This window comes from Nuphar pumila, chromosome 8 (genome assembly GCF_984573655.1).
Source record: "Nuphar pumila chromosome 8, dmNupPumi1.hap1.1, whole genome shotgun sequence".
NCBI lineage: Eukaryota > Viridiplantae > Streptophyta > Magnoliopsida > Nymphaeales > Nymphaeaceae > Nuphar > Nuphar pumila.
In genome coordinates, this window is record NC_143256.1 from 21,033,544 (window position 1) to 21,105,632 (window position 72,089).

At 38.2% G+C, this 72,089-nt stretch overlaps 2 protein-coding genes and 1 pseudogene across 2 annotated transcripts; all 3 read right to left on the reverse strand.

Annotated features, from left to right (window-relative positions):
* Positions 1-13,624: 13,624 nt before the first annotated feature.
* Positions 13,625-14,038, reverse strand: LOC149829753 (auxin-responsive protein SAUR36-like). The gene has a single exon (XM_090015286.1). The coding sequence runs from the start codon at positions 14,036-14,038 to the stop codon at positions 13,625-13,627; it is 414 nt and encodes a 137-aa protein (XP_089871412.1).
* Positions 14,039-17,610: 3,572 nt separating this feature from the next.
* LOC149829754 (auxin-responsive protein SAUR68-like) lies at positions 17,611-18,313 on the reverse strand. Its single transcript, XM_090015619.1, has one exon. It carries the CDS (start codon positions 18,223-18,225, stop codon positions 17,785-17,787), a length of 441 nt encoding a protein of 146 aa, XP_089871745.1. The 5' UTR covers positions 18,226-18,313; the 3' UTR covers positions 17,611-17,784.
* A 3,359-nt stretch (positions 18,314-21,672) lies between these two features.
* LOC149829755 (auxin-responsive protein SAUR64 pseudogene) lies at positions 21,673-37,870 on the reverse strand (annotated as a pseudogene).
* Positions 37,871-72,089: the final 34,219 nt, after the last annotated feature.

Below are 72,089 nucleotides of genomic sequence, written 5' to 3' on the forward strand. Positions count from 1 at the left end.
ATATGCATCCGTGTCATGCTTGTGCAAGAAGTGCATGTGACACGGTGTAACTCATAAGGCATGCTATAGAAATTTGCAACACTTGAATATCATGCACATAATAGAAAATTCGCAGCCGTGTCATGAGCGCGCGTCATAGTCAAACATGTTGTAACAAAACTTTATTGAATTCGGATTAGGCCACTTCGAAAAAACACAAGTGTGGCTAAAAGGTGTTGCGTGTAGAGGGAATTTGACAACTGCTATATGCTGTCCAACTATGTTTTACTGCTGCACTAGCAACAACACAAGTGCTGTCCAAAGAGCCAAGCATGAAGCAAACTTGCAACGGCTATGTGCTGCCCAGAAAGCACATTTTTTATATCTACAACAATAGCCAAAATGCTGCCCATGCAAGAAATAGGTGCACAAAGAAAAAGCAGCAACTAAAGAGGTGCCATAAGTGCTTTTCGTGCAGAAAAAATCGCAGCACGAAGTATTGCCACTGTTACGTCAATTGTACGTGAGAATGCAACAAGAAGAATGCTGCCAGAAGCGCCCAACGCGTAGGAACACACAGCGCACATGCTGCTGCCACACACATTGAATACGCGGGATGAATTGCAGCAAGACACATGATGCCCAACATTTTTAGAATATGCTGTCAAACGCAGCAGGAGGAAAACTGTTAGACATGCTTGAATGACAGGGTGTTTGCAGCAATTAAAGTGCTGACATGAAGTATCAAACTGCCAAGAATTGTGGCACACATGGTGGTGCCAACCATGCATCAAGTATTTCAGAATTGCAAGAATTTATAGTATGAAAAGTACTTCCAAGGGTGATACACATGCGCAACATTGCGGTAACGGGGTGTTGCAATGTGTTCCCTGCCAAGCAGAGAATTGGAGCCAAGAATGTGCTACCAAGGAGCGCCAAATCCGCAGAAAATTTTGTAGCATGCAAGGTGCTGCCATAAACCAAAAAATTACTGGTTTGCTGCAACCTAAAGCACGCCGCCAAAGAGCGCGGTTCCACAAAATTATCAATCATTGAACGCTGCCCAAAAGGTGGTTGCCATACAATGAACAAAAGGTTGTTCACAATCCTTGCTACTGCAGGAAAAATGCAGCAATCGGGTGCTGCACCAGCACACACTACCGGGGAAAATGATAGCAAGGTGGTGCTGTCTAATGTGTGAAACTATGCAAAAATACTAAATTCCTAACATAAATTTCTATGATGGTGGCCCGTGCTGCAGAATTCCAGCGTGAGGTGCTGTCACGATCATTCAAGCTCCCCCATAATTGTGGCCTGTGTTTGCAACATTGGCCCAACTCTAGGACCAAGGCTAAAAGGCCAAGAGGATAGCGCTCAAACCGGCCTAAAACGAGTTGTAGCCGGTCATGCAGTGTGCACGAAGAACCTAGCTACAGGGTTCAGCTGGAGGTCCCTTCTACTCAATGCAGATGAAAATAAACCTACAACCAAGATGTGCGGAAATGCGGTAGCTTGTGGAGACATGCCGATGCACCAGCCAGTCTTTCGCCAACACAAATGAACTTCACACATTCACGGCTCGACTTTACGGGTTAGACAGGATAACTTACAGACTAGAGTGGGTTCTGGAATAGCTAATTAGGTTTGACTGTTCTGCAACACCTACGGGGCAAGGCTGCCAATTGCTAGTCACAACACTAGTTGTGTTGTGACAATAACACCCATGGCTGCCCGACCAGATTTGGTACCTCCAACACACAATGCACCAGGAAAAAAAATCGGCTAGTCTGGTATGGCCTGCAACAGGGATGCTGCCTTCCTTGTGTAAAGAACCACACACCCGTGTTGTAGGATGTGACACGACCGCCAAGTCCAAAGAAAACAAAAAGGGATAGGAGGACCCGAATGGACCAAGCAGGGATAAATATGGACTGACCCAGACTGACCATGCCTTGTTGTCGAAAGGCGTGGTTGAGGCATGGAGCAACCCGATTTGGTCTAGAAATAAACCAGCTGCAACATGATGCAACCTTGACGAGAAGGGCACCCATATGCAGAGTGATGCTGGTCTGGTTACATCTAGACTCCAGGGCACTGGAGAGGGGAAGCTTGACAACTATCTTGCTGCAGACCAACCCAAAAATGGGCAGTTTCTCTACAACATGGTTGGGCTTCACCGACTAAAGAAATGAGAAGAAAAAAAGGTTTAAAAGAAATGGAAGCGAAAGGGAAAATTTGACATGCGTTTCAACGGGTTGGGGTGTGCCGGCTTTGCCTCCCTTGCTCTCAACACAGCAAGGGAGCATTCCAGCCACTTCCCATGACCATTGTTTCCAAGTGGGAGACTCTCACGGCCATAGAGAGGTCGTGAGGCACTCAACCATGGCGTGGGTCAGAAAAAAAAGGAAATCAAGAAGCACCAAGAATCTTGTGCATGTGTGCTCATTCGATGTGCATTGCAAACACAAAACATGGAAATTACAACCAGTAGATGTTCTAATCCGCCTAGCCCCCATGCATGCAAGGAATGCAATGGAGATGCACGACTTCATGCTAGTGCTTGAAATATTTTTCAACAAGAAATGGAAGCTAGAAATGAACCTCACCTTGCGATTCTACCAGAACGGTAGAGAGGATCTCCTCTTGCTTGGGCGTGTAGGGAGGAGTCCCACGTGGTACCCAACCCTACACATTAACAAGAAAGAGAGGAGAAGGAAGAAGGCACAGTCGGCCAAGGTGAGAGAGCTGCACGGTTTGGGGAGAGAGAGAGAGAAGGGAGAAAAAAATTAAGAAGAGAAAAAAATGAGCTCGCTCTCTCTCCTTCTTAGGGTTATATAAGTTTAGGGCTTTAATCTAACGGTTGAGACTTAATCTAGAAAAATAGAGGGTTGTAGTTCATTCACTAAAGCTTCACGCCCTTCTAGGTAGTGGCAGTCTCGTAAATACCCTCTATAACCTAAAAATGCCTCTATGAGCTTATGTCTTTTGAATTTTCTCGAAACACCTTTCAATAGTGCCCCTTCAAGGCACTATTCATGAAGGGCCCCACTAAGTTTCATTATTTATTCATTTCGCTCTTTTTTGTGGAATTACACTTAGATTTTGAAAATATCTTTCTAAATTCTCAAAAAACTCAAGTTTTTTCTTAAAAATCACTTCTCTTGTCCAAAATATCTAAAATGAAATGGGTTCAAAAGTATTCTCTACTCATACGACTATATGTATTCATTCTAAGGTTTTGTATGTATATATATATATATATATAAGCATTTCTAAAATTTCATCATGTATTAAATTTTTTCTTAAACTTTTAAATGGACTTTTTCCACCTCCTCTATGTATGTGTGAACACCCCAATTTTTTTCAAAAGATTGGCAAAAATGACCCTTTTGCCCCTGACTCCATTTTCTGAGAAAATCAAAGCAATTTCAAAGCTAAATTTCAGTCATTCTTCAGATTTTCTGAATTAAATCCCATATTGGTATATTCAAAATTAATTTCGGATCCGAATCCAGAACTTTTAAATCCATATTTTCTCAAAACTCGGATCCAAACCCATTTCTGAAGAAATTTTCTCAAAATAGCTTTTAAATTCTCAGAAAAAGTCCTCTTTGTAAATATTTTTGCAAAAACACGAAAAAAATAGTTTTAATCTTTGTTTTCCTACAAATTTTAGGATTTTATTCTAAAAATACAAAAAAATGGAAAAATAAAATAGAAAACCAAAAAAAAAAAATGGAAAAATTTCGAGAGAAACAAATGAGTTTAAACTTTAAAAAAATCAAATTTTGCTAAAAATCTTGGGAGTCCCTTTTTGTAAAAACTCAAAAATCAAAGGGGGTCATTTGCAAAATCCTCTTTTAGGGTTTTAAAACCCTTCGTAAGCGAAGAAGGGGCGAAAGGAAGCTGTCCCCCTGACTCTCACCTCTTTCCCCTTTATGGCATCACTCCTCCACTCTCACCTCCCATCTGAGCCACTCATCTCCAACTAACCTATCTCTCTCGAACCATCCTTCTCCTCCTTTAAAGGAATCACGCATGGGACTCTCTGGATCATCGCCTTTCACCCCTCCATCTCGACACTTATTTTTCCTCTGCTTTTTTTCTTCTTTCTCCCCTTTTCCTCTTCTTCTTTCTCTTCTGATTTCTCTGGTTTTTTCACTCATTTGGCTGAAGCCGATCATCCTGGCAGCAAGACTATGTCTCCTTCTTCGTTAAATCCCACAGCAAAGCTCTCAGCCGCCCCCTCTTGATTCCTCGGAGTTGGCCAAAGCAAGGAGTTTCCATCTCAGAGCATCAACGATCGGCTTCTGAACGATCAACCTGCTCTCCCTCTTCTACAAACCAATCTCCTTCCCTTTTCCCTTCTTCGTTGATCATCTCCGTATCCAATCAGCTCCAGCCTTCTTCTTCATTGAGTCTGAACGGAATCCTGCAGCCGAACTCTTCTTTCATCCAAAACTCTGCAATTACAGGTAAGTAACTACCTCACTTTCTTTTCTTATTTTCCTATAAATATCTCCTTCCTTTCATTTCCCAGGATTTTCTGATTCGTTCTTCTTCATTTATCTTCTTTTATTTACATTTTTAAGGCCAAAAGGTGGGGAATCGACCTGCATATAGCAGGACCGATCCACCAAAGGCTATAGCAAAATGGAACAATCATGTTCCAACATTTCCCTTTGTTTTTGCTATTTTATTTCCTCTATTTACATCTTGATGTCTCTTTGTATTTCACATAGATCACGATTTACATTGGAATGCACTGATTAGTTCTCCTTTTTTTTTTAGTTTGATTTCTCCCCCCCTTTTTTTTTCTTCTTCTTCTCTCTTCTCTCCTTGCCTTTCTCGATTATCAACTCCCTGTTTACAGTTTAACCTCTCTTTTCTTCGATCATCTGTTTACATTTGGGTTTTCCTGGTTCTGTTTGATTTCCTATGTTTATATAATTCTCTTTTTTTTTTTAGCCTTCCATTGTTTTAATCCCCTTGCATCATCTTTTTCTTTTGATTAATCCTTGATTTATGACTGACCTTTGGTGTTGGCGTGTATTTGATCCTCCCCTTCATTACAACTTGTCTCTGATTTTCTTGTTTCAAATGTTTGTTTGTGTCATCATACGTTAGACCCAGTGATTCTGCATTTCATTCCTAAGTGATTACCTGTTTTTAGTTGATAGCAGTATATTCGATATTTTCATAAACATAGCATCATCAATGGTGGGTGTACCCTGCCATGTACCCCCTTTCTGCTCATATTCTTCGGGCTCGTTCCACCGGCTCATGTAGCAGCGAGGATTGGCCTGGCTTTTAAAGAATTAAGATCATTAGTTGATCCTCATAACATTCAGGCCTTTGCAATATTCTTCCTTACCAGATCAAGCTCGTGAATCACTGCGAAGTGTAAATAAAAAAAAAAATTCATTTGATAAGCGATCTGGCTGCATTGTTTAAAACTGATATGCTGGTGGGGGTTATCTGGTTGAATACGCTGGAAGAAGCTTAAACCTACAAGGGAGTTATTAGCTAGAAATCATGTTAAATTTCTGGTCAATTAGCTGAACTCCACAGGTAGATCTTTTCACCAAATTCCCCACCGATATGGTTGAAGACTGTTTGACAATACCACTGTAAATTGACTTATGACAGCTGAAAGTGGAATTACAGGTATGGTTTTTCTTTCTATTCCTTGTACCTTTTTTTTTTTTTTCTTCACCTTCTTTTGCAAATTTCAAGGTTTTTCTGGTGGCTTCCTGTTTGGGTATTGATATTCATGATCCGTTGCAGGGGCCAAGAAGTATGTGCTTTTGATGTTTACGCTGGGTGACAAACCAACAACATGTAATTTGGGTTCATTTTGTAAATCTTTATGTTACATGATCATCTTTTAAGTTACAAGAATGGTTCCATAGAATTTGATTTTTTTTGAAGATAGCATTTTGCTTTTCATCTTCTTGAAAATTTCAAGGTTTTTTTTTTTTTTGTGGGATATGTTGTTGACTTGTGGGTGTATTGATATTGAGGATTTATTGCAGGGAATGAGAAACATCTACATTTTGATGTCCACCTGGGTGACAACAAGCTGGCCAGAGAATGTGGAATTTGGAGTTATTTGTAAATCTCGAGTGACATGATCATCTGATCTCTGTCATTGCTTTGTTATTTGGATAGACTGTCTTCTTTTTCTCCTTGGATTTGTCTCTGCATAAGAGGGCATTGATGCTCTGGTTCAGCTGCATGAGGTCACCTATTGGTAAAATAACTTGTATACTAAGAAGCATAACTTGTGAAAGAAGCAATGACGTCTCAAAATGTATGTATATATATATATATATGTCGTGATAGAAACTCCAGGTCTGTTAAGGATTTCTATGTTTGAGTATAATGAGGTTTATGAAATTTCCTATGCCACTCTCTTATATTGTTAAAAAGGGGAATCTGTTGCTCATGTCTGCAAGTTTAATCTGATGGCCACTAGTCCTAACCAATGTCTCTGAAAAGAAAGGAATATTGCGGTTATCATCACCTCCATTTGGGGAGGGAACATTTCAAATCTGAGTTAATGAAGAATGACTCAGAGGTTTGTAATTTTTGTGATGATGCTGGTAGCAAAAAGGCGTTTGCTGTTTACAAACAGTAGTAGTAATGGAGCAGAGCATACCTACTGCATGTAACTTATGCTGGGTGAAGGCCCAGAAAGTGAAAGGCTCCATGAAGTATACAAGCCTAAGGAGAATGCTAAAAGCCAGCTAGTCTGATAAATCCGTTCCTACAAAATGTCTGCCATAATGCCAATACAAGTGGTTCCAAAAGACTACAACCCAGTCTTCTGTTGTAAAATTTCCTTGCCAAAGTCAGCAAATTGCTGGTTGGGGAATGTGGCCCAGTTACATCTATAGCTCATAGCTACAAAAAATTGCAGTATCTCTAATAAACATGGTAATTTGCGTGCTATTTGTAACAGATTGAGGAGCTGTATCAGATCTCTTTACACAAAATTTGAGCATTCTCGCAGATGAAGTTCACTGGTTGATAGCCATAGTTATAATGGCTTAATTGTTGCTTAGTCCCACGGACTGTCAGGTTTGGTCAAGTCATTGGGGGAACAGATTGTAAAAGCTTTCTTACATCCCCTTTTCCATTTTTTTTTATCCTGTAGTGTTATGAGCCTGTGTATCACTTACATACAGTAGCATTTTGAGTTTAACACTCCAACCATTCACAGGTTATTGTCACATCCCACTATGCTCATGTCTTCCATTGCGCGCATGGTATCACATTTTTAGTCTGCGCCCACCGTCATCTCAACATCATGGCAGCCACCTAGCATTGCAAAACTTATTTATCTCGTATTGTTGGTTGCAAACCAAGACATCCTCAATGGCTATTGAAAGAGGATAACAGTGAAGATACAGAGACAAATTTAGCAGTTAAAAATTTCGAAGTTGGAGAACAACAATGGTATGCAATTATTTAAAAAAAAAAAAAAGCTTTCTGCAGCCTTTCATGGACTTTTTCAAATACTTGAGCATTTCTTTTGAGGACTGTATCTCCTGTGTTATGGTGTAATTAACTGATCTCATATATTGTTTTCAATATGTTGCTGGAAATTCTTTCATGTGCTTTAAGTATCTTCTAAGTCATGTTTCAAAGGGTTTGCCTTGATGTCCTTAGCTCAATGTCGCTGAATTCTATGTGGATGCCACTAAAAATAGGAAGATTCTTATAAATATATACATATCATGTTAGTGCACTGGAATTGATGCTTTGGTGTCTAAAGCTAGTTCTGATTGCTTCTGACTACAAAGTGTTGCTTTGCTATCATGTGTATTTTATTGTAGGGCCTCTTGATCTGAAAGTTGATTTACTAATATTTATAAATTCTTTTGGCATTTCATGATGGTAACTATATACAGTGCAACTTGAACAGGAGATTTTCCACCTGCTTTTTTATATTGTGGAGAATTCTCGTTTGTTGGAAATAAAAGAAATCTAATCGGTCTTGATTCTAATATTTGTCTTGAGCCTCAAGAGGTCACTGATCAATAAGATTACATTTGGGAGTTATCTGTAGCAGCTAAATCAAAGGGCTCATCCAGATTTTGTATTTACCCCAGAACCTTTGAGTTCCAATTTCAAGTGGTCTGCAAATAAGAAAGTTTGTTTGAAGTTTGTCCTATACATCTATCCCGTAGAAGGTTATAGATGCATCGGTAAGGCCAAGGGGATATATGATTGCTGATTGCCAAGATTTGCTGGATGAAAAGCATCATCCAGGAGGGTCTAACTTAGGCTTGTTTACAGAAATTCATTTCCTTTTAGCATTGTGGTCATCATCAAACATTGCATTTTCCATTATGCCTTCATACAGGCGCTGCACCCTGATATGAAGGGTTATAGCATATCCTTTCCCTCACATTACCACCACCTTCATCCAGCCCCATTGCCTACAGTCCATTAGCTCATTATCTCTCTCATGACATATATATATATATATATATATATGTATATATATACCTATATATATAACATATGCATGTATATATACATATGTACAAGCATATATATAATCTTTCCATCATTCATGTCTTGATATATGAACATTTTTAGATATCCATAAGATATATGCCATTTTTCTTTCTATTTTTATGTTAACCCAGTTGTTTTGCAAGAAATATGTGGGTGACATCATTATTGGGAGTTGTAAATTCGATTTCATGTATTGTAATAGTTAGGCTTAAATGAGAATTTACATTTCCTGTTTTAGATAGAATGAATGAGCATTGTAAATATCATAAAATTGCTTATTTTCATGCATTTTTGCCTTTATTTCTCAAATCTTCACAAATGGGAACACGAATGGCACGTGCACCATTTCATAAGAGGTAATTAATCCTAAGTTGATGATTTACATCAATGGCCATAGTCAGGATGTAAACAAAACTTAGGATTTTTATCGTTTATAAAATAACACTGGATCTACACTGGATCCCTTTCAAAAATCATCATATCTTCTGCAAATATTTTCCTCTTTTATCAGAATTTAATTTAAAATTAATTCAATATATATACCAATGGCCATAGTCAGGGTATATTGAGAGTTAATTTCATTTTAAATTCAATAAAAATCACCAAAAATGTATTTTATTTTTCATTTTAATGTGGTTATTATATAATATATCCAATGACCATAGTCAGGGATATATTATATCTTCAATCTCATTCTTAATTCATTTAAAGAATGAAATAGCTTTTCAAAAACCAATTTTCAAAATTCTTTAAATTCATTCATCATTCAGGATAGAATTGCATTATATTTTCAAAATTCTTTTCAAAAACCCAAGTGATTTTGAACATCTTCTCTTTAATTTCTACTTCAAACTCATCAATTCTATCTCTTCTTCAAAGTCCAAACTTTGATTTTGAAACCAAATTCAAAGTTCAATTTAACTTTGATTCATTTTCTAAATTCCAAATTCAAGTTTCAAAATCAAAATCCAATTTGACTTTGAAATTCATCCTCAAATCAATCTTGAAATTCCATTTGAATCCAAAGTTAGATCCTAATCCCACCTTGGATCCAGATTTCCAGGTATCACTCTAGTTTGGATCTCAGACTTCAGATCCAATTCCATTTTTAGGATCCAGACTCCAACTTCACTTTGGATCTCAGACTTCAGATCCAAATCCAAATCCCTTCTAGGATCCAGAACCCAATTCTACTTTGGATCTCAGACTTCAGATCCAATTCCATTTTAGGGTTCAGAATCCCACTCTCATCTTGGATCTCAGATTTCAGATCCAAAATCCATTTTCTAGGTTTCAGTATCCACTTCAATCTCAGATCTCCAATTCTTAAACCCAATTTCATTCAGAATTTCAGATTCAAATTCCATCTTGAATTCCAAAACATTCAAATCAATCCCAATTCTATCTTTCCTTCTGATTTCAAACTTCAAAGTTAGAATTCAATTCTATTCCCATCTCTATTCTGATTCAAAGTCCATTTATGACTTTGAAAAATCCTTTCTTCTTCTTTTTTCTCAAACTTCAAAATCATTTCTTTCCAAATCCAGATTTATTTTTCCCAACCTCTTGATTATTTCCAAAAACTTAGAACTTTAAATCTTAAGTTCCAAGTTAGAAACCATTTCTTCACTACTATCATCAGATTCATCTCAGAAATACTTGGGAATTTTTCAAATCATTTTTCGAAAAGAGCATACATCTTTGCACTGTACAGGCATGATTCTTTGTGCATCTAGACTTAGATAATTTCTTAGCAAAGCAAAAGGCATAAATTCGACCCTTGGTTCGATTACCCCTGGTAAAGGCGCCAGGAACGGTCGAACCTCGTACCGACGAGCGGATCCCGTCTCCCAGTTTTCCAGCAAATAATTCAAAAATGGAGGCGAGTTATTTTCTCAAAATATTTTCAAAATTAAGGTCAAGTGAGACCCCACAAAAGAATTTCTCTTCTCTCTTCTTTTCTTTCTCTTCTCTTCTCTATTCTTTTTCTTTCTTTTATTTTCTCTCCCTTCAAAAAGGAGGAAAATAGAGGTTAGAAAAGGAAAAGAGAAGGAAGGGAGAGAATATTACGAGCAGAAAAATTTTGCGATGAACACAGTATGTTTTCCTTAGACCCCCTTCCTCCGCTTGGCTCCCTAGGCATGCCCTCTGGGGCGCGAGGCTTCCTCATCGTGCTTCGTTCATGTGCTGGCTAGTTCTACATGATGCCAACAATACAAAAGTTAAGCTTAAGAGGCGAGGTATAAACTTGGCTAGACTTTGTCTGCAGGGCCACATTCGTGCCCCCATCATGATTTGGAAAACCTTGTCTTCGGGATGTGATATCTCGTCACCCCATCATTGTTCCTACTTTTTATGTAATCTTTAATTCAATCATGCTGATATGTACTGCTTATTATGATTAATACATTACCCCTTCTTTAAAAAAAAACCCTGCATAATGTTTGGTATCATGTGTATGTTTGCTTTAGTTGCAAATGGGGATGCAAGTCTGTACCCACAACCTTGATCATAGTTACCAAAGGCAACGTGCAAAGCAGAAGTGTGGAAGCGAGTGTTACAAATAGAAAATAGTATGGAACAAGTAGGACAAAGTAAGAAACAAACATAAGACGAATGAGAAGCAACTAGGAAGCTGGCATGCCGTCCGTTATATAAGAAAGTGTGCTTTTCACTGTTGCCAATAGTGAGCAAGAAGTATTAATCCAAGCATAGGATAACATGATTAAATGAGTTAATAATTTAATGTATTGACGCTAACCTGCTGTTTGTGAACCCAGATATTGGAAGCCTTACAATAAGGTATTATTAGTATTTTATGGTAAGATGTGGGCATGAATCCATGTTATCTTTATAAAATGTGGGTCAAGTTTCAACATCAATATTGTCCAAGAAAAGGACAATATCATGTGCATGTTTCCCCTAGGTGAACATGGGAATGTGCATCTTGAACCCACAATCCCACAGATGCATGCTTGTCCAATAGTTCCTGAAAGAGTTAGTCCTAGACTATGACTAAATGTTTACATGAAAATAATGGCTCAATGCATCAAGCCAGCCTGTTATAAATATTGGTAAAATATTCAAGATCAGATTTATCACTGGTTTGTGGACATTGTTTCATAAATAAAATGTGGCTCACACATGAACCCAAGTTAAATGTCGGTCATGTACCCATGATCTTAATTTACGCATTCATCCAGCCAATAATCACCACAACTGCATGGGCCAATGTCTCAGTGGCTTGGATGAGTCTATCGTGTGAGCCATAGATTAATTACTGCTAGGATCTACCAAAATTTGTGAGCCATATTTCTTCATTACACGTAATTCATAGAAGTTTGGTTAAATGCAATCCATCTTTAATGATAACCTTAATTACTTCATTAACCCGGACCATCACCTGATGTTAAGTAAAGCAACAGGACGGATTTTTCAAGTTTCAACCATAGATAGTGAAAGGTCATTTAATTTTCAAAAAATGAGACAAAAAACTCGTTCTTTTCAGTGAAATGTTTAGAACAAGAAAATTTTTACTTAGAAAAAATACTCTTCAACTGCACTAAGCCTTGAATTTGAATCCTGTAATTCTTATACCCTAACTTGATTTTCAAAGAACGATCGCATATATATATATATATATATATATATATATATATATATATATATATATATATATATATATATATATATATATATATATATATAAGTTCATGTTGTTTTACAAATTAAACACATCTATACTGTTTTACAAATTAAACACATCTAACCTTGGCTTCGTCCTTCACATTGAATGGAACCAGAGAACAGAGAGGAGGAAACTGCCCAAGAGATGGAGTAACAAAATCTTGGAGGCGTCGGTTGGAAGCCTGGATATCATCCATGTTTTCCTCACAGTGGGGGAGCATGCGATTGGATGGCCTCTTTCCATAAGAACATGTATTGGAAATCTTGCTTCTCTTCCATTCCTCGTCCCGAGCATAATGGACACATTGTAACTATGATGATGGGAATGCTGACCAAGCTGATGGAAGCTCCTCATCACTGTTTCCGGCCGGTACCCACCCCCCCTTGTTTGATTGGTTCCAATGATTTCTTTCAAGTTGTCATTCACTTGAACTATGCTAATTATTGGATTAATGCAGTGATGTTTATACGTACATAGTGGCAAACGAGGAATGAAATGAGTTTGGGTATAAATTGGGTCTGGGTTTGGGATTGGCTCGAGTTTTGGATCAAATCTAAAATGGGTTGGCTTCAGGTCAAGTATGAAATAGTTTTGGTTACAGACCTAGTTAAGATTTTTGGTCAGTCATAGATTGCATAAAACTGTTAAGATCAGCTACAAAAAATTGTCAAGTACAAATAGATTTAGGCCTCTATTTTTTTAAGCAAAACTGACCCATTTCTTAAATTTAGATTTCATGTCCAACGCAAACCCATGAGAAATGGGCAATGTCACATGGATGCTCCCCATGGTATGCTTGGAAATGTACATCCATATCAGTGATCTTGATGCATCAATGAATCCAGCCAATAATGGTCCACATAATTGCATGTCCACCATCTCAAAGAGAAAACCTGTCATGTGAACCATGAATATTAAACATCCTACAGTTAAGATTTCACTTTTTGTGAGACATATTTCTTCATCAAATATATATGGACCATACAAGATTGGAGTTTCGTTACTAATGTGACACATCTTTAATGATGACCTGAATAACATACTTAACTGTCTTTCAAAAAAACAAATAACACACTTAACTAATCCATAAATTAACTTGGAACTTTTTTTTGTTCTTCCCTTTTTTTATAGCGTAAATAATTAAAGCCACCGATGAATTTTTCAAGCTTCAAGTCCTGAAACTACATATGTTAAAAATCATATCCAACAAGAATTCATGTCATGAGTAAGTAACAATGTTGCTTGGTAATTGGTATTAACCTCATTGGTAATAACCAAATTTTACACTTTGCCAGTTTTTTCTTTAGTTTACTTGTGATTTAGACTGAGAAAAATACTGCGAATAGGAATTTTCTTGACCAAAAAGTTGGAATTACTCTGAAAATTTCCATATATACATGTGTATGTCGTAGACAATATCTACTTCGTTCAAAATCCAAGAAGGGGCATGTGATGGTGGGCGTGGCTCTGAGGCAACTCCAAGGATGATAGGCATCTACTGCTACTTAAAGACACCACCAATGCATTCTCAATCTGCCTGGACAGGTCTCTTTGCACAAGTGACATGACGTAGTCGATGATTGTAGAGCCACAAGGGAATGTAATTGCACCATCAATGTTCAATCCAAACTCTTCCTCGGCCATCTTCAATAACTCCTGGAAGATGGGTCTTTGGAGGTAAGCCAAGGGAACAGTGTACCTTTTGCCATCAGCGGCATAAGCCACAAAGTGGCCCTTCGCTGCAATTTCTGCCACTTTTCTTCTGGTGTTGCTCCTGTTCACACCACCGAGTGTGATTCTTCTTCTCCCTATAGCAGCCATCTTCTGCCACTTCTTGGCCATCTCTACTAGCTTCTTTGTACAAATCATTCTTGCAGGTTGATGATGAAGATGATGAATGTGGTTGTCAGTTTATCGGAGGAAAGGCAAAGTACTTCAGAATGTGGCTGAGCTTGAGTTGTGAGTATTAATATCTGCTCGTGCATGTATATATATACAAAGGCAAGGAATGAAATTGGGTTGTGTTAATTTTCATGGAAGCCAAGTGGGATGTGAGAAGCAAGTGATGCGGGGGGAAATACCACATGGGTGAGGAGATGGGTATGCTGGTGGCCACCACAGCATGGGACCCAAGAATATTAACTCTGTCGCCACAGCCTTTCACGTGGTGGCATCCCCAGCAGCAGAACATGGGCGCAATTCGAAATGCTGCCATTCAATTGGTTGTGATAACACGAGAGATGAGTCGAGAGATTGATTATTGAATCTCATCTGGGTTTCACCAAGGGGGCTGGGGTAGTCGGGTGGGGGTTCTGGCCACTTGACAGGTAGTCAAGGTTAGATTCGCATGGGCATCTCTTCTGTGCTCAAGTCGACACCCAGCATAGGCCCTGGGGCCCAGGGGGTGGGGGGGGGGCTGTCCTTGCCTCAAAGTTTTACGCTGTGGGCAGGACGACCGTAACTAGGTATGGCAGGCTAAGCAATTGGAACCAGGTCTTCATGCTGGGTGCGGTTTCTTCGGGTTATAAATCCAAAAAAAAGAATCCCATCTGGGTTAGACCTAATATATATAATCAATGATTAAAATCAAGCCCACTGACACTAAAGTGTACACCCAGATTAGCTATAACATGTTTGCTTCTTTGGCACCAACTTGTCCATGAATCAGTTAAGAAAGTTTAGGAGCTAGTTCCAACATTTAGGTCCTGAATATTTTGATTATGATAGGGAAGAGCAGACAAAGAGTCTGAAGCTTGACCCACATGGAGGGCTAAAACCAAATCTAATCTCGACATAGTGATAAATTGTGACATGAATCAGGTTAAGGCATGCAGGTCAGGCCTGGTTTTTCTGTAGGAACAACTAAAATTTTGGATCTAAATGGGTTCGAACCACTTATATTCAGCATTGGATCCAACCACTTGCTCATCTCAAAGGGGAGAAAAAAGTCAGTTTGGCATTGTGGGCACTGCTGCATTTTAATTTCTACAGCACTAATGTTATCCATGTTAGGAAAACCACGAGCAAGAAACAACCAAAAGGAAACAAAGAACAAGAACAATCTAACGAAACACAAGAAGAACACCGATTTACGTGGAAAAACCTCTCCTCAAATCCGAGAGAGAGAGAAATCTTATTACTCTTATCTGACAGTTACAAGCTAGGGAAAGAAAAGAGAGAATATAAACAAGGCAAGGGCAACAACCCTAACCCTAACCAAATCGGGTCGGATCCACTGAAAACCGGGTCCCAAACATAAGTCCTAAAAAAACTTTCTTCTGGGGGCCGCGCCGGGGGGGAGCCCCCGGACCCCCTTCCTGCAAGGGCAAAAACAGTGAATCAGGCTCCACAACTCATCAATCTCCCACTTGGAGACTGATACAAAAAAAAATTCTCCAACTGTTTTTCTTCCCAAACTCTTCTCTGAATCTCTGAAACGACATCCCTCCCTCATGCTCATTGAATAATACACACCACCTACAAGGGCTCCATCTCATATTTGTGCAGTTAATCTAGCCGAGATCACCACCAAGATTGGCAGTGAATATACACTAAATCTCACGTTCCTTGAAAAACAGGGATCTAGTGCCCAAAAAGACAACCATGGAATGGTTGCCATTGAAATATCTGGGTCTGCCACTATTTTAGGGTGGGATAAAAGTTGGATACTGTAGGGTGGCCTTGGCCAAAGTGAGGAAAAGATTACACAGCTGTATGCATATATTTTTGTCTTGTGCGAGAAGAATAGATTTCTGTCGTCTAATCTTTAAGAGTTACAGTCCATAATTCATGCCGTGGAGGAGTACTTTTGAAAATTTGTGGAACTCAGCAGAGAGACCTCCATGAGATGCCATTTTCTGAAATGATATGTGTCTTTTCAAGCCTAAGCTTGAGGGAGTACGAAGACCTCTTGATGTCAACAAAGCCCATTTAGTGCGGTTATCGTTGGAGATTTATTCAAAGAATCAGCTTATCAACCAGCCAAGGAAAAATCTGAGAATCATCCAATGCATCCGATAACTTCCTCTATTGTTAAATCCTTTTCTGTAAAAGAGAAAAATCGTGAAAGAGAAAAATCGTGAAAGACAAAAGGAAAATATTAATAAGAAAGAATTATGTAGAATATAAGCAACTAAGGAAACAAATTGTATATATATACAAGGCAACCTTGGTGAATGAAGCCAGCTAGCAAGTGATTCCATTGTGGATGTAGGCCTAACATCCCAACACAAGAAAAATGTTAATTAGCGACGAAAATTTGCGACGGATTTTTTCTGTCACAAATTTGTGATAGATTAGCTAGAAAAAACTATCCGTCGCTAACATTCAAATGATTTGTGAAGTTAGCGACGAAAAAAATTCTATCAGGAATCCGTCACTAATTAGCGATGAAAAAAATTTCATCGCTAATCTATCGCTACTTATTGATGGATTCACGAAAAAAAAATTATGCCTCAAACTCCGTCGCTAATTAGCGACGACAATTTTTTGTCGCTAATTCTCAATACAAGAAAAACATTAATTAGCGACGAAAATTTGTGAGGGATAAATTCTGTTGCAAATTAGCGATGAAATTAGCGAGGGAATTTTTCTCCATCGCTAATTTTTGATTTAAACCGACCCATCTAGGGCACAAAATTTTCCCTCGCTCTCCGTGCGAAATTTAAACCGACATCTCCGTCATTGGATTTAAACCGACTTCTTCATGGAGGGTGATGAAGTTCAAACGACTTCTTCGTGGAGGGCGCAAAGCTGTTCGCTACAGCCGGGTTGATGCCATCGCTGATGAGGTCATTGCCACTGCAGAGGTTCTTCCGGCAGCTGTTTCCTCGACCGTCATCAGTGAAGCATATCAAGGCATCCCTAGCCAAGTGGATATCTTACAGCTTGGATCTACCAAAATTTGTGAACCATATTTCTTCATTACACGTAATTCATAGAAGTTTGGTTAAATGCAATCCATCTTTAATGATAACCTTAATTACTTCATTAACCCAGACCATCACCTGATGTTAAGTAAAGCAACAGGACGGATTTTTCAAGTTTCAACCATAGACAGTGAAAGGTCATTTAATTTTCAAAAAATGAGCCAAAAAACTCGTTCTTTTCAGTGAAATGTTAAGAACATGAAAATTTTTACTTAGAAAAAATACTCTTCAACTGCACTAAGCCTTGAATTTCAATCATGTAATTCTTATACCCTAACTTGATTTTCAAAGAACAATCGCATATATATAAGTTCATGTTGTTTTACAAATTAAACACATCTATACTGCTCACCGATTTTTCAGTAACTCGTTTTTTTAATGCCATTCTTTTCATTTGTATTTTTAATGAATATCCAACAAAAAATGGGAGGACATTTAAACTTAGAATGTTCATGCAGTAAGAGTAATATGTCTAAAGACACCTTCTTGGCGATAAACAGATCTTCCACTTGCTTTACCAATTGAACATCTTTCTCAAAGTTTACTTAGGATTTAGAATGGGATAAATACAATGATTTGGTATTTTCCTGACCAAAAAAACTGAATTTGCTCTCAAAATTTGCATTTTGTACATGTGTATTTTATACAGTATTTAATAATTCAAAATCCTTGAAGGGGAATATGTTGGCAGGGGTGGCTTTGAGGCAACTCAGAGGATGACAAGCACCTGCTGCTACTTAAAGAAACCACCAATGCATTCTCCCTTTGCCCGGGCAAGTCTCTTTGCACAAGTGACATGATATGGTCGATGACTGCAGAATCACAAGGGAATGTAATTGCGCCATTGATGTTCAATCCAAACTCTTCCTCTGCCATCCTTAACAGCTCTTGGAAGATGGGTCTTTGGAGGTAAGCCAAGGGAACCATGTACCTTTTACCATCTGCTGCATATGCTACAAAATGCCCCTTCTCTGCAACTGTTGATGCTTTTCTTTTGGAGTTGCTCTTCTTCACACCACCGAGTGTGATTCTTCTTCTCCCTGTAGCAGCCATCTTCTGCCACTTCTTGGCCATCTCTAGTAGCTTCTTTGTACAAATCATTCTTGCAGGTTGATGATGAAGATGATGAATATGGTTCAGTTTATCAGAGGACAAGCAAAGTACTTTAGAATGTAGCTGAGCTTGGGCTGTGATTATTGATATCTGCTTGTGCATGTATATATATAGAGGGAGGGAAAGAAATTTGTGTTTTCATTTTCAGGAAAGACAAGTGGGATGTGAGATGCATGTGATGTTGGGGGCAATACCACATGGATGAAGAGATGGGTATGCTGGTGGCCACCACTGCATAGGACCTAAAGTGGGACCCAATGATATTAACTCTATGTCGCCACAGCCGATCACGTAGTGGCATCCTATGGCCCACCCAGAATATGCTTGTGCATGTGTCTCTCTCTCTCTCTCTCTCTCTCTCTCTATATATATATATATATATATATATATATATATATATATATATAGAGAGAGAGAGAGAGAGAGAGAGAGAGAGAGAGAGAGAGAGAGAGAGAGAGAGATTGTGTTTTCATTTTCAGGGAAGACAAGTGGGATGTGAGATGCATGTGATGTTGGGGCAATACCACATGGATGAGGAGATGGGTATGCTGGTGGCCACCACTGCATAGGACCTAAAGTGGGACCCAATGATATAAACTCTATGTCGCCACAGTCGATGACGTGGTGGCATCGTATGGCCCACCCAGCAGCAGAATATGGGCCCAACTCGAAATGCTGCCATTCAATTGGTTGTGATAACAAGAGAGATTGATTATTGAATCCCATCTGAGTTGGTCCTAATATGTATAATCAAGGATCAAAATCAACATGGTCGCATCTTTGGACCCAACTTGTCCACGAATCAGCTAAGAAGGTTTAGGAGCTAGTACCAACATTTAGGTCCTAAATGTTTTGCTTATGATAGGGAAGAACAGTCAAAGAGTCCGAAGCTTGACCCACATGGAGGGGGGCGATATCTGAAGTTATAGACTGGACCATTGGAGCACTAAAACCAATCTGATCCAGATATGGTGATGGATTGTGACATGAATCGGGTTAGGGCATGCAGATCAGGCCTGTGTTTTCTGTAGGAACAGCTAAAATTTTGAATCTAAATGGGATTGAATCACCTCTATTGGGCCTTGGATCCAACCACTTGTTCATCTCAAAGGGGACTTAAAAGACAGCTTGGCATTGTGGTTACAGCTGCATTTTAATTTCTACTGCACTACTCATGTTATCCAACTCGTTAGGTCAAACCAAAGAAACCAAAACCTGACTATAAGATTATACATGTAAACAAGCAGCCACCAAATGATTGGTGCTTGATAAAATTTTAAGATAACATGGATAGACAGTTGTAATTCCTCTTATTTTTATTAAAAGCTGCAATCATTAAATAATACAAACACCACCTACAAGGGCTCCATCTCACATTTGTGCATTTAATCTAGCTTGGGATCACACCAAGATTGGCAACGATGGAATGGTTGCCTTTGAAATATCTGGGTCTGCCACTGTTTTAGGGTGGGATAAAAGCTGGATACTGTAGGTAGGTCATGGCCAAATTTGAGGAAAAGATTACACAGCTGCAAGCATATATTTTGTCTTATGCGCGAAGAATAGTTTTCTGTCTTCTTAACTTTAAGAGTGACTTGGTCCATAATTCACTTCGTGGAGGAGTACTTTTGGAACTTTCTGTGGAACTCAGCAGAGAGACCTCCAAGAGATGCCATTTAATGAAAATGATATGTGACTTTTCAAGCATAAACTTGAGGGAGGAGTAGGGAGACCTCTTGATGTCAACAAAGCCAATTTAGCTAGGTTATCATTGGAGATTTATTCAAAGAATCAGCTTAGATGCCAAGTACCTCAGCAATAGGAGCATTTGGTCATTTAATGTAGTCCAGAGAGTAACTTTAGTGTGGAGAGGAATTTTCTAGAGACAGAAAAACATTAGCCAAAAATGAGATGGAGATTGGGCAATGGCACCAAGGCTAAGTTTTGGACCTATACACAGATGGACCCAACCCTTGATAGCAAGACTTAGATCTTTCAAAGGTCCTCCTGTTTTTTGCTTTATGTGCCACGTACGCAATAGAGTTTTTTTGTTTTTTTTAAAGGCAAGATGGGGTTAGGCAGACCCCTAGCAGATATCTCTTAAACCCCATGTGGCAGAGGGATTCGAACATGGGCCTTCAGCTTGACACAGGACCCCGCTTACCACATGGGATACCACCTGTAATACAGTTGTCAAGACGGTCTTGATGGATTAGGACTAAAAATAAACATTTGTTGGATTAATCTATTCATGTTCTTTCTTAAAAAAAAAAAATTAGAAACATTTGTTGGTGCTGGGTAACAAGAAAGAATATTTTCAAGATGGCTAGATCTAAGAACAAGAAGACATGGAAAAGATTCATATGTTGCAAAAACAAAGACCCTAAATCTGGGTGGTTTGTTTATAATTATGCAGCAGATGCAAGTAAGCTGTTAACTCCAGATTGGCTTAAAAAGCTAGGCATCTCAATGCCTAGTAGGTGCTATCTTTGCAAGAAAGAGAAGGAAACTCTGGATCATTCATTCCTCAAATGCTGGCGGCTGCTAATGTGTGGAGATACATCCATGACCCATTTGAGCATAAAAAGATTCAGGTTAGATCCATAATTGATGAGACAAATTATTTAAGATCCTATTCTTTTACAATGTGAATCTGGATAAACATGATATCATGTTTAAGTTGCATATAATGATATGCTATAAAACTAGAATCTGACTTCATTTCATACTCTATAGGATAGATCTTACAATGTTTGGTGACAATTGATCCTACGTGCAGTGGCTACTTCCATGATATGGATGGGGATATAGATTCATGTTTGAGAATCACCTTTCATGGTTCTAAGCAGAGATTGGTATGGTAAGATTGGCTAGGGTTTCAAATGATTATAATTTGAATCTGAGAACTAAATGGGTAAATTGCCTGACCTCCGGTTGGCAAAACCTTGTGGCAAGGAATACACTCAGCTTCAACTTTGTGGCAAGGATGCTTCAGTGGGTTTCAAACTTGGTGACATCCCATCAACTTGGTGACATTCGCATGTCGCCCCTTCCAAATGGCTACAAGAGGGAGGAGATGAAGAAACATTTATTTTCTGAGAGATACTTTGTCACAAATGGCTCTTAGGCAACTTTGAGGATGCATCTACGGCTACTCAATGGCACCATCAACACATTCTCTTTTCTTTTTCTTTTTTTATCTTTAACAAAAAAAAAATTAAAAATCTTACTAATTCAGAAAATATACAAGTCTGAAGAGCCACCCTCAAAATAAAAAGGAGCTGATTTGAAACAACACATACAAAACAACAGTCTGAAAACTGGATTCCTGCTTCTGTTGCTGCTAAAATCTAACAATCTATCAAGAGGGGAAAAGTATTATCCCGTGACCCCTTATCCCCAGATGGAAAAGGCTTCCCCATGTTTATGGAAGACTCAGCCTGTGTAGGCAGCTTTCACGCCCTTCTTTAACAGGCAAAGCACACCTGGTTTGTTCTCATCCATTAGCCACCCTATTCTGCATTCCATTTTGCTCAGGTCACATATTGCACCCCCAAAAATCTTCCCTTTTCTTCTGTTGTTGCTCTTCTGAACACCACCAAGTGAGATTCTTCTCCTCCCTCTTGCAGCCATCTTGTGCCATTTCCTGGCCACATCTACTATCCACTTTGTGCTGATCATGCTTGCAGGAGGCTGATGATAATGATCAAATTCTAATTCTAATTCAAAAGCCAAGTGTGGCAATCATCATGTTTTTATACTTCACCTGTGCATTTAGGTGGTTTATTTAGGTAAATATAGAGACTTGGAGGGCGAGTGAGAATGGCATATATGGTTCCTTACGTAAGCCATGTCGCATGGACACACCGTTTTGCCTCCGTGTCACTTTGACACGACAAGTGACACGTTATAACATGCTGACACAGACACTGACACATATGGGTGTTATTTAACAAATTTGTAGTACTTTTTAATAATATTTTAATAAGAGTACACTTTGAAATGTTGAAATATCCGAAAACAGGTTTTGTCTATTAAAAATTAAAATAACATGTGTCCTCATGTCATTGTTTTGCAAAAGGTTTTTGAGCTTTGGTGTCTATCTCATGTCGTGGGTCAGGTTGTACCCATATCTAGGGGTCTCAATGTGTCTGGTTTACCCAAACCCGACCCAAACCAAACCCTATAGGGTCCGGGTATGGTGATAAATAATAAGCGGATTAAGACCTAAGTCCGGACCTGAAGGTCGAATTAGTACAAGGACCCGGGTATAATTTATGAAATTTTTATACCAGACTCGGGCCTGACCTGAGTTCTGACTAAGACCCATAATTTTCAATGTAAAAATTATATAAAATATTATTTTACCGGGTACGATCAAGTGTCTGGTTCATGTAGTTCTTATCGGGTTCGAATATAGTTTCTCTTATAGTAGACCCAATTAGACCTGAGTCACCCTCTACAAATTACTTAAAGAAAAGTGATTTTGGCATCCTCACCCTCTACAAATTGCACCGTGGGGTCCTCATGGGAAGAAGCAATGGACGCTGAACATGTCAAATCACTTTTCACCTGATCTTCTCTCCAAAAATGATATTTGATAGGCCTTGGGTTTGTGGCCCAAATCACATGGTTACATACGTAGGCATGCTATTTAGTAGTTACCATGTCTATTGGGGAATCCTATGCTCATTTGTCCAAGTTGGGGACCCAAAAATGCGTGAGAAAATCTTAACTCTTCAATTATCTTAAGCCTTAGATAAATTTTGTCTTTCACATTTTTGTATCTTTTTTATATGCGAGCATCCTTTAAGTAATAAACCCAATCAAAATGTATTTATAGATAATTTTGCACTGGATCTGATACTAGAAGGCTAATATATACTTGCGCTTGCGCTCAAGTGAACCGTTTAGTATTTGAAACGGTTGAAATGTGACCAAAGATGAATTTGTTGGCATATTATTTTCAGGACTCATGTGAATTTCTCAATCGAGATACGTTTATGGATGATTCTGTACTGGATTTGACACTAGGAGGCTAATATACACTCGTGCTTGCATTCAGATGAGTTGCCTAGTATTTGAAATGGTTGGAATGTGGCTATAGAAGAACTTATGAGATATTACTTTCAAGAATCATGAATACTTTTATAATAAATAAAAAAGTTTTAAATTTTTTCTCAAAATTTTGGGTTTGATTTTTTTTTTTAAAAGGTTGGAGATTTTGAGGGATGTTACACAACATATTTGTCATAACAGTGATCGTTGGTTGTTTCTTAGGCGGGCTTGGGTATTGACAACTTGAAAGCATGCTTGGTTGGAAAGAAACCAATGCATCTTTCAAGGAAAGGCATGTGATCTCGAGGGCATACTTAATCAGCTGCGTTGGGGAATCACTCAGGCCCGAATCAAATGGCATAACCATCCCATAGACTGGATCGGGGTATGCAGGGCCACGTTCGCTCTCCCACCATGATTCGGAAAACCTTGTATTGGGGATGTGCTCATCACACCCATCGCTTTTTCTGCGTTTTATGTAATCTTCAATTCAATACTTGAAGGAAAGTGATTTTGGCATAGTTTCTTTTATAGTAGACCCGTGTCTGGTTCATGTAGTCCTTATCGGGTTCGGATATAGTTTCTCTTATAGTAGACCCGATTAGACCTGGGTCACCCTCTACAAATTACTTGAAGGAAAGTGATTTTGGCATCCTCACCATCTACAAATTGCACCGTGGGGTCCTCGTGGGATGAAGCAATGGACGGTGAAGATGTCAAATCTTTTCACCTGATCTGCTCTCGGAAAATGAGATTTGAGAGGCCTTTGGTTTGGGGCCCAAACCACATGGTTAAGTAAGTAGGCATGCTGGTAAGTAGGGGTGGCAATCGTGTCGAGTTGGCGGGTCGACCCGACGGGTTGGCGGGTCAGCATACCTCAACCCGAACCCGACAAGTTTATTAAACGGGTCGGCTGTGGAAAACACGAACTCGACCCGTTTAATAAACGGGTAACCCGACATGACCCGCCAACCCATTTAATAAATGGGTTGGGTCGGGTAAACGGGTTCTCAGGTTGGCGGGTCGGGTTTATAGGTTGACGGGTTGGCGGGTTGACGGGTCGGGTTGGCGGGTTGGTGGGTTGACCCACCCACCTAACCCGTTTATTAAACGGGTCAGCCGGGTTGGCGGGTTGGCATACCCCCAACCCGAACCCGACTTGTTTAATAAACGGGTTACGCGGGTTGACCCGTTTATGAAACGGGTTGGCTTAAGCCCAACCCGAACCCGCCTAAGAGGCGGGTTGGTGGGTCGTGTCAGGTTTTGCCACCCCTACTGGTAAGTAGTTACCATGTCTATTGGGGAATCCTATGCTCATTTGTCCAAGTTGGGGACCCCCCAAAATCCGTGAGGAAATCTTATGGTACACCGAGACGGATTTGGTGTCCAATAACTAAATTGACCACCAATACGGCCCTCATTGGATTAGTTAGATAAGTCCACTTTTGCTGCAAGCACACTTGGTGCAGATGGATCTGCATTTTACGCTACCTCTGCCTACCACCTCTCTCAGCATTGCGTCCATGTTTACAATAAGGAACGCTAATTTGAGCTTTCCAAAGACATAAAACACAAGTCCTTTTCAATCACCAACTCATTCCTATCTGCGTACCCTTATTTCGATTTCATTGATGCAGGCTGTTTTGATCAAATCTGACTGCATAAATGTGATCTACGTCACCCATTTAGTGAAGAGCAACATTTGAATCACCTGAATCTGATTTGAGTGCAGGATTTTTTGGAAATTCAAAAATCAACCACTGATAAAACACAGTACCTTGTGATTTTAAAAAAATCATGTTTTTCCATAAAAAAGTATGATCGAAGGGTCTATTATTGATAACTCAACCATGCAGAATCCATCTATAGGGTCAGATTTGATCAATATAAACTTGCATCAGTAAGATCTCAGAGGAGTATGAAGATAGGAGATGAGATAGCGGATGAGTGGAACCAAATTAGTTGCATAAAACACCAGAAGATGAAGCTAAGTCGGACGCCTATCTAAGCCTGGCTAGCTAATTAAGGGTACAGGAATTAATTAAAGACTCAGTAACTCGAACAAATTTGCATGCATGGCTCCAGCATTTCTTGGGCACCGCCTATGTCACAAATATTAATGTGATTGTATCATGATATTTTCAAAGGCCAATATAATACAAAAATCATGGCATTATTAAAATATATTGAAAATAACACATTTTTATCACAATATTAGTGCACTAGAAACAAATTTTGGATTTTTTTCATATTATTTTTATCTTTTTAAATGTATATATCTTTTACAACTTTTTTGTATTTTATATATAACAATATTTTCCTTAATTTTGTCAAGAAAAACCAATTTTTCAAAATATCATGAGATTTTCTGTCATTGTGGTTTCCTTGAGAATGAGATGTTTTGTGACAGTAGACCCAGCTTAGAACGAGCCAGGCTCGAGAGCAAAACCTAAGCCTAGGTTGATGCAGCTTATGGGCTAGGACTAAGCATATACGGATCAGGTCCATTTTTTCTATAGAAACTAACTACCGGAGAGTAGGCTTGAATGGATCAGACCACAATAAACTTTGTTCCATCCTGTTGGACACACGACTATATGTGCATGAGAATACTTTAAATCCAATTGGATTCTGCACAAACGTGATCATAGTGGCAGCAAAGATATTGGCAACTGGTGCTGCAAACAGATTATGGTCAGATATCCAATCCGATTCCAACATGTTATTTCCAGATATGGACCCTTTAAGTAACATCTTGAATGTGCATTTGGATCAGATTCAATAAGATTACTTTTTGATTCAGATTGGATTCCCGTCAGCATTTAAAGTTGGATCTGGAGTTGATTTGAATCAAAATCTGACCCGATTGCATTTCTTTTACATATAAATAGCTCATTTTTGTTGTATTTTGTTGGGATCCAGTATTACCACATGTATTTCGGATTTGGATTCAACCATACCTCCTCAGATCTGATTCGAATTCGGATCCAAATTTGGAACTACTGTTTACATTTCGGAATCAGATCCCATTCTGACAAGATCTGGCCTGAATCCGACATATTTCCACCTCTATTGGTACATGGGGCTAAGAACTGCATCTCTGGTATTAATATGTAGGCTGAAATGTGCATTCAAATAAATGGTGACGAAAGAATACAAACCAGGCCTAAGACCCAGCAGTTTAACCCGAACCCAACAAATTCACAATCCAAGTTGGCTAAGGGATGGATATGGGTTCAAATCTAAACTAGGTTTTGGCAGTCTAGAGTTCACATGAACTTAATCTGACCCGGCACCAAATAAAATGGTTATATGTTTTTCGATAGGTCAATTGCATTATATAACACTATGTGACAATATTGTGATGTATTTAAGTACGTATTAAATTACCAACCAATCCATATTAAGGTTAGAAGTTTATAAACTCAATAAAACATAGTAATATTACCTTACTCAAAGGGACTGAGGTCCACCTACAAAGTTGATCACTAGAACTAATTAAAAAATAAAACATAATTAAGTAGCCAACTGTTTAGTAATTTAATAATTCTAAATTGGCATGAGAATTTGGATCATTTGGATCCCATCTTGATAGATAAAACATGAGAATTCGGATCTAGTCCAAGGCTGAAGAACAATTGAGCCTATCCTGCAAATGGTGCAAGCCTCTGATAGATATTGCCCCCAGCAAGGACCCACACCATCATGTGATAAGGTCTACGACCTTACAATTAATGTTTGAAAATCATTCATCCTGCATGTATCCAAGAGAAATGGACAACATCACATGCCTGCTCCCCCTGGGTTGTGCATGGAGATGTACGGCTGTATCCATGATCTTGATGTATGTCTGAATCCATCCAATGGTCACCATAATTGCATGGTCCAACGTCTCAATGGATTGGGTGAGCCTTTTGTATGAACCCACATTTTACAGTTTGGATTTATCAAATTTTGCTTTTTGAATCATCCTTTAACTCCTCGGGTAAAGAGAGAGCTCCCACACCACCGAGGTGGTATCAGTAAGCCGGGTCCGGGGTCCTGTGCCAAGCTGAAGACCCAGGTTCGAATCCCTCTGCCACATGGGGCTTAAGAGATATCTGGTAGGAGTCTGCTTAACCCTAGCTTGCCTTTCAAAAAAAAAGAGAGATGGCTCCCAGTCAAACTTTACTATATATATAGCGTGTAAAACTTTGGTTTAACTGTTTGATCCACTGAATGAGCTAGGATGGGCCCAAAAACAGTGATTCCTAGCCCTTGAAATATGCCTTCCAATGTCTCAAGAATCATCGAATTCCGAAATCGGAAGACAAAGTTATGGCCTGTTGAAGTTGCATGTGTTGATTTGCTTTCATTTAGGACCCAAATAGTCAGATTGATTCGGGTTGCTCCTATATTCACCTGGGTCAGTAAAGGAAAATTCTCATACGTATCACTTTTTTTTTTTTTCTAACCTTGTGTTAGAAAACAAAAACCAAATTAAACCCATCCTTATTGCGTGTCAATTTGTTTGAAACTCATTTTTTATGTCAATTTTTTCATTGCCTTTATTAATGTAAAACCTTTTTAATTATGCACGCATTGATTAATCAGTATATGCCTATTTCAGATATTAATGCTAACCATGATTGCTTAATACCCAGTTATTGGCATTAACTTCCTAGGTAATAATACACAAATCTTCCACATGCTGTACCAATTGAATCTTCCTTCATTTTACTTTGTGATTAAAAATGGGTCTGAGGCAACTGGAAGGATGACAAGCATCTACTGCTACTTAAAGACACCATCACCATATGGGTAACGAGATGGGAATGATTCACGGTATGCACGCACCCGTACCTTGATTGTATCCTACAACTACACGTTGTGGGACCTGAATTGGGATTGGGTGACTCTCATCTCACTATGTCACTGCAGCCGATCACATGGTGGGATTTTGTGGCCCCACAACAAGAAATTGTTGGTATTCACAAAAAAGCTACTACAAGGACAAAGGTCAATAGTGGCAATTTTTCTTGCAGCTATTGTTCTATTTTTTGTCGTTGTTGGCCTATAACGGTGAGAATTCTTGCCGATAAGTCACCATAAATAAATGACTTTTACTGATTAATAACAACAAAATTTATAGGTCAACATGAAAGCTGACCCAAATGCAAGCGAGATTACTCGTCGAAAATAAAAACACTAATAGCGACGAGATAGCCTATAACAGTGAGGTTGTTTTAACGGCGAGATATCCTAAAACGACAAGATCTTTGGCTCACCGTTATAGGCTATCTATAGGTTATAACATTCAATGCTCGCCATTATACCTTATAATGACGAGTATTAACTGGCCGTTATAGGCTATAACAGGAAGAATTACCTCACCATTATAGCCATCTTATAATGGTGAGACAGGGATCTCGCCTATAATGGCGGGACATGGAACTCGCTTATAATAACGAGACAAAAATGTCACCGTTATAGGTTATAAACCTGTAAATTTAAAATTGAAAATTAGTTTTAACTTTTTTTTACCTTCACATTTCAAATACATGCACTTTCAATACACTTCAGCAAAAACTTCAAATATACTAAAATTAACAACTAAAATATATATTCAACAAAAACTTCAAATATACATCATCAAACATTCAACTTCAAATACAAACCCATTACACTTCCTACATCCTTTCAAAGCCTAGAATAAACACACTTCAAATACAAACCCCTTATACTCCCTACATCCTCTCCAAGCCTGCAACAAACATATACACTTCTACAATTCACATAAATTAAAATTTAATTGTAGCAATTGTAACAAAGAGTTAAGAAATCAAAACATATACAATACAAAGTGTGAGTTACTTACAAAGGTGTCTTTTGCTTTGCTACATATGAATGTTGTTATTATAGGCTATAAACCTATAAATTTAAAACTAAAAATTAGTTTAAATTTTTTTTTATATTCACATTCATATTTCAAATACATACACTTCCAATATATTTTAACAAAACTTTAAATATACTAAAATTAACAACTGAAACAAATATTCAACAAAAACTTCAAATATAATGAAATTAACAACTGAAATATACATTCAACAAAAACTTCAAATATATATTTTGAACATACATCTTCAAACATTCAACTTCAAATCCACTATATAATCTCCAAACCTATAACAAACGCACTTCAAATACAAACCTCTTACACTAGCTATATCCTCTCCAAGCCTACAACAAACATATATACTTCTATAATTTAAATAAATTAAAATTTAATTATAGCAACGAGTTTAGAAATCAAAACTTAGAGAATAAGAAACTTATCATTATTTATAGAACACACTCACTATCGATTTCTGTCTATCTATTTTGGTCTGCAAATAACAAATTAAGAATATATTATATCAAATATATTTAGCATTAAATTATATAAAAAATATAAATTTAGAGAATAAGAAACTCACCCTCATTTGATATCTCTAGAAGTACAAAGATGATCTACTAGTATGTTGAACTATTTATTTTGCTCTACTCATCGAATTTTTTCACACTTCAGAGTCGACTCCCTTGGGAGGATGTTGTTCTACAACATCACATCACAAAGTCAACCTTTATCTTTCATAAAATTACATAATGAAATATGTATCAATCCTCTAAATCATCTCGATGTAACAACATGAAATCTTCATCGATGGTGTGTGTGTGTGTGGGGGTGGGAGGTGGGGTAATGAATCAACCTATTGATACACACCACTGTCTTATTTTTCATTATGTTTAGCTAAATATGGTACAATCTAGTATACATTTCTTGGTATTATCTTTTGTATTATATGCATTTCGCTATTTGTGGGTTCTCTAATATAAAATACTTGCATAGCTTGAAAGGATAAAATGAAGGGATTCTCTTGGTAAGATCAGTGAGACATGTTGACACATATAAAGTATTCATCCTTATGTATGTGCCTATTATCAAACCAATTACATCTAAACATATACACCCAATGTCATCATATATATTTAAATTCAATAATATCCTTCATAATACTGTAATAGTCTAAATTAGGCTCCCCTACGTGATATATGAATGACTAGGTGCACCATGATGGTAAAAAATACTAGTGAAAATATCTTCTTCAAAGCACATAAGATTAATGAAATATTTTCCTTAATCTTTATTAAAGCATATCTTCTCAATGTCCTTGTGAACAACAGTTTGAACATATGTCTCAGACAAATTAAAGGTATGTCGATTGTCTTTTTCAAATATCTACAAACTATAATAAAAAATAGGTGCTGAAAGAAGATGCGTCTATTATGACTCTTCATTCTAAAAAATTTAGCATCATTTATGTTTATGCATTGCCCAATGTTAAATGCATAGCCGTCAGAATACTTCACATCCTTCAACTAATCAAAAAACTCATTCTTATGCTAACTAAAAAATGTATATTGTGTATGTGGTTTCTTCGATGTTGCACCACTTTTATCTAAGTGCAGGTGATGATGTATCTTTCTAAGTCTTAAATCATCCTATGCATTTTTGTTATCTTTTGTTTTACCCTTCTCATCGAGCAATGTATATAAGATATTCTCAACATGCATCACATCTAACTTGTGTTTTAGCTTCAGTGATGACTAATATGGTAGTCGAAAAATATATATTTTTTGTTCAATTGAGATATCATTGGTTGTCAGCACATTCTTTTCTATTTTTACCAACCCATACTTGTTCGAAATCAATAGTAACATACTTAATTGTACCTCCAAATAATTCATTTAGTGGCCCTCTAAGCTCCACTCTATCGTTGAACTCCTTCCTTTGATAATGCCAAGTGTAATCTTCTGGTAAGAATCGATGGTGTGCCATGTAACACGTCATCTTGCTGAACTTCAAGCTATTTGAAACTGTATCGACGTTGTAAACTGGACAGGAAAGCTTTCCCTTCATAGACCACCTTGATAAGTTGCACTATAAGAAAATTGCCAATTAGCGATGGATATTTGCGATGGATTAACAAGAGAAACTAATCCATCGCTAAGAGTTGTAATATTTATGAAACTAGCGACGAAAAAACTTTCTTCACTACCTCCATCACTAGTTAGCGACGACAAGTTTTTGTTACAACACACGCGATGGTTAACGACGGATTTGGCGATGAAAGTTTTTTCGTCGCTACGTAGCGATAAAGTTAGCGACTGAAATATTTTTTCGCTAACTGGTCATCAAAATTTACGATGGAGTTGTGATGGAATTAGGCCATTGCCAAATCCGTCACTAATTTTCTCGTAAATCCCTAATCTGAGCCCTTTTTTCTCTTTCATGTTTCGTCTCTCCCGTCAGCTCGATGCACTCCTTCGCCACCCGATGCACTCCCCGGCCCACCGCCTGGCCCGTCACCCCCTGGTCCGCCGCCCAACATCTCCCATGTAAATCCCTCTTTATTTTTTTTCCGGCAGGGGGGTACCTGTCTCTTTTATTTTCTCCGGCAGGGGGTCGGCCCCCCCGCCTCGTTTGTTTTTTCCGGTAGGGGGGGCGACCCCCTGCCTCATTATTTTATTCAGGCAGGGGGTCGCCCCCCTGCCTCGTTTGTTTTTTCAATTTGATTATGACTTACATGTGAAATTATATAATAAAATCATGCTTCAAATGAATGTATCGTGTTATGAATAGTTTGCACATGAAAATATTAAGTTATTAATACATGCATCATAATTCTTGTGATTGTCTGACATCATATATTGCATGATAAATTTGATATTTTCTTCATCATAGCATTCTGATGATTCTCTTTTAACTGGTTAGGATATTGTTCGTAATATCATACGACAAAATGACTGCAAATTATGAATGGATATACTGTAGGATAGTTGACAATAAGTTATCGCATGAATATATGGATGGTGTTGAAAGTTTGATTGATTTTGCAATGGCAAGTGCCAGTACAGTGGATCCTACAAGTCGGATTAAGTGTCCTTGCAAGATTTGTAAGAACAATCGATTTGTAGGACCTCATGGCATTAAACATCACCTATACAAGAAGGGTTTTGTAAGCGATTATCAGAATTAGACGTTTCATGGTAAAGAATTTAGAAACAATTTTGATGCACGGGGGTGAATGTGGTGCACGATAAGCCATATATGGATTTGATATTTTATGCCACAAGAACAGAACTGAGTTCTTCTATGGGTCCTAGTGATGTAACAACTGTAGTAGATGAAGAATCACCAAACGATGCAGCTAGTAGATTTTATGATTTACTTAGAGATGCTGATGAACCACTTTGGAACGGTTGCGAGAGTCACACTATTTTGTCTGCAGTTCTTCAACTAATGAATTTGAAGTCCAAGTATAATTTGAGTCAATCATATTTTGACCGTTTGTGCATGATTGTGAAGAGTATGTTGCTTAAAGATGATAAATTGTCATAAAATTTCTATCGTGTGAAGGTTATGGTCAATGCTTTAGGTATGGGGTATAAAAAGATAGATGCTTGTCCAAATAAATGCATGTTGTATTTCAAGGATCAAGAAAACAATATATCATGCCCGTTATGTGGGCATCCCCGGTTCAAGCCAAAGACAAGAGGCAATGGTAGCACGAGATCAAAAGAAGTTTCATACAAGTTGCTCTGCTACTTTCCTATCACTTATAGATTGCAATGATTGTATATGTCTTTAAGGACAGCTAAACACATGAGATAACATGCAAATAAAGTTCGACATGATGAAGACAAGATCACAAATTCTGTTGATGCAGAAGCTTGGAAGCACTTTGATCGTACTCATCAAAACTTCACAATGGAAGTGAGAAATGTTAGACTCAGTCTATGTATAGATGAATTTAATCCATTTGGGGATATATCAACTCCATAATCATGCTGACCAGTATTTGTAACTCCATACAACCTTCCACCAAGCTTGCCTTTCCAATTGAAAATGACAATTGATGTTGTTTCCCATAAACATATCCTTCACATATATTTTTTGGGAATATGATCAGAGGTAACCCAAATACCATTTTTTTTTCATTAAAAAGCTTTAACCCCTTAAAATGCAAATGACCTTATCTTAAGTGCCATAGTGTAGATATATCATCAATATTAGTAACTGAGGCATGATGATCAAAACATGAAGATTTAAGAGGGAACACACGATTTTGTGCCATATGAACTTTGGCTAAAAACTTCTCATCCTTCATTATTTCACATACATTATTTTTGAAAAAATGGAACAACCATTTTGTATAAGTTGACCCACACTTAGTAGATTTTGTGCCAAACCAGGTACATAATAATATACATCTTTGATAAATTTTTGTTCACCTGATTTAAAACTACTTCTACTATTCTTTTTTCCACAATCTGAACTTGAATGTTATTGCCAAGCCAAACTTTCAATTTTACTGACTCATCAATGCTTTTGAACAAACTTTTCTCACCAGTCATGTGGTTACTACAACGATTATCCAAAAACCACACGTCTTGACTACTAAGATTTAAATTTGTGCTGGTAAGAAAAGGATTGTTGTCTTTCTCTATAAAGTTTGCTTGTTGTTTTGCCTTCTCAAAATAATTTGCTTCTAAACGACCAAACTTTTTACAAAAGAAGCATTGTTTACCTTTGAAACATTGGCTGCCTTGATTATTTTTTCAGCATTATTATTTCTTTGGTAGTTTGACCTTCCACATTCTCTTCCTTTACCATGATAGCCACCTCGGTAACCTCTTCATTCTTGACTTCTGCTGTCATTTTTTTTATCATTGTTGCTTGCTTCTTTGTTATCAATTTTAGATGAAAAAGCATGCTTAGTCACATTTTATATACCGCTATTCATTTGTTGTTCATGTGCCAACAATGAGCCCATTAATTCATTTAAGGTATAAATAGAAAAAATATTGGATTTCTCTATGGCGGTAACTACATGATCAAACTTAGGTGGTAAACTTTTTAACACATTTTCAACTACCTTTTGATCAGCAATACATTCTACAAAGGTTCTCATTTGATAAACAATAATAGCAAGCCTTGACAAAATTTTTTAAATCCAGTCACTGCCTTTCATAGAGAATGTTTCAAATTCTCTACGTAGTGTTTGGAGCTTGACTATGGTGATCTTCTTGTCATCATGAAATTCTTGCTTTAGTATGGTCCATGCCTCCTTTGATTTAGTCACACTCGCAATTCTTAAAAATATGACATCTGTCATGGTTTGTTACAACACCAACAATGCCTTAGCATCCTTCTTGCGACTTTCATAGGCATCACCATTTTTCTCCCTTGATTTGGAGGTCTCTGTTTCTGCATAACCATTTTGAACAAGATCCCATAAACCTTGTGAAAGGGATTTTTTTTTTATGCTCTAAAATTCATAATTCTCACCATTAAAAATTGGTACCAAGGATTGTGATAAATTCAACGTGTTTGGGTTACTAGCCATTTGCCTTACCTCACTTTAATCCTCTTACCAAGGACTGTTTGCACCAATGAACCCTTCCTTTTCTGATCTGAACTTGGCTGCTTTGATACCACAACTTGTTGATAATTTTTGTTCTTCACAAAATAACCTGCAAAAATATTTAAGATGGAGGAAGGAAAGAGACGTATGGTAAAATAAAAAATGAAAGGCAACACATCTCATTAATGTTTCAAAAAATGCATACACATATATAGACTCTATTACTTGACACACACGTATCCTCTATGTGACCACTACTCCATTGTTTACGTAACCATAAAACCACTATTCCTAAAAAGTAGAAACTACCCAATCCACTACTCTGCTTCCTATTTTTTTGCATCCAATATTCTACCCTTAACTAACCACAAATCCACTACATCGTAACTCCCTACGAACATCAACCCCCCCTAGGTGCACAGTGGCATCGGTGGTGGTGCCAACTATGGGGCGCCAATTTGTGCTGCTACCGACTGTGGGTCTTGAACATATGGAAGAGAGGAAGGAGATGTCGTGTGACGGTAGAGGAGAAGAAGGAAGTGAGGAGGAACATCTCTCTCTCTCTCTGTGCGTAAAATGCGTGAAAGAGTGGGGGGTGTTGGACCCCCTTTCCTTTTTTTTTGTTTTTATACGGGTTAGAGTTACCCTAACCCATTTATAAATGTCACTCTATAATAGCGACATAATTGTCACAATTATAGATTATAACCCTATAATGGTGAAAGGCAGATCTTACCGTTATTGATCTACAATAGGGAAATCTTCTAGCCATTAAAGTGTTTTAACGATTAGATAATCTTGCCATTATACACATGCCTTTAACGGCGAGATGTGTGCAAGGGCAAGGCATTCCGGGGGATATCCAGCTTACCGTTATTGATGAAGCTACCAACGACGAGATTCATGGTCATAGTAGAGTAATAACGATAAGATATTTATGTCCCTTCTATTACCTATCAATTAGTAGAGAAAAAAATCTTGTTCTTATTACTTTATTAATAGTGGTGAGATTTTTTGTTGCTGGAAAAGAGTCGCCGCTATTATCCTCATCCTTGTAGTGCACTCTTCTAAACCCCTACTGATCTTTTCTTGAAACTTATGGTTGGTGCCTTGCAATCTTAAGTTTTATAATCTGCCCAAATTAATAAAATTGGTTTTATCTATTTCCCCCAAAAAGAAAAAAAACTGACTATGGATCTCCTCAATCCATTTGGATGTCACCTATTGGTGTAACCTAATGCACGGGTTATCCAGTTTCTAGTTCAAGATGGAAGCGCATGGGTCCTGTTTTATCTCATTCAAGCCTTCCTGTTTTTACACTAGGAAGGAAGATGAACCATTTTCTAGCAACTTAGCAAAAAACTTACCCAAAATCTTTATCTCTATCTCTCTCTCTCTCTCTCTCTCTCTCCCAAGTGGCAACAACAACTCTCATCCCTATAATGCTGCAAAATTCTTTGTGGTGCTGGTGTTGAATTCCTTGTGGTGCTAAAGGTACACATATTTCCTAGGATCATTTTTCTTTTAGATAATTGGTTTCTTAGGATTAATGGATGAGCGTTCTAGTAGCCTCCCATAATTTACAAAATGAATGATGTCTTTCTTTTGTTTAGGCAGCTTAAATGCCTCCTCATTTGGCGAGGAGCTTGTTGTTTGCATTTATAACTTTTTCTCTAGAGGACACTAGTGAGAATTATGGATATAGGACCCAAAATGTGTACGTAAAGCCCCATTGTTTACATTAAATAAAAATAAGTGGCTCATTTGGTGATAAAAAAGAATTGTAACCAATAACATTAGCAATGTTATTTAAACTTGATCCAGCCAAACATATGGAAAATAAAAATAATAATCTTCACATGACTTAATTACACTTTGGGGTATAAATAGTTGAACCATTTTTCTAGACAGGGTAAGCTACCTATAGGCTGAAAAAGTTTAGATTATAACTTGCCAAGAAGTTATAGTTATTCCCCACGATGGCTATGATTCAAACACGGGCTTGGAGTCGACCTCATCTAGGCTAACGGGCTCATAATTATCTTGAGCTTATCTCAAATATAAAGTGAATAGTCCAGGATCCAGCTTGAACCATGTCAAGTCCAAGCTTCTCCCAATCTAGAATAGGTTTAAGGCGCCCACAAGCCAGACTTGGTAATTAGTTGTTGACCCTCTTCTCTTTTGTATACAAGGGCTCCCTCCCTGATCCTAATCACGCGCGCGCGCACACACACACACACACACACACACACACACACACATATATATATATATATATATATATATATATATATATATATGGACAGAGAGAGAGAGAGAGAGAGAGAGAGTTGTCATTCACTTTGGGGGTGTGAGAGAGATTGGGTAAGTTGTTAAAATGGGAGAATGCATATGCAACAGGAATTCAGGCTGAGTACGTGCCAGTGTTAACTAGTAATTGGTACCAGTCATGTATAGGTAATAAAACAAATTTCCCAAATGCTTTATTAGGTGATCGACCTAAGTTCATTTTACTTATGATTTAGAACAGGAAAAATACAGTGAACAGGCAATTTCTTGACCAAAAAGTTGGAATTTATCTCAAAATTTCCATTTTTACAAATGTATTTTATATACAATATTCTCTTTGCTCAAAATCCATGAAGGGGCACCTGATGGCAGGGGTAGCTCTGAGGCAACTCTGACGATGACAAGCATCTAGTGCTACATAAAGATGCCACCAATGCATTCTCCATCTGCCTAGTCATGTCTCTGTGCACAAGTGACATGATGTAGTCGATGATTGTAGAGTCACAAGGGAATGTAATTGCACCGTCCAACCCAAACTCTTCTTCAGCCATCTTCAATAGCTCCTGGAAGATGGATCTTTGGAGGCAAGCCAAGGGAATCATGTACCTTTTGCCATCTGCGGCATAAGCCACAAAATGGCCCTTCTCTGCAATTTCTGCGACTTTGGTGTTGCTCTTGTTCACAACACCAAACGAGATTCTTCTTCTCCCTCTAAAGGCCATCTTCTGCCACTTCTTAGCCATCTCCACTAACCTCTTTGTGCTGATCATTCTTGCAGGTTGAAGATGAAGATGATGATTGCGCTTCAAAAGCTTTTCTCAAAGAACAAGCAAAAGTATTTTGAGTGTAGCTGAGTTTGAGTTGTGATTATTGATACGTTGTGTTGTTGGGAAACTTTGGTCACTTGTGCTTGTATATAAAGAGCGAGGGAGTGACTAAAATTGGGTACATAGATGGCAAGTAGGAAGCATGTCATGTGGGGGGCAATACCACATGGGTAAGGAGATGGGTATGCTGGAGGCCACCACAGCATGGAGACAACCCTTCTTTTTGTTCATCAACTGGAGGGGCCTAACACGCATGATGATCCAATCAAGCAACCGGCTCTCAAAATAGAGGATTAAAAAATTGAGGATGGTCAGATGTCTCAATCACTCTCGTTATCAAAACATAAGGTGGATGGATTAAAAACATTTGATCTGGATTTACATGAAAGTCTGAGTGGGATTTGAGAAGCATGTGATCTTGGGGGGAGAGGGGTCAATACCATATGGGTAAGGAGATGGGTGTTCTTGTAGTCATGACAACATGGACAGATCTGTACATATGCTCATTTTATCCTAATACTGGTGGACCTGAATCTGGACCCAATTATCTTAACCATGTCCCAGCCTATCACATGGGGGCATTCTGTGTGTTCCGGACCGCTATGTTTTTCACCTTTTTGCTCTGATGTATATACCTCTTTGGCACTGTAGAGTGCCCCACAAGGACTTACGGCCTAAGAAACCCGTGTATTCGGACCCTCTCTTCCCCTCTTGATGTACTTTGCTTTCAAGTATCTATAAAGAAGCTTTTTGCATCTCTCTCTTTCTTTGTGCTTGTGCATACACGTACTCTTGCTTTCGCTCGTGCGCGTGTGTTGTGCGTTGCTGGTGCGCTTAAAAGGCCTGCCTTCGGTGTGCGTGATTTCCCAAAGCTACGTCACGGGGGCCTTCGCTTCCCAGCCCGTGACAAGTTGGTACTAGAGCCTTGTCGACATTGGGAGTGACAATGACGCCAAAGAAGATTGCCATGACGCCTTCAAGCAGTGTGGTTTCTGCTGAAGAGGACTTCATGGCCGATGATCGGGTGTCAGCCATCTCGCGCGATGTGGCGAAGCTGACTGGGTCAGTGACCAATATGGAGAAGTTGGTTAATGGAACTTGTGTCGCTTTTAGAGATCTCAATGCAGAAATCAAGACAGCAGTAGAGGGAGTAGAAGACTCGGCGGAAAGTCTTGCCACTAAACTTAACTACTCGGTGGAGGACTTTTCCACCAGATTTGATGATTTGTTGGGTCGGTTCAACATCATGGCTGCTGAATTGGATGTTGTTTGATAAAAGAATAAACAGTTAGAGAGGCAGTTGAGAACTGCCCGGGCTGGCGGTGTTGCGATATATGTGAATAAACCACGTTACAGGCTACCTGAGCCTGCAAAGTATAAAGGCACGCGGGACTCAAAGGATCTCGAGAATTTTATCTACGAGATGGACCAATTTCTAGAAGCTGCGAGGATAGAGGAGGACGCAGATAGGCTGCGTACCGCAATAATGTACTTTGCGGATGAAGCGACCCTTTGGTGGAGACGTCGCTTAGGTGATGTTCGACAAGGATTGGTTGCTATAGTCTCATGGGAAGACCTCCAGAAGGAAATGCGAGACTACTTTCTACCTAAAAATTAAGAGAAAATGGCCCGCAAAAGGTTATTGGCATTGAAACAGACAAGGTCAGTACATGACTATGTCAAGGCATTCTCTTCGATAATGTTGGAAGTGGAGAGAATGGATGATGAGGATCGGTTGTTTTACTTTAACAACGGGTTGCAAGGATGGGCAAACCAAGAACTCATTCGGCATGACCCCGCAAAACTGGCTGAGGCGCTTGCGGTTGCAGAGAAACTTGTCGAGCTGGATAGGAATGACCCTGCATTTCAAGGCAGACAACAGGGAAATGATCGCAACAATCGAAGGAACGACCAAGGACAAAATGCTGGTCGGGGAAACCACCAGAATCATGGCTGGCAAGATGGCCAAAATAATAATCAGAATTGGAATAACTTTCAAGGTGGTAATTATCGTCGTCGTGACTGTCGCATCTGCCATGGGGATCATTGGCAGGATACATGTCCCAATAGAAATCGCGGTCAAGGGAATGGAGATAATCGTGCACCTCGAGTTGCGAATGCTGTTCAGGGTGAGGAAGAGGATCAATCTGCAGTAGCGCCAACAGTTGGCGCAATGCAGATGATGAATGCAGTAAAGGTCACAACCAGTGTGGAACCGACAATATGCAAAGAATTGATGTATTTGGAACTTTTGCTCAACGAAAGACTCACCAAGGCATTGGTAGAAACTAGTGCCACGCACAACTTCATCTCGCATGAAGAAGCAGAACGATTGGGATTACATTGGGAGAAAAAAGAGAGCCGCATGAAAGCGGTTAATTCAGAGGCTAAAGCCATCTATGGTGTCGCTCGGGATGTACCAGTGCGGATCCACAACTGGTCAGGAAGGATCGTGTTATCAGTCGCACCCATGAATGATTTTAAAGTCATCCTAGGGATGGAATTCTTGAGAAGCAACAAGGCAGTGCCGATGCCCCACATCAACGTTGTCAGCTTTAAGAGTGAGAGTCAGCCCTGCATGGTTACTGCGATGATAGGGAAGCCTTGTGAGCATTTGGTGTCTGCGCTCCAGTTGAAGAGAGGCGTGAAAAGTGGTGACAAGACTTTTCTTGTCACAATCCGTGCTACAAATGAGGTAGAAAAAGTCGCGGATGTCCCAGAGGCCTTAGCACCAGTATTGAAGGAGTTCGGTGATGTTATGCCCGCCGAGATGCCGAAGAAGCTACCTCCGAGGCGTGAGGTAGATCATGAGATTGAATTAATACCGGGTGCACGGCCACCTGCAATGGCTCCTTATCGCATGGAAATTCCTGAGCTGCAGGAATTACACAGACAATTGGATGGTATGCTCGAAGCAAGAATCATCCAACCATCCAAATCTCCCTTTGGAGCGCCTGTGCTTTTTCAAGCAAAGCACGATGGGTCGAAGCGGTTGTGCATCGACTATAGGGCACTGAACAAAATGACGGTGAAGAACAAGTATCTGCTTCCTTTGATCGCAGACTTGTTCAATCAACTTGGAAAGGCAAAGGTCTTCTCTAAGTTGGATTTGAGATCGGGCTACTGGCAAGTGAGAGTTGCAGAAGGGGATGAGGCAAAGACTACTTGTGTAACGCGATATGGGGCGTTCGAATTCCTTGTCATGCCCTTTGGCTTGACGAACGCGCCCGCTACCTTTTCGACCCTAATGAATAAGATCTTCTACCCGCACCTCGACAAGTTTGTCGTCGTGTATTTGGATGACATAGTGGTGTATAGCGACTCGATGGAGCAGCATGTTCAGCACCTTCATATTGTGTTTCAAACTTTGAAGGACCACAAATTGTATGTCAAGCGAGAGAAGTGCCTATTCGGCCAGAAGGAAGTCCATTTTCTGGGGCATATTGTTAGAGGAGGCACTCTCAAAATGGACCACAAGAAGATTAAAGCTATTCAAGCATGGGAGCCGCCCTCTAAGGTTCCTGAGTTGCGCTCTTTCTTGAGGCTTGCAAATTATTACCAATGCTTCATCAAGGGATACTCGCAGATTGCAACTGCGCTCACAGATCTGTTGAAAAAAGATAGACCATGGCTATGGTCTGATGCCTACCAGAAGGCTTTTGATGAATTAAAACATGCCTTGACAGAGGAGCCAGTGCTGAAGTTGTCTGACTGTCGGCAACCCTTTGAAGTGCAGACCGATGCGTCTGACTTTGCTATTGGTGGGGTGTTGCGCCAAGAAGGACATCTCATCGCATTTGAAAGCAGGAAGTTGAATGACGCCGAACGTCGCTATACTGTGCACGAGCGCGAGATGTTGGCGGTCGTGCATTGTCTCCGCACATGGAGACACTATCTCTTGGGATCACAATTCGTTGTGCGCACTGACAATGTTGTGACAAGCTACTTTCAAACTCAGAAGAAGCTGAGTCCAAGGCAAGCACGTTGGCAGGATTTCTTGGCAGAATTCGATATGGTCCTCGAGTATAAGCCAGGCAGAACCAATGTTGTGGCCGACGCCTTGAGTCGAAAGGTGGAACTTGCAGCTTTGCTCGCTTGGGAGGGTAGTGTGAGCCAACTGACGAGTGATCTTCTTGAACAAGTGCGAGAAGCTTCGAAAAGTGACCCAATAGCTCAACAATTGATTGCATTGGTGAAGGAAGGAAAGACGCAGAGATTCTGGCTAGAGGATGGTTTGCTCCGCGCTGCGGGCGATCGTCTATATATTCCGCGACAAGATACCTTGATGAGGCACTTGATGCACGAGTGCCATGATACTACTTGAGCGGGTCACCCAGGACAACAGAGGACCTTGGCATTGTTAGAACATGCATTCTACTGGCCGCAGATGCGCGATGACGTAGATGCCTATGTGCGGACTTGCTTGATTTGCCAACAAGACAAGCCCATCAATCAGAGACCCGGTGGACCACTGGAGCCCCTACCTATGCCTAGTTGCCCGTGGGAGTGCATAACCATGGACTTCATTGTAAGCTTGCCGAAAGCACAAGGTTACAGTTCGATTTATGTGGTTGTGGATAGGTTCTCGAAGTATGTTATCTTCGTGCCTGCCCCTGCCACCTGCTCAGCCACTGATACTGTAAAGTTATTCGTGCAAAACATAATTAAGCATTGGGGAATTTCAGAGAGCATCGTCAGTGATCGTGATGCACGCTTCACTGGCAAGTTTTGGCGAGAAGTGTTTCGCTTAATGGGGACGAACTTGCATTTCAGCACAAGTTTCCACCCCCAAACCGACGGACAAACAGAGAGAATAAACGACATGCTGGAGGATTACCTATGGCACTTTGTCAGTGCCAACCAAAGGGATTAGGTTGATTTACTTGATGCGGCTCAATTCTGCTACAACCTTTAAAAGAGCGAGTCATCCAGCCATAGTCCATTTGAAGTCGCAACTGGACAACAGCCGCAGACTCCGCACTCTCTTGCTGCGCGAGGACGTGGAAAAACACCTTATGCATACCAGTTTGTCAAGAACTGGCAAGATCAGACAGAGTTGGCGAAGGCATATCTAAACAAGGCAACCAAGCGCATGAAGAAATGGGCAGATGAGAAGCGTCACCCAGCAGAATTTCGAGTTGGAGACAAAGTGTTGGCCAAGCTCTTTCCTGACCGCACAACTATCTTTCGGGGCCACCACCGAGGCCTTATTCGCAAGTATAATGGCCCCTTCACCATTATCAAACGTGTGGGAAACTTGGCGTACCGGCTGGACTTGCCAGCAAACTTTCAACTGCACCCGGTATTCCATATATGTAACCTAAAGCCATTCCACGAAGATGAAGAAGATCCTCAACGGAGCATGCCTCAACGTGCTCCGATCCCACAGCGAGCTCCTTCAACAGTTAGTGTACCAGGCAGAGATCCAAATATCATCCTCAACCATTCCAACAACTATCTAGGGGAAGTCAAAAAGTACTTAGTGAAGTGGAAAGGATTGCCAGAATGTGAAGCCACCTGGGAGAAAGCCAGCAGCATGTTTCAACATCGATAGCTTGTAGAAGGCTATCATGAACAATTGGCGTCGAGGACGGCGCCAACTTATTCGGGGGAGCGTGTTCCGGACCGCCATATTTTTCACTTTTTTGCTCTGATGTATATACCTCTTTGGCACTCTAGAGTGCCCCACAAGGCCTTACGGCCTAAGAACCCCGTGTATTCGGACCCTCTCTTCCCCTCTTGATGTACTTTGCTTTCAAGTATCTATAAAGAAGCTTTTGCATCTCTCTCACTTTGTGCTTGTGCATACGCGTACTCTTGCTTCCGCTCGTGTGCGTGTGTTGTGCGTTGCTTGTGCGCTTAAAAGGTCTGCCTTTGGTGTGTGTGATTGTCCGAAGCTACGTCACGGGGGCCTTCGCTTCCCAGCCTGTGACAATGTGGACCTCTCAGCAATAGAATGGGGTCCTCACTCTCAAAATGTTGACATGTGAATGGTTGTGATGACACAAGGGATGCATTAAGAGATTAATCACTCAAATTGATCATTCAATCCCGTCTGGGTGGAACCCAACATGCATGAGGATCAAATCAAGCCACCGACCTTGAAAAATTACAGATTTTAAAAAGAAAAAAAATCAAGGATGGGGGGATGGCTCAATGACTTGCATTGCCATGGTGTAGGCCTTAGCATAGATGTTGATGGCTTGATGCAATGCTATTTAGGTTTTAACAAGTGCTTAGATATAAAATACACACACACACACACACACACACACACACACACACACACACACACACACACATATATATATATATATATACAACAAACATGCTATCCATAACCATGTGTTTATTTGGGTGTTTGTGTACTTGTATTTATCAATCGATGCCTAGCTACAGTTACATTAGCCTAAAAAAAAGTCACTCAGTAAATGTGCGATAAATGACACATAAAAAAAATAAAACATGAGAATGATATAACTGTGTAAAATTTAATGATTCACGTAATCCTAAGTATTGCATATACAAAAAGACATTCCACAATTATACCCGTAACATTCATATATCAAGTGAACAAACATATTCAAAATGAGTTAACAAACATGTAGAAAAGTAATTACTAGTTCGATTGCTTAGGAATATCTTGTACAATAGTGGTCGACCAATCTACGTAAATATTATAACCAATTCATTAATTAAAAAAATGAACCTATAATACAATATTAAACTAAATGAGTACTTGAACAAAAGAAGCACAATATTGAATATATAATAACATTATGTACTATATATATGGCGTTACTATGAACAAGCTTGGTAATCTTCATCAAATTATATAACCATAACTCTTTCGCTTCCATATTTATCTCCCAAAGAACATAATGATAATTGCTCCAGTTGAAAGGAATCAAGATCTGCAACATATATCGATTTTAAGGTAGTTGTGCAGTTCGAATTTTATGTTATATAAGCATCTACCTTCTCACATTCAAAGAACGGATATGACAAATGGTAGGGCTCAAGCATGTATGTCCGTCTCAATGTAGGAGAGTTTTGAGCATTGCTGTAAATTTTAATGTTTATTGATTAGTTTCTAATAGAAGAAAGAAAAGAAGAGAAATATTGCTTTATACTCACAAAAGAGTATGGTGTCATATAAATTGTCTTTGACAGATCTCGTCCTTATGTCATTTTTTAGCTATAAAAACTATTAAGTCTAAGTATGAATCTTTGTAGGTACTACATTAAATAGGTAAATACATCCATGCAGTATTTTTATATGCTAATGTTGACAAAACCATTAAATATTGACAAGCAAGACACAAAAATAAGTAAATATATGCAAAAATCCCAAAAGATCATAAACCTTAATCAGTAAATCTAGTGACAAATATTACATATTTATATAAAATAAAATCCATAATAGCATATACATATATAATAAGTCCATAGCAACAACAAAATAAAAAGAATAAGAAACTATGTTGTAAAGAAAAAGAAAAATAACAAAACAATAGATATATTGTAACGAATTCACCTTAATAACCAACTAGAGAAGTGGAGGAAAAGAATACTAAAACTTGCACGAGGTGGAACAAACAACTTTCACAGGATTAGGCTAAATGCTCTTTTCAGATACAAATGAGAAAAAAAAACTAAACACACATTAATATGTAAAGGAATTTCACAAGAAAAAGGAAATTCACAATATAGGTGTGATTCGAATAAGAAATTTTGCAATATTGGACTTTCATAATTTTTTACAATTTTGCAATACCTCATGCGATACTCGTTCGCAATTTTGCAATTATCGGACTTTCACAAATTTTATGATTTTCGTAGGTGATCACGCGAAACTCATTCAAATTTTCATAAACTGTTTCAAAATTTCACAAATTTTATGATTTAGAAAATAGGTCAATTATTTTAGAGTCATGATGTGCGAAATTGAAAATTTGCACCTGCAAGAGGTAAAAGCATCAAGACAAAAACAAGAACCTATGAAATTGTCTATTTGGCAGATTTGGTAACTTGCAGGCATTTTTTTTAAAACACGTCATTTTTGTCATACAATCTGGTCATTTTCTATAAATTAAACTGTTTGGATTGGGTATCAAAATGGTTAGATACAAACATATATATTTGGCCTCATACTCTTTTTATCCGAAAGTGATCCATGTTTTAAATTTAGATTTCATACCCAACATAAAACCATCAGTCAATATATTAAGTTGAATCTCGACTTTTCATACATCAGTTTGGGTTGGGTACACCGAACCTATGCCACTACTACCTTGTATCTAGTGCAAGCGTATGATTCATGGCCTGAAGCCAAGATTCATCCATCTTAGGATCAAGGCCAAGACTTACATTTAGTTGTTTGAGAATCTTTTGTATTGCATGTATCCAAGAAAGAAATGGGAAATGTCAGTTGGTTGTTCCTTAGAAATGTGCATCCATACCCGTGCTCTTGATGCATTCATGAATCCAGCCAACTAATAGTCATCATAATTGAATGGTCTTGCAGCATCTCCAGTATTGAATGAGCCTAAGGTGAACCATAAAAGTGCACATCCTATGGTTGAGATTTATCACTTTTTGTGAGCCATATTTCTTCATAAAATGTGGACAATACATTATTGAAGCTCTATTTACTAATGTACTACATGTTTATTGATGACCTCAATAACATGCTTAACTAATCCATAAATTACCTGACATTTTTCCTCTTTTCCTTTCTCTTACTAAACTAGATAAGTAAAGTTGCCGACAAAAATTTCAATCTTAAAGTCATGAAACTGCTCAATAATAAACATATATAAAGAATTAGCTCAGGGATAAAACAGGGTGATGGGAGGTCACACTAAACAACATAGATGAGAAAAGATATAAAACAAAAACCAAAGAAACATGAGCTGATATTGTGCCACCATCATAGCAACCCTATGTAGAATGGGATCATCCTTAGAGAAAGTATTTATATGAGGAAGAAAACCATAGAGCACATCAAAGCTTTTTTGGTTGCCACACACTATTCTAATCCTTCCTGGTACCTAGATCCCATCATTGTGAGACTACCTCCTAGGGGCCAATTCGTGGATAACCAATTCATTCCAAGTCTGAGTCATGCCACTTCAGTAGGGCTCTAGCTTTTAGTTCAACTCTAGTTTTCATGTAAAGCATCTCTATAATGTTCTTTTTACCCCTGAAAACTCTATTTTTTCTTTCCAACCAAACATATCTTCACAACATCAAATGCCAGCATCTTTGTATGAAGGGTAAGGGTAAGTTGAGTTAATGAAGAAATTGATTTTGAAAAGTCAGGGGGTGTGAATTTTTGTTTGTGAAAATATGAGTAGGGTCATTTAAAAAAAAATAAAAAGTAGTATGGTGACATCTTTCCTCCTACATGGTTTTATGGCTGAAAGACCCAAAAGCTTAATTTGATTTGTCAAAAAATCATTTAAGAGGACCCTTTTTCAGGAAATGATGTAAAGTTATTCAAGATGGCTCGTGTCAAGGTTATCGGTCTTACCATTGTCGGCTACTGATTGATTTATTGCGAGTAGGCAAAAATTTGGTTCTATCTTAAGAGCGTAGGTGCACAAGTACTCATTGCACCAAGGACTTGATCCTAAGTGGAGAAACTATCACTTAAAAGATAGTGTGTGTATATGCATGCCTCCGAGCATACCTAGTTCAAGCTCAGTTGTGCTATTCTCTATCAAAGTGTTGGAAGGTCCTCACTAATGCCATAAATACTAGATTAAGGGGTTAGGCAACTATTATAGATTTAGGAGTGAAAATTGAGCGTACATTTTTGGGGTGTAATGCAATGTAAGACCAAATTATCTAGATCTTGATATCATGCAACAACTTTATCCTGTGTAGCCAAAGGAATGAAGTCATAAGTCTTTTTTTTCTAAAAGAACAACCATTATTGATATTGTGCAGCCATCAGTGCAACCCTATGTAGAATTTGATCATCCTTAGAGAAAGTAGTTATGTAGAGGAAGGCAACAATAGAGCACATAAGAGCTTTTCTTGTTGCCACACATTATTCCAATCCTTCTTGGTACCTAGATTCCATCAATTGTGAGACTACCTCCTAGGGACCAATTCGGGGATAACCAATCCATTTCAAGTCTGAATCCTGCCACTTCGGTAGGGCTCTAGCTCTTAGTTCAACTCTAGTTTTCAAGTAAAGCACCTCTAGATTATTTTTTTTCGGCCTTGAAAACTCTACTGTTTCCTTTCAACCAAACATATTTTCACACTATCAAAAGCCAACATATCCGTATGTACTCCATTTTGCATCCCTAGTCCTTATGTGTAAGTTTAGTCAATGAAGAAATGGATTTTGTAAGGTCAAAGGGTTTGGATTTGGGTTTGTGAAAATGTGAGTAGGGTGAAATCTTTTTTCCTACATGATTTTTTATTACCAAAAAAATATTAAATATCTTATATTGTTTTTATCTTATCTCCTAAGTTACATTTCTAAGTCAGCTAAAATTTAAGGCATTTGAAAGATAACAAATTTATCGTTGTAAGAACCAAAATTTTGCAAAAATCATTCAAGTGGACCCCTTTTTAGGAAAATGCAAAAAAGACCCCAAAGGGGTATGTATAACACTGACCACAGAACCACTTAATACATTTGGATGTCATCTATTGGTGGAACCTATTCCCCCAGATCTTAAACCCAAAGAATGCATAAAATTTATATATTTTCTTTTCGAATTATCAACGAAAACTTTCTTCATTTTTTTGGTCAAAACCTCAGGCGGGTTACATAATGATTAATCAAAATAATATTGAATTTAAGGAAATTAACATTTCTCAAAATGATTTCAATCCATAGATAGGGTAGTTTATAAAATTTAGAATAACAGTAATGTTTTCGAAAATAACTAGTGAATTTATCCAAAAACTTAGTTCCTGGGAAAGGAAAATGATTGGCTCTTTGATGTTGCCTCAACTTTCCGCAACCGCTATGTCTCAACTACTCAGTACTTGGAATTGTTTTAGTAAGAGGTTAGAAGAGCCCTCAACACGAATACAATAACAAAACATATATGCGTAGAAACAGACATATATTAAATATCAATCTTTTCTTATAAATAAGCAATTATTAGTGTAAATCAATAATAGTTTAATATCATATGCAATAATCTTATTCATGCATGACTTACCAATGCCAGTGAAGTGATCAGCGTGGGCCTGAATAAATTATATTTCTTTTCATTTATGTTTTCTTTCTTAGATGGTGCATGTCATGCTTCACTGTATGCACAAAAGATTTTTGTTTCTCTTTCTTTATATTCTGTTGGTACGATGCAAACAATACTCGAATTATAGACTTGGCCCAGGGGTATATTCAATCAATTCGTATCTTATTACCGTAGCTTTGCTTCTCTTCTCCTATTCTCTAGTGAGGGGCAATTCTACGAGAGAGAAACCCCAATACTTGCATCCTGATATATTCGACATGATTTTTAGCTGAAACAATCTAACTACCATCTTGCGGCACAGGTGGCAGCTTTACCCTTCTATCCGTGGTTGAAAAAGCAACCCTTTGTGCTTTAATAAAATCCCATAGATCATAATGTACTCACTTACTCTCTCATTGTAAGCTATAAGAGAATTAACATACAAATTCTTTATCATTTGATTAACTCTTTTGACATACGTGCTTTAAATAATAATTAATCTTTCAAAGATTCTATAGCCTTTACCGAGCACAAGCATGTATATTTTCATTTAACCCATCTTAAGGTTGTAGGCCACTCATTTGGGGCACTAACACATATCAGTCCAGTTGATTGTGCACAAGGTCTGGAGCTACTCATTCATGCTCGAGCCATCGTAAAATAATAATTGCATAATATGCTTTTTATCAAAGATATTTTGCAAGACATACATACATCATTTAGTATGCATTTCATCATATAAGCATAAAGTTCATGGTAACATGCATCGTAAATCTAGATTATATTTATGCATCAAAAATATGTTTTTTTATTCATAAACAGACTTGAAATTACGTAAATATTCTTAAGCATGCATTTTCAAAAAGCTTGAGTCACATACATACAATTATTCGAAAAACTCAAAAATGGATTAATATGTACATGTTCATAAAAATCTGAATTACAAGAATATGCTCATAAACTTAACATATATGTATTTTCCATTTGAAACATATTTGAAATATTCACATATGGATTATTTCAAAACTTTTTGCATACATACATATTTTTGTGTTTAAAATCTAATGGTTTTGTAAATATATATTTTTCTCGTAAAATGTGCAATACGAATAATTTTTGAAATTATATATATATATATATATATATATATATATATATATATATATATATATATATATATATATATATATATATATATATATATGGAAATTCATACATTTTAAATAACGTAAAACTATGTAAATACATAAGTTATCGTAAAAATACCTGGTGTTGCATGTGATATTATAAGAAATAGAGACATCTCAAAACTACCCTTGAGGATTCTCCTCGATAAGCGTAATGCGGATTGCACTTTGCCGATGAAGCGACTATGGGTGAGGATGTGTGCTCTCACCTTGGGTTCCATGTCAGAAGTATGAAAAATGTCTGGCTGCAATGTTTGCATTGATGTGCGAATCTGATGACGATAGCAGTGAAGCGACAACACCTAGGCAGTTCAGAAAAAATGTATTTGCGACTGTCTTGCTATTGGCCAAGAGGAGGGGGAAGTGGTCTTGGCCAGGCTTCGATGAGCATCTGGTGAAGCTGTCATGGCTGAAAAAGAGGATACAGCTGGTAGGGCCGTTGCTAAAAAAACAGCAAAAAGGAGGGGACGTCGGCTGGTGGCAAAAAAGAAATGAGGAACAGCAGTAGTGGGGGCTCTTGCTATGGGTGGTAGAGGAGGGAGCCGGTGCCTTCTTGCTGGAAAAACGTAGAGGGAAGGCAGAGGGAGAGGCGTCAGGCGGTAGCTGCTGCCTTCTCGTCGAAAACACAGTAGCAGAGGAAGATGGTGAGCAGTGATCGGTGGTGGTTCAGTAGAAAACAGGGAGGGAGGCATTGTTGTTGGCAGTGATCGGTGATAAGGGGAAGATGGCCACAGGGTGATCGTCTACAATTGGAGGATGGTGGTGATTAGGTGGCTAGGGTTGCCGATCGTTGTAATGGCAGTTGGTGGCTGTGGTGGAGGCAGTAATGAGGTGGAGAGGGTGCCGGTAAGGGAAGTGAAAAGAGGTCACGATGGAGGTGGTTCACTGTGAACCTTAAGTTGGAGAGAGGGAGAACCACGAGAGTGAACGAAGTGGAGTGGGGAGTTATGAGAACATAGTGAGGGCGGGTATTTACGTGAAATGAGAGGGAGAGTGAAGGGTGAAGGGTAGGGAGATGAAATAAAAAAGGTGGGAAAGAAAGGATTTGGGTTTTAAGGCGTGGATTTAAAACTCATTTTGCTTAGTGGAATGCATTTGGATATCCAAATGAATCTCAAATAGATCTAAATAGCTTTTATGTTCGGTTTAAACCCCGGTATGTGTTTAAACCCTACGCAAATTTATTTGGTTTGACTCAAATCATTCAAAGATCCAATTCTTAATATCATAAGATCCAGTGGATCCCATGTGTTTATTCGGATAGTCTAAACTTATGTTGGTGTTGGTTGATTCTCATGGATCTCGACTGAGGTCCAAATCCAAATACCTTATACAAAACCTCGTAAGTCCCCAATAAAGGATGAAATACTAACAATATTCAATCACTAAATAATCGACCAATGTTGTCTAATTAATTTGCCTGAAAATATATTTAATACCAAAATAATTTACAAAAATTTCTCTTTTATACATTTCTAAATTTTGAGAAATTTGCAGACTTTAAATGTTAGCATGTTTCTACTTCAAGAGGGAAGCATTTGGGTCTAGTTTTATCTCATTCAAGCCTTCCTAATTGACTTCAAGAGGGAAGATGAATCATTTTTTAGCAAATTAGCAAAAAAGTTGCCCAAAATATCTATATCTCACATGGTGTGCTTGGAAATATGCATCCATACCCGTGATCATGACGCATGCATGAATCCCACTAATTAATAGTCATCATAATTGAATGGTCCTGCAGCATAGCTAGGTTTGAATGACCCTAAGGTGAACCACAAAATTGCACATCCTATGGTTGAGATGTATCACTTTTTGTGAGCTATATTTCTTCATAAAATGTGGAGAATGCATGATTGAAAGTTTTGTTTAGTATTGTAATACATCTTTAATGATGATCTCAATAACATCTTAACCAACCCATAAATAACTACGTTTTTCATCTTTTCCTTTTGCTTTCAAACCTAGATAAGTAAAGCCACGGACAGAAATTTGAATCTTCAAGTCATGAAACCACTCGAAATGGAGAATGCATATCCAACAAGAATTCCGGCAAAGTAGTAATCGGTACCAGTCATGTTGGTAATTAAAAAAAAATTCCAAATGCGACCAACCTTAATTTTAGTTGTGATTTAGAATAAGAAAAATAAGCAATTTCTAGACCAAAAAGTTGGAATTTCTGTCAAAATTTTCATTTGTACAAATGTATTTTATATTCAATATTCTCTCTGCTCAAAATCCATTAAAGGGCACATGATGACAGGGATGGCTCTGAGGCAACTCCGACGATGACAAGCACCTAATGCTACGTAAAGACATCACCAATGCATTTTGGATCTGCCAAGTCATATCTGTGTGCACAAGTGACATGATGTAATCGATGATTGTAGAGTCACAAGGGAATGTAATTGCACCATCAATGAGATTCTTCTTCTTCCTCTAGCGGCCATCTTCTGCCACTTCTTAGCCATCTCCACTAGCCTCTTTGTGCGGATCATTCTTGCAGGTTGAAGATGAAGATGATGATTGCGGTTCAAACTCTTTTCTGAAAAGACAAGCAAAAGTATTTTGAGTGTAGCTGAGCTTGAGTTGTGATTATTGATATGTTTGTGCTGATGAGAAACTTTGCTCACTTGTGCTTTTATATATATAGAGCGAGGGATTGACTGAAATTGAGTACATAAAAGGCAAGTAGGAAGCATGTCATGTGGGGGGCAATACCACATGGGTAAGGAGATGGGTATGCTGGTGGCCACCACAGCATGGACACAACCCCGCTTTGTTCATCAACTGGAGGGTCCTAACATGCTTGATGATCCAATCAACCAACCGACTCTCAATATAGAAAGATTCAAAAGTTGTGGATGGTGAGATGTCTCAATCTCTCTCTTTATCGTTGTACCACCCTTACCATACATGGTGAGTTGTTGATGCAATCTTATTTCACTTTGGGAGGACTCGAACAAAGAAACCAATTAAGGATTCAGCTGGCAAGGGACCTATCTAAACCTGTGGACTGAAACCGATAGCAAAATTAACTCAACTGGCTTCAATCTTTGTCTCCATGTCCAATGAGTGGGTCCAAAGATTGACCAACATATATCACATATACCATTTGATCTGGTTTTACTCGAAAGGTAGAGTGGGGATTTGAGAAGCATGTGATGTACCCAATACCATATGGGTAAGGAGATGGGTGTGTTTTTAGACATCACAACATGGACACTGTCGTACGTATGCTCATTTTATCCAAATACTGGTGGACCTGAATTCGGACCCAATTGTCTGAACCATGTCCCACCACATCAAAGGGGGGCATCCTTTGGATCTCTCAGCAATAGAATGGGGTCCTCACTGAAAATGTTGCCATGTGAACGGTTGTGATGAGACAAGGGATGCATTTATTGATTGATCATTCAATCCCATTTGAGTGGGACCAAATATGCATTAAGAGATTGATCATTGAATCCCATTGGGGTGGGTCCGAATATGCATGAGGATCAAATCAACCCACCAATTGTGAAGATAGCATATTTTTAAAAAGGGAAAAATCAAGGATGGTGGGATGGCTCAATGACTTACATTATAATTGTGTAAGCCTTAGCATACAAGTTGATGGCTTGTTGCAATGTTGTTTAGCTAACAAAGGATCTAAGTTAACCACTTATTGACTCAATTTTTTTACTGTTTATCATCCCAGCCTGGTCGAGCCTGGCTAGGGTTCGAGCCCACCCAGCTCGGTCAGACTGGGTTTTACAAAGGGCATTGGACCATCGGAAGAGTACTTATGTTCCTAGGCATGATAAGTAACTCCAACTCCCTGATAACAAACAAAAAACTCACATAAGCTATTACATAAAACACTGTGGACAACAAAAAACAATAAGAAAATTGTATCCATGGTAACCAAGAAACCGAAAATGCTTATGCACAAAGGTCATAATCGTTTTCAACTAGAGTATTTATTAATATCCAATTTTATCTCACAGAGTCACAAAAATAAAGCAAGCAGGCTTCAACCCACAGGGTTATTGGTGTGAAGCAATCTCACTGACAAATTAATGATATAATCTTCTTCCCGCAATGTTCTTATAATCTCATTCCAAAATTGCAAATTTCTTTGCCTTTCTCAATATTGTCCTACACCAAAAAGTGCTAAGTCAGTAATAACAAAATTCAAAGCAAAACCATCAGCCGAATGGGTCGCAGCTGCAACCAGTGCAGATTCACAAAATCACATACACGGTCCATGTTTATTATATGCACACTTATACAATCATGCCATATGGAATCCCTAAAAATTGATTGCTGGAAAGGTGAATATAATTGAGATAAGTAAAGGCAAACACCATATACAAGAACATGTCATAAATGCATGCCATTAGTCATATTAATTGCAAAACAATAACAAAGACAAATATGTACTGGAACATAGAACACAAAATAAGCATTACAAGTCATAAAGCGAACACTTTCAGAATACAGAGTAACAATGCCAAACACCATACAGAAGAATTGGTCATAAATGCATGGCAATAATTGCAAAACAATAACAAAGACAAATCCACTGACACAGAACACAAATAAGCATCACAAGTTATAAAGAGCACGCATTTAGATTGCAGAGTAACAACCCAAACTACATATTTAATAACAAAATGAGCGTAAACTATGCATTTGGGAATGAGGATTGTGAAACCCCCCAATCGACCTCGACCCTTCATGGTGCTTCTGTACTAGTCATTTTCAAATCCTAAGACTGAAGGAGTAAGCCCCTATTTGTAGAATTTTTACTTAGATTCAAATCACTAGATTTTTCATATTCAAATCCAGTCTAGATGGATCAGTGTCTATCCCGAATGAGGATAGAACTCATGCAGGAAAGTCATTTCCTTATGAGAAACACACCGAAGGAGAGGTGGTTAGGATAAAGCTGGATGAAAATAAAACGAATGGCTTTATCCTCTCGCTCAAGTGACAGGACGACAAAGGGGTTTGGTCATCCTGTGGTAGGACGGCGAAACCGAGGACGGTAGTCATCCCAAGAAAGTCAGGGAGGTACAAGGCAGGACAGTTGGGCCACCTCGAAATGGGATGGCCATGCAATTAGGCCATCCCAAGGGAGATCAGGGTGTGAGGCAGAATAGGCCTTGGGATGACCAAGCATCGGGGTCGTCCCAAGGTGAGACAACCATACACTGAGACCTGCCATCCCAAGGAGGGGGGGGGGGGGGGGGGGGTCTACCTCGAAGGGACAGTTTGGACAAGATGGGCAAGGTGGGATGACCAGGCCTTGTGGACATCCCACAGTGGGATGGCCAGGACAGGACCTTCCTAAGGTGAGACGACCAAGATAACTAGTCATCCCAAGGTAGACATGTGAGACAGGACTAGGCGGATAAGGTGGGACAACCTGGCCTTGCAGCCATCTCAAGGTGGGATGGCCAGGACGGGGCCATCCCAAGGTGGGACAACCAGGATAGCTAGGGACATCTGGGATTCTAGAACATGTTCTTTCATTCGAAGACATAGGGACACAGAGCACGGTATTGTCTCAACTAGACCACCCCGGGGCGGGCAGGACAATACCACATTACGTCATCACAACATGACATAGGGAGCGATAGGGGCGAAACAACATGGATTATGCCATCCCAACCCAAAACTAAGGATAAGAGTGGGGGGAACGGACAACAACAACCTGTGTCCTCCCATGCTTAGGATGGATGGACATTCTCGGATTTTGGGCATTCTAAAAAATTTGGTGTCAACGAGAAAAAAATTTATTTTCCTTGGCGCTGGGTTCCTGCATCAATGCTTGTTTTTCCTTTGGCGCGACCCATTTTTGTTCTAGTAAAATGCATTCTACAATGGTGCGCCTACAGCCAAGGTGCATCAATAAAACCCTGATTTCGGTGCGTCAATAAAATCTTGATTTCTTGTAGTATGGTGGAAGCCTAGGATACATGGTCTGAAGCCGAGATTCATCCCATCATAGAATGGGGTCTCAAGAGGCCAAGACTTACATTTACTTGTTTGAGAATCATTAGGGTTGCATGTATCCAAGAAAGAAAAGGGCAATGTCAGTTGGTGGCTCTTCGTGGTGTGCTTCAAAATGTGCATCCATACCCGTGATCTTCATGCATGGATGAGTCCAACCAATTAATAGTCATCATAATTGAATGGTCCTACAACATCCTTGGGATTGACTGAGCCTAAGGTGAACCACAGAATTTCACATCCTATGGTTGAGATTTATCATTTTTTGTGACCCATATTTCTTCATAAAATGTGGAGAATACATGATTGAGTTTCCAAATACATTAGCATGAATTTTGTGGTAGGTTTACCCAAGACTAGGCATTAGTACGATGCAATTTGGGTCATTGTTGATCGTCTGACAAAGTCAGCACACTTTCTATCAATCAAGACTAACCAAACTTTAGAAAGTCTTGCAGACTTATATATAAATGAAGTTGTTAGACTACACAGAATTCCATTATTGATCATTTTTTACTGGGATCTGAGATTCACTTCAAGGTTTTGGAGGCAGCTACAATAGGCTTTGGGATCAAAACTCGAGTTTAGTATAACTTTTTACCCTCAAACAAACAGAAAACCATAATGAACAATACAGACCATGGAGTATATGATACGTGCATGTGCATTGGATTGGAAAGGTGATTGGAACAAACACTTGAAATTAACAGGGTTTGTCTATAATAATAGTTCGTATTTGACTATTGCTATGACTCCATATAAGACTTTGAATGAGTGACCCTACAGATCTGTTTGTTGGAGTAAAGTTGGTGATCGAACTATATAATCACCAATTGTACTTCAGCACTATATAAATCAAGTACAATTGATTAAGAAGAGACTTTTGGCAGCTCAGAGTTATCAAAAAAACTATGTTGATCAAAGACGATGACAACTTGATTTTGTTATAGGAGACCATGTGTTCATCAAGGTTTCACCAACCAAAAGTATATTTCATTTTGGTAAGAGGGGCAAGCTGAGCCCAAAATATGTGGGACCCTTTGAGATTCTCGAAAAGATCAGAGAAGCAACATACAAAGTGGCACTTCCTCACTTTTCCAACATCTATAATGTGTTCCATAAGGAAGTATGTGCACGTCATTCAATACAAGAATCTTGAGATACAGAAAGATCTTACTATCGATAAGCAATTTATAGAGATTATCGATCGACATGAGCAAGTACAGTAAAAAAAGATTATTACCTTGGTGAAATTGTATGATAACATCACAAAATTGAGGAATGCACGTGGAAACTAGAAGAACTGGTGAAAGCAAAATACCCAAAATTATTTGGTATGTAATTGTAACTAAATTTCCTCGACGATTTTTTTTTTAGGAGGAAAGGATGTAAGACCCATAATTTTTTTGAGGAATTGTTAGGTAAATAAATCAATGTAAATCTAATTTTTTTAATTAATCTATTGAAAAGCAAATATAATCATCAGTTCAAACAACTTAAAGGGTTTTGAGAAATTTAAAACTGAAAAATTAAATTCGTAGATTGAAACCTATTGAGATTTGGTTCTTTGACTAGTATCTAAAAATATATAAAATCCAATATCTAGGGTAAATGGATCTAGTACCTGGATCTAGTTCATGGGAAAATTCAAGATCTATTAAAGAAAATGTCATATTCAAGTATTTGGATCTAGATCCAAAGTGGATCCAAAATCCATAATGGTTTTGGATATGGGTGTGAGTTGATGTAAATAGAATTGGATCCAACATGGATCTAGAATTTAATGAGAAATATAAAATAGTGTTATTGTTCATAGGTAAGATTAGATAGTATATGTATGTAGTATATACATAGATATATTAAAAGATAACTATGTTAATTGAAGTAATAGTAAGACATGCCATAACACGTTAAAGAAGTAAAGCATTAATAGCAGAGCGCCCTCCTTAGTGAACCCGACCTAAACTAAGAAGAAAAAAACATATAAATAAATAATACATGTTATTCAGTAGCTGTTACAACTAGAGGAAGGAGATGGGTTAACCCCACTCTCTGACCTCTCTAGAAGTCGTTAAAGAGGGGGGGAGTTACAAACTCCCTCACAAATTATTTAAAAAAAATGTATAACTCTCACCACTATCTCTCCCATTTAAAACCTCATCTACGTATGCACTCTCTCCCCCATTTAAACCCACTCTCCCCATGATTTTGATATATCCCCATGGTGTGCCAATGAAACCCCCATGTCAAACTCCACCTCTCTATCTCATTTAACATGCCTCTAACTCCCCTTTTATTATAAATCTCACGTTGAACCACCCTCTCTCCACTCATTATACCTTGTGATCATCGCAAAAAATTTTCTCTCGTAATATTCTCTCTCTTCCTTCTCTTTTCCTTTCTAACCTCTTATTTTCCTCCTTTTTAAAGGGAGAAAGATAAAGGACAGAAAGAAAGAGAGAAGAGAAAAGAAAGAAGAGAAGAGGAATTCTTTTGCAGGTTTCACTTGACCTTAATTTTGAAAATTTTTGAAATAACTCGCCTCCGTTTTTGAAATATTTGCGGAAAAACTGGGAGACGGGATCCGCTCGTCGGTACGAGGTTCGACAGTTCCTAGCGCCTTTACCAGGGGTAATCGAACCAAGGGTCGAATTTATGCCTTTCGTTTTTGCTAAGAATTTATCTAAGAACTTATCCTAAGTTTAAATGCACAAAGAATCATGCTTGTGCAATGCAAAGATGTATGCTCTTTTTGAAAATGTTCTGAAGAATTCCCAAGTGTTTCTGAGATGAATCTGATGATAGAATGAAGAAATGGTTTCTAACTTTAGAACTTAAGATTAAAAAGTTCTAAGTTTTTGGAAATATTCAAGAGCTTTGGGAAAATAAATCTGGATTTGGAAAAATGATTTTGAAGTTTTGAGATAAAAGAAGAAGAAAGGAACTTTCAAAGTCATAAATGGACTTCGAATCAGAATAGAAAATGAAAGTGGAATTGAATCAGAAGAAAAGATAGTATTGGGAAATCTGAATATAATTGGAACATGGATGGAATTGATTTGAAATTTCAAGATGAAATCCGAATCCAAGATCTGGATTCTGAACAGAGTTCAAAGTTGAGTTTTGAATTTAGGATGAGAACTTGATTTGAAATCTGGAATGAAGTGGAATTGTCTTTTGGAAATAAAGTGGAATTTGGATTTGGAACTTTGAATGGAATCGGATTCAAGATTTGGAATCCAAGATGGAATTGGGATCTGAAATTGGAGATCCAAAGTAAAGTTGGATCTTTGGATCCTAGATGGAATTGGATCTGAAGTTTTGAATGGAATTGGGTGCTGGATCCTAGAATGGATTTTGGATCTGAAGTCTGAAATCCAAAGTAGGGTTGGATTCTGGATTCTAAGAATTGGAATTTGGATCTGAATCTGAGATCCAATGGTAGAATGGGGATCTGGATCCTAAATGAAATTTGGATCTGTAATTGGAGATCCAAAATGGAATGAGGATCTGGATCCTAAATAGAATTTGAATCTGTGATCTGAGATCCAAAAGGGGAATGAGGATTTGGATCCTCAATGGAATTTGGATCTGTAATTGGAGATCCGAAACGGAATAAGGATCTGAATCCTAAATGAAATTTGGATCTGTTAATTGGAGATCCAAAGTAGAATGGAGTTTATACTTGGAAATCTGGATCCAAGTTGAGACTAGGATTTGACTTTAGATCTGGGTTTTGAGAAGTCCAAATAGGACTTTTAAAGATGGATCTGGGTTTTGAAAACCTAGATTTAACTTAGGAAGGTTTGGATTTTGAGATTCAAAGTCAATCTCAACTTTGATTTAAAACTTGAAGAAAACTCGATTTTGAATCAGAGGATGAATCAGAAACTTCAAATTTAATTTGAACTTTGAAATTGGATTTTGATTTGAGTTGGAATTTTGGAATTTTAAAATTGATTTGAGAATTTGAATCTATAAATGAATTTCGAAGTCAATTTGGATTTTGAATTTGGAACGAATCAAGAATATGAAGATTGAATTTTGAAATTTCAAAGTCAAATTGGACTTTGAACTTGGAATTTAAATCTTTGAAATAAGATAGAAGAATGAATTAAGCTATAGACTTAAGAAAGATATTTGAGATTACTTGGATTTTGGAAAAGAATTTTGAAAAATATGATGTAATCCTATCCTATATGATGAATGAATTTGAATAAGTTTGAAATTGGTTTTTGAAAAGCTATTTCATTCTTTAAATGAGTTAAAATAAGATTGTAAATATAATACATCCTTGACTATGGTCATTGAATGCATTATATAATAATCTATATTTAAATTCAGGTGAAGAATGGAATACATTTGGTGCTTTTATAGAATTTAAAATGAAATGAACTCTCAATATACCCTGACTATGGCCATTGGTATATATTTTGAGTTAATTTTAAGTTAAATTCTGATAAAAGAAAAAAAAATATTAAAAAAAATGTGATGAATTTGGAAAACAGATCCAGTATGGATCTAGTGTTATTTTGTAAAAGATAAAAATTCTAAGTTTTGTTTACACCCTGACTATGGCCATTGATGTAAATCATCAACTTAGGATTAATTTACCTTTTACGAGATGGTGCACGTGTCATTCGTGTTCCCATTCGTGAGATTTTGCAAATAAAAGAGGAAAATGATTATGAAAACAAACATTTCTAGAGACATGTATGCTCATACATTCTATCTAAAACAATAAATGTAAATTCTCATTAAGATCTAATTATTACATTATTTGAACTGAATCTGAAAATGTCAAGGCTTCCTAAATCAAAGAAGAAATCCTGCAAAACAAGAGTTAGCCTAAACAAGAGACAACACATCACAAGAGATATTTTGATGGAAGCTTTTAAGACAATAGGATGGAATATATATACCTGAACAACATATATATATATATATATATATATATATATATATATATATTATTTAATGTAATGCAGTCACACACATTGGACTAATATGTGAGTGAAAGATGATATTTGCATATGCAATAGGTGCCATGTTGATGAAGGAAGTGTGGGTGGCAGCTGAAAATGAAGTAGGCTAAGTGATGAAATACACGAGATGCTCATATATTGCAGCTTATAAACAGTGAAATAATGACTTAGCGATTCATCACTATAAGTCCATTTGCTAACAGATGGTACACACCACCATGAGGTTAATTAACAAACAAGCTTCCTAAAAAAAATGACTATATGCAGCAACTCAGAATTGTATTAACAAATCAGGAGATTCCTTTTTGAATAGCAATGAGCAAGTCATCAGCAAATTGACTTGCTATGGATGAATTATACACGGTCAATTGTCCACCACAAATTGGTCCTCACAAGGTGAAAGGAAAAGGACTGCTGGTAGTAGACTGTGAAAGTGCATTAGTGACATACAAGGGAGGTGCAATGAAGTGGCATGCTGGAGTGGATGGAACATGATGAGTTCGAAACCATAGCAATTTGCATAAAGTTAAACGCAAGTGATATGTATTATTTATGGATGCTTCAAATAAAAGACTTATGAAATGAGACATTGTGCAACAAATAATGTGCTGTGAAATGAGAAAGGAATACCTGCTAAATATCCCACAAAATGTCTTTACAGCAAGTATTTAGTGAAGTGCATTTACAAAGGATCATTAGCAAATATTAATGAGAAGCATTCACAGAGACTTTACAGCAGATGTCACGAAGGTGCTGGAGCTGGATGATGCTTACAGGACCGACTCACTGGCTATGAACATCTTGTTATGATGAAAAACGTATAGGTGAAACTGCAAAATAAGGTCAGGATCCAACAGGGATAACAACTTACAAAGATGTCATCCCAGGAAATGTAAATTGTTCAAATGGACAATATCTGTAACCCTCAGACTGCAGAGATGTAATCCCAGGAGATTGCCAAGAATGCATAACATCTCCAAATCCCATGTAATGCACCAGCAAAGGATGCAGCAAGTAGGAGAGGAGCGACATAGCCTGCTGTATACGTCAATAGTAAGCTTCCACCAATAACTGGATCCTTGGTGGAAGTAACATATCCAAGCAAAATTGCAAGAACAGGAGTACTGCAGGGAGAGACAGCTGAGACAAGAGTTAGGCTAGCAAGATAAGCTTGCACGCCTCCAAAAGATTTAAACCCATTAAGGTAGCCAAACCATCAGCAGCAAATGGAAGTCCTTGCCCAATCTGTCCATATGCCTTTCTAGCGAATGAAGCAGCAATCCCTAAAATTGTCGGTGTTGTAGCTAGTCCCAATGTGAATGCAAGAGAATCCTCAATTATCTGTGCGAGGCTTTTACCAAAAATGACTGCCAGACTGGTGCAACTGAGAGCTGAAAGTTGGTCTTGAACAGCTACATTAGCCTACTGCTCAGCTGAATACAGAAAGTTTCTAAACCAATCTCCAAGACTTACATCTGCTAATGATATGCAGTGTATGGAATACTAAGGCAAAATTACATGAATTAACTGAAAAAGCAAAAAGAGGCTTTAAATATAGTGTCGACCAAACAGGCACAGGGTATCAACATGACTCCTGTAAAAATGCTCAGTTATCGACATATGGGAATGTATGATACAGATTTATTACCCTGAATCAACAATGTTTAGAGCAACAGGGATATTCTAACATACATGATGTAATGAACTGGGGTAGCAGGCAAGGCAAGCTTATGCAAAGAACAGGGGAGCGTTAATCATACAAAGAAGGAATGAACAAGTAGTGTAAAATGATAAAATGAAAATAATACACAGATGTAATTACACTATTGAATATACAGTAAATGATGCCAACTGGTTTTATCGATTGGATCAAACGACTTTATTAATTGACTCCAGCGAATGGAGATTGTCAATAAGTATCGAAGCTAACCGAAATAGAAATGGAAATCAGAACAAAATCCAAAAAGAGTGATTAATAAACAAAGTATGAACTGAAACAGGAATCAAACAGAAGAAGAAACAAATAATAACAAAATAAAAAGAAAAGAGAGGAAGGAAAACAGGAATCGGAATAGATTAATGAGAAATAGCAGATGAAGCTAGAACGAAAGTAAAAAAAAATGAAGTGATTCCAAGACAGAAATCGAGGCATAATTTCAAAACAAGGATCACACTAAAATTTAAACCAATTAAGATATAAAATGGAAGATTGAAAACAACTCGAGCAATAGAACAAAATAACAAAAATAAAACAGAGAAGAAAAGAAGAAAAAAAAAAGAAAAGGAAAACATGTTGGAATCACTTGATTCCCGTAGTTGTGGCACTTGGTGGGTCGGTACTGTGATAAACAGACCGACACCATCGATGATGCGTCAATGGCAACCCAAATAAGTAAATAGAGGGGAAAATGAGAAGAAGGGAAGGAAAAATTTACCTGATTTGCAGAAATTCTTGCAGGGATAGCCGACCTTCTGGTTATTTGTAGGGATCGAAAAGAGAGAGAGGCGCTTGCTCTCTGAATGTAGTTGATTCCTGAGCCAAGAGGGGTGAAGACGAACGCTCTGCTGTATGTTTTCCTTCAGATTCGTGATTTGCTGAAGCTTTAGGCTTTTGAAAACAGTCAAGTGGGGCTTCAGCCGGATGTTATAGAAGAACCTTTTCTTTATTCGGCTTGGGAGATTCTTTAATGCTTGGCTCTCTTGAATGATGGTCGCAGATGATCGATCCTCAGTCCGATTGTGAGAATTGGTGGATGCTTGGCTTTGCAGGAAGCTTCTGACGGAGGAAATCAACCCGACCCTTTACAATCAATCAGAAGAGACAAGGTGATTAAATCCTTTGCTACAAGGTCTTCTTTCTACTGCAGAGGAGAAAAGGCTTCAGGAGAGGGAAGTCTGCACCTGAAGGGGTAGAAGCCGGATCGTAATGGAGAAGTGGGGAGGTGAAGAAGCGGTGATCGATCGGCTTCCTTCCGATTATTCAGAAGGGGACCAGAGAGGAAAAGGAAAATATTAAGAAGAAGAGATTAGAAGGAAGAGGGGAAAAGAGAAGTAGTGAAGAATGCAAATGGTGGGGTGAGAACGGATGGTCCCATGGGGCCTCCTGCGTGTTCTTCTTAAAGAGGAGAAGAAGGTTCGGGAAGGGCCGAGCGGTTAGGGTTTGCGGTTGTTAGAGATGGATGGTGATGGAGAGAGGAAGCCATCTGAGAAGAGGGGTTTTAGTGTGATCGACCATGGAGGAGAGAGAAAGAGAGGGGGGCAATGAAGAGAGTCCGCCGCCACTCCCTTCCGAGGTTTTTCAAAGAGAAACCCTAAGAAGGGTTTATTTGTAAAAATTTGGATTTTCCAAAAGAAGGCTCCGTGTAAAAAGATTTTTCATAAAACGGTTTTAAATTGATTTTTTTAGCAAAATTGATTTTAAAAAGCTTAAACCCATTTGTTTTTCTCATAACTTTCCTAATTTTTTGGCTTTTAGTCTATTTTTCTATTTTTGTATACTTTTAGAATAAATTTCGAAAAATCAAAGATTTAAAACTAATTTTTTTGTGTTTTTTTGTAAAATATTTAAAAAAGAGAAATTTTCTGAGAGTTTTAAAGCTATTTTGAGAAAATTTCTTCAGAAATGGGTTTGGATCCGGATTTTGAAGAAATATGGATTTAAAACACTGAATTCGGATCCGAAATTTATTTTGAATATATCAGTGCAAAATTTAATCCAGAAAATCTGAAGAATAATTAAAATTTAGCCTTGGTCTTCTCAGAAAATGGGACCGGGGGCAAAAGGGTCATTTTTACAAAACTTGGAAAAATTTGGGGTGTTCACAGATGCCCCTCTTTGCTACTAAGCCGGTTGAAAGCCGAGTTTAGTGGCAAAGACAACACTCCAAATTTTGAAAATGCCGCTGAGTGTGGAAGAATTTTTTTGGAAATATGGCTCTTCAAGCTTAAAAACCTTATCCTGAATGGTTTTGGGGAGACGAAATCCTCGGAGATGATATGATTGAGTAGAAAATGAGGAAATCGTGATGGGACTTTAGATGGAAATTCTGAAATGGTGAGAAATGAAAATTTTGATCAGGTCTCGTGGGTGAGACAAGATACTCTTTTTGGAATGATTCAGGTTTAGCCCTTATCCTGGATGGGACGATGATATATCAAGAATGAATTGAATGAGGAAAAGGATACATGAGAACCTTGATGGGACATTTTTGGAGAATGTCTTGTGAAATGAAGCCCGAGTATGATCCTTTCTTGGATGAATGTATGAAGTATGGGTTCCTTGATGGGAGGAGCCATGATGGGACTGGAAGAAATCATCTCGTCCAAACGAGGAATCTCGTTGGAACGAGACTCAGGTTTAACCCAAACCTGCAAGGAAGATACCTCGCGAAGTGAAGTTCCGGGTTAACTCTTAATCTGGATAGGAAATCTACTATACGAATTTCTCAAATGGAGAAACCATAATGGGACCTTCGGAATTTGGACGAACAAATCCGGAAGGGGTTTTACGAGAGGAGGAAAATATAGGGTTCCCTAAAGCTTTGAAAAGGGGAAGAAATTGGACGTCTCATTGTTGAGACTGAAATAACTTTTGAAATCTATGACCTCTCGTAGGGGGTTCAGGTTTGACCCTTATCCTGAGTGGGGGAAATCTACCATACAGGTTTCTCAAAAATGGAGAAAGCACGATGGGACCTTCGGAATTTGGACGAACAAATCCGAGAGGGGTTTTTGCGAAAGGAGGAAATATAGAGTACCTAAAGCTTTGAAAAGGAGAAAAAATTGGGTGTCTCTTTGCTGAGACTGAAATAGCTTTTGAAATTAAATGATCTTTCGCAAATGGTTCAGGTTTGCCCCTTATCCTGAGTGGGGGAATCTACCATACAAGTTTCTCAAAAATGGAGAAAGCACGATGGGACCTTCGGAATTTGGACGAACAAATCCGAGAGGGTTTTTTGCGAAAGGAGGAAATATAGAGTCCCTAAAGCTTTGAAAATGGGAAGAAATTGGGCGTCTCTTTGCTGAGACTGAAATAGCTTTTGAAATTAAATGATCTTTCGCAAATGGTTCAGGTTTGCCCCTTATCCTGAGTGGGGGAAATCTATCATACAGGTTTCTCAAAAATGGAGAAAGCACGATGGGACCTTCGGAATTTGGACGAACAAATCCGAGAGGGGTTTTTGCGAAAGGAGGAAATATAGAGTCCCTAAAGCTTTGAAAAGGGGAAGAAATTAGGCGTCTCTTTGCTGAGACTGAAATAGCTTTTGAAATTAAATGATCTTTCGCAAATGGTTCAGGTTTGACCCTTATCCTGAGTGGGTTATCCATACGGGATTCTTCAATGAGAAAACCGTGATGGGACAGGAAGAGATACTTCCTTCAGAGGCAACTCTTTTTGGGAAATATAAACAACGCTTGGTTGCATCAAAAATGAATATTGAATGTTTATTTAATTCTTGGAATAGCTAGAAAATTTTGCCAATAAGATAAAATCATAGTAGATTCAAACGCTTCTAAATGTGCACGTATGTGCAAAGATATTCCCTCTTTTACCTAGAGTATTTCCTCCAATGAGGTTAACTCCTCGGTTTTAAGAGTCGAATTCAAAAATTTAGCGCTAATGATTTTCTTCAAGGAAGCTATCCATTTCCCTGATATGAGAATAAAAGAAATATTCTCAACTTCATAAAAGCAGGAAATGAAGAGATATTGATAAAAGAATTTTACATGAAAAAAGATGACTTCTGGCAACTTTGGCAGTTTGATATCTGGGTGTTTTCCCTACGATGATCTTTTTGCACTCTTTTTGAGTCATTTGGGCTTTCTCGGTTTTTCACATTATCCTTCATTTGGATGTCCTGACTTTTTGTCTTTTTCAGGGAAGGGTACGTCACAAACTCCTTCATCTCGGAGATGCTCCGATCCTTCTTTCTCTCAAGGATTATATATGATATTGGCTCAAAAGGTCTTTAGATGATAGCTGGAATCAAATATCTTTTAGGGTTTGTCGATAGGCCCATCACATCTGCCTTCATCTTGACAGTGATCCGAACTTTCCCTGGAAGGATCCGTGACAAAATCCGTCATCTTGGAGATGTTTCGAATCTTCTTTGGCCCCGGGGTCTACTCGCTTAATTCGCCTTCATCTTGTCGACCATTGAGAGATCCCTTTTGCGGATATTTGATTGCAGCTTAGGAAATGAGAAGGTATGGATTAAGTGGATTCTTTTTATGGCTCAAGATATTTCCACTGCCTGATTGCCAGAAAGTCATTTTAAAACACGCGCCATAGCCAAGATTAATATCAATTCGCTTCTGGCTTTTCAACATCATTGAAGATTTCTTTTATTGATCATATCGAGGATATTTCTTACATCCTTTTGGTTGATCAATAGGAGAAGATTTGAATTTAACCTCTTTTTCGCAAAAAAGTTTCACCTTTTGGAAGGAAATAGAGTAGGTAATCTGAGAAAATTCTTTTTATGTAGTAAGAATATTTAGAATCAACAAATGTGTTTAGCAATTTGGCAAAGTTTTCATGAATTCTTTGTGAAATAATCACTCAATATAGATTTTGATGAGACCTTGAGTTGCAATCTTTTGATTTTGGAAATACATGACCAGCAAAAGCTGGAACCTTTGAAATACATGACCAGCAGAAGCTGGAACGTTTTGAAATACATGACCAGCAGAAAGCTGGAACGTTTGAAATACATGACCAACAAAATCTGGATCTTTTGGAAATACATGACCAGCGAGATGCTGGATCTTTTGGAAATACATCAGATTTAAGTCAGAACTTGAATTTTGTAAAAAGGAAAGAATTTGATCAAAACACTGAATTTAGAAGATTACCGATGCGAGGACCGTATTTTCTAAATGAGTTCAACATATGATTGAAAAATTTGAGAAATAGCCAGTGCGAGGACTGGGTTGGGAAGATGAGCTAGGAAAGTAAAATTTTGATGAAAGATTCTGAATTCAATGGACTGTCACATCCTAACTGCGTGTGGTCTGTTTTCAGGATTTATCTCCTTATCCTGAACTAAGAAGAAAGGAAAGAAATACCTCGTTAGCAGGAGGCATCAAGTTTATACCTTAAACTGAAGGGTAAGAAGAAATGATGGATTTCCAATGCGAGGATCGGATTCAAAAGGAAGTCCTGGTCGGAACTCAGAACTTCGACTGAAAATAATAGAAGAAAAACCCGAGCTGGAACTCGAATTTCCAAAGAAATGAAGGATTTTCAATGCAAGGATTGGATTCAAAAGGAAGTCCTGGTCGGAACTCAGAACTTCGACTGAAAATAATAGAAGAAAAACCCGAGCTGGAACTCGGATTTTTCAAAGGAATGAAGGATTTCCAATGCGAGGATTGGATTCAAAAAGAAGTCCTGGTCGGAACTCAGAACTTCGACTGAAAATAATAGAAGAAAAACCTGAGCTGGAACTCGGATTTTTCAAAGGAATGAAGGATTCCCAATGCGAGGATTGGATTCAAAAGGAAGTCCTGGTCGGAACTCAGAACTTTGACTGAAAATAATAGAAGAAAAACCCGAGCTAGAACTCGGATTTCCAAAGAAATGAAGGATTTTCAATGCGAGGATTGGATTCAAAAGGAAGTCCTGGTCGGAACTCAGAACTTCGATTGAAAATAATAGAAGAAAAAACCAAGCTGGAACTCAGATTTCAGAAAAGATAAAGGATTTCCAATGCAAGGATTGGATTCAAAAGGAAGTCCTGGTCGGAACTCAGAACTTCGACTAAAAATAATAGAAGAAAAACCCGAGCTGGAACTCGGATTTCCAAAGGAATGAAGGATTTCCAATGCGAGGATTGGATTCAAAAGGAAGTCCTGGTCAGAACTCAGAACTTCGACTGAAAATAATAGAAGAAAAATCCGAGCTGAAACTCGGATTTCTAAAGAGATGAAGGATTTCCAATGCGAGGATTGGATTCAAAAGGAAGTCCTGGTCGGAACTCAGAACTTCGAATGAAAGAATAAAGGGAAGAAGCCCAAGTGAGAACTCGGGTATTTGATTTAAAAGATTGAATTTTGAAAATTTGCCAGCACGAAGACCGGACTTGGGATTGATAATGACCATTTAGGGGACTAAATTTATTTGCATGTGTTCTGATTGCCCCCTTTATCTCGACTGGGGAGAAAAATAAATTTTGAGAAGAACTGATGAGAAGAGATAGAAATTGATGGGAGTTTTGACAAAAGAGAAGAATCAAGGGAATTTTATGGAAAGAATCTTTGTAAAAGAATTCTCATAGGTAGCATTGTTGCTCCTATGAGGGGTTTCAGGATTGTCCCTTATCCTGAATGGGAAAGGAATAAAATTTAAGCAGAAGTTGATGAAAAAGCTTTGATAAAGAATTGGAAGAATTAAAACTTAATTAAGAAATAAAATTGATAAAATTGAATGAAAAAAAGATTTAGCAGAGATTAATGAAGTTTTAAAAGAGAAAAGACATTTAGGACTATCCCTTGTTTTGAAGAAATAAAGACCTCGTAGGATGAGGTTTCAGGTTTATCCCTTAACCTGAAGGGGGGGTAAAAGAAAGAAGGAAAAAAGAAATACCTCATGGGAAAAGCGGCATCAGGTTTATCCCTTAACCTGAAAGGGTAAATTTTTGAAATAAGAATTAATAAGAAAATAAAAATGGATGAATAAAATTTAATAAAATTTGATAAAGGTAAATAAAACTGATAAAGACTGAAAGAAGATTTGAAAATTTTTGAAAAAGAGTTTGATCCTGCCTGCATGTGGGATCTTTAAAATGAGAGAAGAAGATGAGAAAAACTTTTTTTTGGAAAGAAGGATCAACCACGAGAGCTAATCTTTGATGGGGGATCATTCATGAGAGATCATCATGAGGGTTAATTTTTTGAAGCAATGATTTGAAAATCAATTTTTAGAAAATATGACCAACACGAGGGTTGATATTTGAATGTTTTATTCGAAATCAATCTTTTTAGAAAATATGATCAACACAAGGGTTGATCTTTGAATGTAATGAAATCAATTTTTGGAAAATGAGATCAACACAAGGGATTGATCTTTGAATGAAATGAAATCAAATGGGATCAACACAAGGGATTGATCTTTGAATGTAATGATTTGAAAACCAAAATTTTTAGAAAATATGATCAACGCAAGGGTTGATTTATGAAATGCAATGGCTTGAAAGACTAATTTTGGAAGATATGATCAACACAAGGGATTGATCTTTGAATGTAATGATTTGAAAACCAAAATTTTTAGAAAATATGATCAACGCAAGGGTTGATTTATGAAATGCAATGGCTTGAAAGACTAATTTTGGAAGATATGATCAACACAAGGGTTGATTTTTAAAATGCAATAATTCGAAATCAATATGATCAACACAGGGATCGATCTTTGAAATGTAATGATTCAAAATCAACATGATCAACACAAGGGTTGATCTTTAAAATGTAATGGTTCGAAAACCAAATTTTTAGAAAATATGATCAACACAAGGGTTGATCTTTTTTTTTTGAAATGCAATAATTTGAAATCAATTTTCAGAAAATATGATCAACACAAGGGTTGATCTTTGAAATGCAATGTTTTTGAAATCAATTTGTAGGAAAATATGATTAACACAAAGGTTGATCTTTGAAAAGGGTTGTAATAAAATATTTGAACTAAAATTTTCATGGTTTTTGAAAGACCCTCATAGGTAATATCATTTCTCTCATGAATGATGTCAGGATTGTCCCGTATTTTTTTTTTGAAAAAGAAAAAGAATTTAATGCCCCAATACAGCAAAAAGAAGGAAGTATTGAATATCAAAGATATAAAGAAAATCAACATTTCATTGATAAACGAAAGTTGATGACAGAACTGAATATTTACAAGTATTTTAACTAGAAAGAAATCACAAAGACTGGGCTGACTTGCCCCTACAAAGCGACTAACAGAAAGGGATGAAAGCGAAAAATTCTTGACATTCTCAATTCTCTGATTGGTCTGAAAAAGGTCCGGCTGAAACTGCAGGCTGCTCTTCTCCTTCCTCTGGTACCAGAAGCTCTTTATCAATGTAATCCTGCATAATGTTTTTGAGGACAAAGCAGCGCTCCGTGTCATGCCCCCTTGCTCGATGAAATTTGCAAAAGCGATTCTTCCATTTTCCTTTGGTGACAGAGAGATCATCCTGCTTTGGGAGCTTGATCATTTCTTTCTCGAGTAGGTATTGGAGAACTTCTTCAATCGGCTGACTTAGAGGGGTAAACTGACGATCATAACCCCAGCCTTCATGCTTTGCTTTCTTCAGCTTGTTTGGTTTCCGCTGAGCACTGACCCTTGCCTGGTAGCTGGACTGAGCTTGCAGGTTTAGGAGATCCGGATGTTTTTCTTCTTCGTTTTTGACAAAGAGATTCTTATCAAGGCAGTCTTGAACTATATTCTTGAAGATGAAGCAATGCTCAGTGTCATGCCCTGTTACTTGATGGTATCTGCAGAACTGGTCTATATATTTTCCCATGACTGTGGAAGGGCTGGTGGCTTTTGGGAGCCTGAGTAATCCGTTAGACATCATGTATTCGAGGATTTTGTCAAGCGGTTCATCTAAAGGGGTGAAATCTCTATCCTTGCTCCAATCTTTACGCTTTGGTTCTTCCTGCTTCTTGCCTTTCTGCTGAGGACTGTATTGAAGAGGTCTATCACGGTTTTCATAATATTTCTCAATCTGGCTTTTATACTCTCTGAAGTTGCTGCCTTGGTTGCCTTGACTGCTGCCCCTGCTGGCTTTGGAATTTCCTACACTGATATTGCTGTGCTTATTCATGGGGAAAGTGACAGGTGCCTTTTCTTCTG

Excerpts from the sequence above, each read along its gene's own strand:
- LOC149829753 (XM_090015286.1), bottom strand. The coding sequence starts at position 14,038 with ATGGCCAAGAAGTGGCAGAAGATGGCTGCTATAGGGAGAAGAAGAATC.
- LOC149829754 (XM_090015619.1), bottom strand. The coding sequence starts at position 18,225 with ATGATTTGTACAAAGAAGCTACTAGAGATGGCCAAGAAGTGGCAGAAG.